General features: G+C 31.9%; 2 protein-coding genes and 1 long non-coding RNA gene across 9 annotated transcripts; 1 reads left to right on the top strand and 2 right to left on the bottom strand.

Moving 5' to 3' along the window:
* Positions 1 to 19,283: 19,283 nt before the first annotated feature.
* On the bottom strand, positions 19,284 to 36,755 carry LOC125813267 (heat stress transcription factor A-7a-like). Of its 7 annotated transcripts, none has more exons than XM_049492794.1 (5): positions 36,347 to 36,701; positions 35,158 to 35,888; positions 34,917 to 34,981; positions 19,477 to 19,519; positions 19,284 to 19,370 (listed from the first exon to the last, which is right to left on the bottom strand). In XM_049492794.1, exons 1-4 carry the CDS (start codon positions 36,641 to 36,643, stop codon positions 19,515 to 19,517), a joined length of 1,098 nt encoding a protein of 365 aa, XP_049348751.1. In that variant the 5' UTR covers positions 36,644 to 36,701; the 3' UTR covers positions 19,284 to 19,370; positions 19,477 to 19,514. The 7 variants fall into 7 exon arrangements, 6 of the variants coding, with proteins under 6 accessions (XP_049348751.1, XP_049348732.1, XP_049348716.1 ...); XM_049492775.1 differs by having other exon boundaries at positions 19,285 to 19,370; positions 19,477 to 19,514; XR_007442057.1 differs by lacking the exons at positions 19,284 to 19,370; positions 19,477 to 19,519 and adding exons at positions 34,590 to 34,673; positions 34,770 to 34,826.
* Positions 19,322 to 21,423, bottom strand: LOC125813308 (heat stress transcription factor A-7a-like). The gene is made up of 5 exons (XM_049492805.1): positions 20,998 to 21,423; positions 19,847 to 20,571; positions 19,610 to 19,674; positions 19,464 to 19,519; positions 19,322 to 19,370 (listed from the first exon to the last, which is right to left on the bottom strand). The coding sequence occupies exons 1-3, from the start codon at positions 21,292 to 21,294 to the stop codon at positions 19,641 to 19,643; spliced, it is 1,056 nt and encodes a 351-aa protein (XP_049348762.1). The 5' UTR covers positions 21,295 to 21,423; the 3' UTR covers positions 19,322 to 19,370; positions 19,464 to 19,519; positions 19,610 to 19,640.
* Positions 20,163 to 35,775, top strand: LOC125813356 (uncharacterized). The gene is made up of 2 exons (XR_007442061.1): positions 20,163 to 20,328; positions 35,637 to 35,775. It is a non-coding gene; the product is annotated as an uncharacterized LOC125813356 (long non-coding RNA).
* Positions 36,756 to 72,089: the final 35,334 nt, after the last annotated feature.

Below are 72,089 nucleotides of genomic sequence, written 5' to 3' on the forward strand. Positions count from 1 at the left end.
GGCGGGATTTAACTTTAAATTGTATCGACGCAAGCGATCAAAGAATTTCCTCAAGTGAGTTAAGTGATCCGAACTCTCGCGGGACTTGATTATGACATCATCTACATACACCTCGATCTCCTTGTGAATGATATCGTGAAAGATGGTTATCATGACCCTCATATAAGTAGCACCGACATTTTTGAGACCAAAAGGCATCACCCGATAATGATATACACCCCAAGGCGTGATGAAAGCTGTATTTTCTGCATCTTCTTCGTCCATCAGGATCTGGTGGTAACCCGCATAACAATCCACAAATAACTGCATCTCATGCTTAGCACAGTTATCAATGAGAATGTGAATATTTGGTCATGGAAAATTATCTTTGGGGCTAGCTTTGTTGAGATCTCTGTAGTCAATACCAATTCTTATTTTTTCGCCTTTCTTGGCAACCGGAACAACGTTAGCTAACCAAGTCGGATAGTGCGTCACTTCCACTACTTGGGACTCGATCTGCTTTGTTATCTCCTCTTTGATCTTCAAACTCAACTTATGCTTGAACTTCCGAGTCTTTTATTTTAATGGACTGAAATCTGGATTGATCGGCAACTTGTGGGACACCATATTCGTGCTCAGCCCTAGCATGTCTTTATAAGACCAGGCAAATACATCAATGCACTCCCTGAGCAAACGAACTAGGTCTCTTCTTTGGGCTTCAGTCAGATGGACACTGATTCTGACTTCTTTGACACATACCTCATCTCCGAGATTCACAGTTTTAGTTTCTTCAAGATTTGGCTTGTGTTGATTCTCGAATTGTCGAAACTCTTCAGCAACATGTTCGGGTACCTCATTTTATTTTTCATATTTCTCACACTCATCATCACCTGCCTCATTTCGTTCACTCGGTTCATGACATGACATGACATCGACAGGTTTTAAATTAATATTACTAAAATCATAAACAAACAAAGTTAGGAAAGTAAAATATAAACAGATAAGTAAACAAACAAATTTCAATAAAAGAAGCTTTTCATTTGAATTGAAAGACAAGCATAAACTTTGGCCATGGCCGAGGGTTATTTTTCCTTTTTAAACATCACAAGAGAATTTAAAAGCTTCAAACAAATAACAATTGCATAAAGGATGGGTCTTGGGCCTCTTCCGGACTACCACAGATTTTAATACAAACAAAGACACATGTCTTTTCTACCAGATGATCGGGAAATCAGGAGTGGTGTGGAGGTCCAGTTCTGCAATCGCTCGTCAGGCTCTGCATCACAGATGTCTGATGTCCCAGCCTCTTCCTCGATGACCGCATCAATCTCCTCAAAGAGGCCCCAGATTCCTTCCCTGAGACCAATATTGTTGGCATTTTCTCGTACCGGAAATGATTGGTACAGATGAGGAATTAGCCTGGCCAATGCTTGATCAATACTCTTGTTCTTCATCTCTGCTTTGTCAGCATCTATAGGGACATACCCCAAACCAAACTTTGCTCATTTGGCGGGCATTTGGATAGGCTCGACGATTCCTTGAAAGTGCTTCCCCAATCCGAAACCTGGTTCTAAACCATTCTGGAGCATGACGGTAGCAATCATCTTGTACACGGTAGGCATAAGAGGCTGTGGAGCCAAGTCATCACCGGTGGCATTTACCAGCTCCACCGTGTAGAAATCACAACCTCGAGAGACATCATCAACGATCGGTGCATATCCATTGGAATGACTCCCTTCACCATAAATGACCAATTCCTGGTCCTTCTAAACAAACTTCATTAGTTGGTGAAGGGTAGACGGCACAGCCCCAGCCATATGAATGAACGGTCTACCCAGAAGCAGGTTGTAACTGGTGTTGATATCCAACACCTGGAACTCGACGTTGAATTCCGCAGGACCCACCTGAATATCCAAGTTCACCCCACCCAATGTGTCTCTTTGCACTTCATCAAAAGCCCTCACATTGACTTGGTTCTGGTGAAGCTTTCCCAAATCAAATTTTAGCTGCCTCAGAGTCGAAAGTGGGCAAATATTAAGACCGGATCTGTCATCGACTAAGACGCGATTTATTATCTTGTCCCAATAGATGGTGGTGACGTGCAAAGCTTTGTTGTGCATCCTGCCTTCAAAGGGAAGTTCTTCATCACAAAAACTAATTCGGTGTCCCAGGATGACCTGGTTTATCATGGCTGCTAGATTGTCACTGTTGGTACCACGGGCACATAAATATCATGCAAAGCCTTCATCAACGCTGACCTATGAAGTTGTGAACTCATCAACAAAGCCCATACAAAAATCTGAGCTGGTGTCTTCTCCAAATGCTTCATAATTGAATAATCTTTCGACTGCATTTTCCTCCAGAACTCTTCGGCTTCAGCTTCACTAATCGTCATTTTAGTCTGATCCTTTTTCTGCCAGATCTGGTCATGCCTTGAGTAACAACCGTTTCAATCACAAATTGTGGTCAGGTAAGAGTTTCTCTCGGCAACAAGGTAACAGCCTTCTCGGATGTCAGAATCACAAACTCTTTCTTCTCTCTGATGCTCAACAAAGCTACAACCATTTTCAGTTCATCAAGAGCGATTGGAACTATTGCATTCGTCATGCACCAATCGTCATCTGTCTCTATCATATTGATAATGGCGCCTCCATGATTTGACAAAAGATTACTATTGACATTAGGCGCAACTGTCTAGAGAGAGATCACATTCGGGTCAATCAGGTCTTAGATTTTATGCTTCAGGTTGATACAGTCCTCGGTATCATGTCCAACACTGTTGGAGTGATACGCGCACCTCTGATCAGGTCTGTAAAACTTGGAGCTAGTGTCAACCGGCTTGGGACCCACTGGATAAATATATCCTGCCGCAGTTAATCACTCGAATAGCTTTGTTTGATTTTCAATAAGCGGAGAGAAAATTATAGCAGGCTTCTTCTCAAATCTAGGACGGGAGGGATCGTAATTGCCTTGTTGCGGATGAGACATTTGACGATAATTTGGGGCGTTTGGGCGGGGGGCTTAATATTTGGGATTTGAGTTGGTTTGGGAGTTTGGTTGTGGAGCTTGGTAGTTCGAGGGGGTATTTTGGTAAAGTGGAACTGGGGTTTGGTACATTTGGGGAGGCGTTTGGTAATTCGTCTGAACGTTGGCACAGTTGGGGGCGGCATTTCGGTGGTGATAAGATGGAGTCTGGTAAATTGGAGGGGGAGTTTGGTAGATAATAGGGGGAGTTTGGTAATTAGAAAGGGGAATATTTTGATAACTGGGAGGGAGGTATTTTGGTAATTGGCGGGAGGGGCATTCTGGTAATTAGCCTGTGCATAACAAGCTGGGTATGAACTCTGTGAAGGTTGGGAACGACCTTGGTATGATGATGATTTCCTTGGGGTCTTCTTCCCCTCATAAGAGATAGAGGACACATCCTCTCTTTTCTTCTTCAACAAGCCCGAAGATCCGGGCGAGGCAGCAACACGGGCAATCTTCTCGGTTCTCAATCCATCTTCGATAGTCTCATCTACCTTGATTATCTCAGCAAATTTTGCTCCAACGAGCAACATGATTCTGCCATAATATTCGGGCTCCTGCACCCGCACAAACACTTCGACAATTTCCTTTTCTGACATACGAGGTCTAACTCTAGGTGCCTCATTCCGTCATCTATGTGCGAATTCTCTGTAACTTTCGGTCGACTTCTGCTTCATCTTCTCCAATGAGTAATGATCAGGAAATATCTCCACATTGTAGGCGAATCATTCAATAAAGTCCTTAGCCAGAGCATTCCAGCTATACCACTGTCTCGTTTCATCAGATGTAAATCATTCTAGAGCCTCTCCGCTCAGACTTCGACTAAAAAGCCGCATTAACAAAGTTTCGTCTCTCCCAACTCCTACGAGTTGGTAACAGTAGGCCCTCACGTGTGCTAAGGGGTTCCCTCTTCCTCCGAAGATGTCGAATTTTGGCACCTTGAACCTTTCCGGGAGGTCTAAATTCGGATGAATGCAATTCAACTCCTTCATGGCTTTTCTAATTTCCTCCTTCATATCTATCTTGGCAGTCTCCTCCTTTGACCTCCACTTTCTCTCCCTCTCCTCATAGTGGTCGAGCTCCAAAACATGGGTATCATGCTCGTTGGGTACTGGTATTTGGAACATGGATTTTTGCGGTAGTGGTGGAGCAATATAGGGACTCTGGCCATTTAAAGGGGCGTGATAGTTTTGGGGAAAATTCTGGGGGTTGGTGTAATGGTTTTGGTGAAGGAGGGAAGTACGTGGGTTATTAGCGTTTTGGCTGTGAGGGGGGGTATGCCAGTTTGGTGGTTTGCATTAGGGGGAGGGAGAGGTGATTGGAGGTTGGTATTTTGAGGAGGGGGTGGTGTTTGGTAAGAGGCTGAGGCGTAATGAGGGTTTTGGGTGGTAAGGTCAATGACGGAGGGATTACGAACAGGACTTAAAGGCGGGTTTTGAGCTTGTTCTACGTTAGGAGGGGGAATTTGAGCCGGAGGTCTTCCGTCTGGTTGAGCGTTGACAGCAAAATTCGAAGGAGGCAACTCTTATTTTCTCTGCATCTCGATCCTCATCTCAACAATTTGTTGCATCAACTGCAAGATCAGTTCATTCTGATCAGCAAGGGCGGGCTGAGCCACCACAACATCAGTAAGGTTGGTTTCTTCGTTGTTATCACCCATTGCTGCTTTTCACTTTTGTGAACTTTGTCTAGGGAAGGAATCTGTAGGACCTTTAGATCTAGTGAAATAAGGATGATAGGCCAATGTATCAACACAGATCAGTTCTAACTACCTGTAGAGAAAAACAACTCAAAGGCAAATATGTCAGTATTAGTTCTGGATGAATAATGCAAGATATCACATAGAAAATAGATAAACACATAAAAGTTGCTTTGTCTAAGAACATCTTAACCCACGAATAATGGGGAATGACTTTTGAACGAGCAAAAATTTGCTCGTTTTTATGTTGAGGTTGGTGACTCAGAAAGGTTAAATTGCATTGCTAAGGTCTTTTTGCTGCATCTCTCGGCATCTGTTGATGCGAATTCAATGTTTCCTTGTAGAATGAAAGGGGGACAAGAAAATTTAAAAAAGATAGGGGCCGAGCCTTGAAAGGCTGCCTACGTATCTCCCAAGGAGAATTCAGGCCTTACGTAGTTCGAATACAAAGGAAATTTTCATTTTCATTCATTCATTTCTGGTGATTACAAGGAAAGTGAAAAACAGATAAGAAAGCTCTTAAAAGATAGATGGTGCCTTCACCGAAGCTTCTTCCTCTGACTGCCGTATTAGCCACGGGGGACAAACTCAATTTGAATCTTTCCCATGTTGACGAGGGAGTCCACGTCATAGCGAAACGTAAGGCATCTCCCAATGTTGTGATCGATGGCATCATGATAAGAGCAGGGCTTCCAGATCTCAATTCCAACGGGATCGATTGCTTCGTCATCCTTTCTGATAGAGGCCAAGACTCATTTTTGAACTAACAGACTGTAGATATCCAGCAAAGTTTTCTTGAAAGGCGTGAAGTAGTGACAATAAAACAAAGTGTGCTCAGTGACCGGCATACTAGGCTCCTGCTGGTCACAGGTAAGGACGGTGTTCCCATCCCACATATACAGGATCTCCCCAACGTTGATCAGGTTGCGGATTGTTGCCTTAAGCTCCACACATTCTTCTATAGTGTGTCCTCTTTGGTTTGGGCGGTAGGCACATGTCTTTTCAGAGCTTTCATGCCCAAACCCAAAAGTGGTTCCTTCGAAAGGCTTCAGTATACCTGACGCCTTAAGGTGCTCGTAAATGAGAGCACACGACACGGCTCTTGCGTCCACCTTATGTGTCCGCTCATAAGCCGGGAGAGGGATCTTTATGTCCCCTCCTTTCAGACGTCCTAGGAAGGGAGGCATACAGATGATTTCCTCATCAACATCTTCTTCAGTAGCTCCAGGGTGAGTGTCTTCTGGACCACTATTGGCTTCTTGATTGAAGAAAGAGCATTTTCCGCGTATCTTCTGAAGTCTCATAGTTATGTCATTCTTAAAGGCGTCATGTTCCTTCCGCACAATAATTGTCTTTTTACTTATAACATCGCATTTTGTCATCTTTGCTGCCAATTCCGCGTCTAGTGCCGCACTTGCTGCTCGTGTGACTGCAGTGGCAAATTCCACTTCAATTCTCCTTTCTGTGGTTTCTTGGATCTCTTGCCTGAGCCACTGTAATTTCATCCTCAAATCCTCCTCAGTTAGCTCTACGTCGATACCCTTGCCTTTTTCCATCTTTGCAACAATTTTACCTTTCCTGAGATAATAGGATAGTGTTTTAGGAGTTGGGTAGTGGGATTTTATTTTTTAGGTGAGAAACTCAAGACTCAGGAAATTTGGTCGGACATTTTGCGGTAGTGACTTGTATTCAGTATCGTAGAGATTTTTTTTTTTCAAAATTTTTTGACAAGGAGCGGGCAAAAATGTCCTCGTTCAAAGCAACGCATCCCATAAACAGTTAAATCATACAAGAAAACAGACAAATATCGCGTCCTAAACATGCATGTGACTCTTTTGTGCCAAGGGTAGGCCCAGCGAATTGAAGGATGCATATGTCTTTTAACTCAATTTATTACCCCCAAAATACTTCATTAATAGCATTTAAAAATGTTTGACAAACATAAAATTTGGGAAATGAGTTCGGAAAGTAAATTACAAAACAAAGTACAAATAAAGCAATCTCACGCAGGGGATGATAACAAACTTCAAACTCATCCTGATCCTTCTCCAAGCTTGGTCCTCTTGGCGATGCAGACATATTCCCACATAGCATATATGTTCACCCATAGGTGATCCTTCGCCAACTGAGCCCCTTCTTGATGTCTGAACCTCTCGACCGACTGAATCTGCTGCTCCATGCTATCATCTAATTCTGACATACATTGCCTGGATTTTTGTAGCTCTTGCTTCAACTGAGGTATGACCCTGGCGTCTTCCGAATGTCGGCGCTGATGATCCAACTCGTTCTTGTCATACTTCTCTTGGAGTCGATGAAGTCAAATTTGATGTTTGGCCCCAACATCTGTAATAACATGGGGAATATTTGGACCAGGCTCGATAGTTCCGGCGAAGCTTTTCTTTAACCATTTTTTGTAATCCTTAGAACATTCGGGAAATAACCTGTTTAGTACCGATTCACCCAAAACCCTTCGGGTCTTCCATGCTCTACGTATGTCTTCAGCATAAGAGACTCATCCTTTTTCATAATCGATTGCAAATTTCTTCATATCCGTAATTTGGGGAATCTCCTGTTTCCCACCCAGTTGTCTAAGTACTCGACCGGGAGCATATGGTCTAGTCCCTCTTAACCCGGCAAATAACAAGTAAGGGGTTTTTCCCGCTCGAATCACCATTGCTTTGTTACTACCAAGCATTGGATCGACCACTGCACATTTTCATCTCTCAAACCCTGAAGTCTCGGGTACCAAATTTCTTGGTCTATAACCCTGTTGAAATGATTACGTTGTACCCACCAATCGTCACTTTCGAGTCTGTTCGGTCATTCCAAGGGATCTGGTTCTGTTGGCTCATGAGCTTTGATCAAGTGTCTCATCATCCACCATTGCAGTATCAGGTTGCATCCCTGAAAGAAACGTTCTCCGCTTTGACACTTGTCCAAAGCCCTATAAATGACGACCAAAATCATGGGCGCCAAAGTGTAGTACTTAGTTGCCGACCCGTAATCCACTCCATAAAAGATGGCATGGGCGACCATTACTACACTTGGATGAATAATGTAGTTTGGTCCTTGGGGAATTACCATCGTCCCGAGTAGGCATATTGCAAAGGCAAGAGGACGTGTCTCATTCCATTTTTCTTATGAAACAAACTCTTCTTTGAATATTTCATAGGTTCTTGCACGCCTGAATCGGTAATAAAGCTTTCGAAGAGGAATGTTTGGCCCGGGGATTCTGTCCATCCAATCGGCTTTAACGAGTGACAATTTTTCTCTAATTTCGCAAAATCCCATGTTTTTGGGAAAAGTAGATCCGTATCGGGTTTGAACCTCTTTTTGTTGCACATACTGACACTTTCGTAACTTGCAAGGATTTCTTCAATAGTCGACGTCATTCCACTTCCCCGAACCGAAACACCATGTTGTCGATGTCCCAAAATTTAACCATTGTTCCAATCATGTTGGGATAGGCCACCATTTTCATTAATGACGGGAGATGACCTATGTGTCTTTGAACTGTCTTCTTGTCTTCTGTGTTCATAAATTTCCACCAAACTTGTAAGTAGGGATGTGGTATGGTCACCATCTGGGTCCTCAGAGGCTTATGTACTGGATTCATCCTACAAGAAAAACAAACAAAGGTAAGTTACCCCCACCCCCATAGATAATTGATTTGTTTTAAAAATACATATACATCCTTCAATTAACACATAAGTATGATTGTCTTTTTATTGGCAAATGGGCCAAATAGACACAAGGTAGGCTTCTAATGGGTCCAACACGCCTTAGATGTTGGGTCAACTTAGTTTAAAATACTCTAAATTCGGAATTTGGTTTCGCTCTACACTAGTTGACTAAGAGTGGCTTTGAAAGACCGGGAACCCAAGTGGACAACTTAGGCTGGAACTCACGACAACCATTGGACGCATGACGAACCAATAAATTGCCGATCGTTCCGAAAAAGGGTTGAGTATAAAAAAGTCCGGTTGAGATTCCGCAAAACCATCCTTTAATATACTATACATACGAGAGAATATGTCATGAAATGCAATGACAGTTATATCAATTTAAACACATTTAGCGCAAATAAACAATCAACAATTAATAATAATCAGTCAAATAAGCCAAATCTTATGGTTAGAACTTAATTAAATCCCCAACAGAGTCGTCATTTCTGTTTTACTAAGATAATATATATAAAAGAAAAATGACTGAGTTTTCGAAAAATAGATTAAACTTATAGTTTAAGAGAAATCGAATTTCCAAAAGAACAGAGTCGCCACTTAATTTTAGTAAAAAAAATCAAGAAAAATACAAGATTTTTCAAAAGACTTAAACAAATAAAATCAATTCAAAAAAAAAAGGTTCAAGTTCAAATGTACACTCCGAGAAGGTGTTAGGCCCTCGTAATGCCCGCTAACTCGCGGTTGACCGTCGATTTGACCAAAATGATTTTGACTAATTTTGAGAAAATGATTTAAAAAAAAAAAAAAAAAAAATTAAAAAAAATAAAAAAAAAATCTACAATATTTGATTAACTTTGAGAAAATAGTTAAAAAGAACAATTTTTAATATATATATATATATATATATATATTTGTTATTTATTTTATTTTATTTTTAGTAAATTGAACCTTGACTGAAATATTCAAATTAATTTGCAAGCGATTAGAATTTTGGCAAATCTAGGTTAATTAGAATTTTATTTGAATCTCTTAAAACATAATAATTTAGACCCATTTAGTCAATTACAACATGGAAGCTATTTTAAATTAATCGACGATTAAGTAAAAGTTTTCAATAAGAGTACAAGAGTTGATAAGAGTGAAATTTTATTAAAATATACTAACATAAAGAATATAGTAATCTAGATTAATTAGATTTTTATTTGAATCTCTTAAAAATAATAATTTTAGACCAATATAGTCAATTAAAGCATGGAAGCTATTTTAAATTAATCGAAGATTAAGTAAGATTTTTGATAAAATCACAAAAAGTTCATAAAAAAATGAAATTACAATACTAACATAAAGAATACAGTTCATCTTTTAGGGATTTAATTAACAAATTTAAAATCAGAGTTAAAATAAAATGAAAATAATTGCAACCACATGATAAAGAGAGGGAGAGAAAAATTCGGGCCCATTGTTTCCCAGAGCATTGGGCTAGCTGTGTTTTTTTTTTTGGGCCTCTTCCAGCCTTTTTTCGTTTCTGAAAAAAACCATGTATACAGTCAGCATATACTTTGCATACGGGTCATATTTTGACCCATTTTCTTGTATATCGGACTGTATGCTAAGCGTGTACCATCCTCTTTGACGCCTTCAACCTGTATTCTCATTTTTTGAACCTTTATATCGTATTTTTCCATGTATACCCGTGTATACTGCTGTATATGCAGCCCCTTTTTTGGTTTTTTCGAGACCTGCAACCAGTCCCTAACCCCGGTAAACTTGTTCTTAACTCGAACTTCCCTTAAGGCTGACTCGACAGAGAGAGATTTGGGGTCCTTACAGCCCATTCAAAATGCAAAGGCAAAAAGACTCCCACGGACTCGAAAAGGTTTATATAAGAAAAGCAAGAGGCCAAAAGTTAGCATTCGAAATAATAAGACAAGCGAGTCATAACCTAAACAAGACATGGCTCAAATGAAACGAAAACCACTTAAGAAAATCAAAACCAAGAATGCAACTAACCTAACTGTTGAACCCAAAAGTAGTAGGTGACTTTGAGGAAGGCAAAATTGAATTAGCTAAACAAATGACAAGAATTAACGAACAAAGCTTGAAAATTTAACAGTAACAAAGACATATACTTATGAGCCTTAGAACTTAAAGGGGTTGGAAAGGGGGCAGCAAAATCAGGCAATATTATAGGGGATAAGTAACCAGCAACCAACATCAACTCAAAAGATATACATAGAATACTCTAGGCAGCAAACTGATTAACACCAAAGGCTAAACACATTCGTAAGCATTCTACACAGCTAACAATTTAAGAGACGCTCAACTGCGAAATGGAGGTATACACTTGACCACAAATTTAGCAAAATGAAGATATAAAAATGGCTCAAAATGGGTTACTCTTGATCAGTAAGGCAACAAAGAGATTAAAAAAACAAAGAAAAGCTGATACTTTGGAATAAAATGCAACTACACCACATACTATTTAACATACCAGTTAATCTTGAAATCCATGCACCTATGTGAATAACAATCTTAACAACAACAAAACTAAATACATAACACATGATACTTGACGACAGTATGAGCGAAATAACCTAGATTAATCGACATTCAAATATCAAACGAGGTAGAGGACTATATAAACTCGAACAGTGAAACATGGAATCAATCATACTAAAGCTAAAGTGGCAAAATGATATTAAGCATAAACGAAAGTGATCACTTAAGCATACATGTATAGCATTTACAAGCTACTATCCATCAAAATCAATTAATAGCAACACAACAACAAAGTAGTGAATTCATTACATCGAGACACCATGTCAAAGTAGAAAAAGGTGAAGAGAGTATTATAGATGAGACATTACCTCTTCTTGGGCAGCGAACGAGACCAAGACGAGCAAGGGGGCAACCTTCCACTATCTTTCTATTGCACGAGCTCAGATTCAAACTGCAAACCCCAAGAAGATTTGAACGAAACCGAAACAGTGACCCTTTTTTACTGTATTTTCTGTCGGTATATTATGTCTAACTTTGTACCTCTCTGCCTCAATTTCTTTTTTCAATCTTTTTCTCTAGCTATTTTTTCAATACCAAATTTTCTAACTCCCACCTCAACAAATGAACAGAATAAGATGTTATATAGGGACAAATTAGGGTAGATTTTTTTGGGGGGAAACGGATAGAAATTGGGGCCAACTCGAATTTCAAACTTCAAAATATCTTTCACCAATTAAGGAAGACAACCTTTTCTTCGAAAAAATGCCCCATTTCGAAAGAGAAAAGGGGTAGGACGCGTGCTTGCTTGCTGCTGCTGTGATATTAAATGTGGATAGGGACATTGCGGAGAAGATGACAACAAATCACAGAGCACCGATTCACGCGTCCAAGGCGTGAATCTACCGTGTATTCTAACGAAAAAGGCATTGTTTGGAGCTGTTGTTGTCGTTTCGAGCTACTAGAATTGACGACGTGAAATTGAGTTCCTGGGTCGGGTTGTGATTTTCTGGTTTTCACACTTGAAGAAGAAGAACGATCTTCTGTTGGGGTCGAGTATTTCGTGTGGAATTGGGTCGGTTGTTGTTGTTTTAAGTATGTATTACTAGAATGGTTGGCTGCTGGTATTATATTAGTGATGGGCCTGGGAATGGGGTCAACTAATCTGACTTGGGATGTTATGAAAAATGACCTAAATCATTTTACGAAGGATTGAATGGAGGTAAAAGAATGGCTGAAATTGCAATTACACAATGGCCATATAGAATTCACAATATTGCCTAATTTGAATTTAATTTGCAAATTCGGCTAAAATCTAAGATGAATTTAAATAAGATTAATTAAGGAGCTTCTTAAACTTAACGAAATAAAATAATTAACTTAATTATGAGCCGAATGATTTAAAAATATAAACTATTGTATAACTAAGCTAATAAACCAAATATTTAGCTAAAACAAAATCTTTTGAGATGATCTTCGAATATTTATAAAATATGCTAATTATATAAAAATTATATATTATTTAAAAATTCCAAAAGTGACAAAATTACATAACACTAACTTGAAAGTAATTTGAATTTAATAAAGTCAATTATTTCAAATAGTTTGGAATTTTAAGAAGCTCGATGATTAATCTATATTGTGGAGGTCCAAAATTGGGTGTCAACAGTCAAAATTAATTTTTTCTATCCATGAGATAAGGAACTCAAATATGAAATTTTATCGAAACCGGAGCTTTAATCGACCATCAAATCATTAATTTTAGATCCCAAACACTGATTGCATTTATAGCAATCATCGGCCGAATGTGGCCTTCTTCTTGGCTGATTGCGTGCCAATAACACTAGCCAACCAACTACCCTTCAATATGCGATTGCGCTCGCATTAGTATACAACGAACTCAACTATGTTCAAAAATTTGAACTTGTTAGAAACAACATATTACCATTTTGAACTTGTTGGAAACAACAAATTACCATTTTGAGGTCATTCTGAGACTTGAATGTCAATTGTGATAAACTTCAAATCTAAAGAACACTATTATTTCTTAAAAGGGTCCAAATCACTTTCGGTGTCATGACATTCTTGTAAATTATGAATCATCCTATGTACCTAGTGAAATCGCCAAAACTCAAAATTGTCCTTGGTAACTCCAAATATTGACTCTGACCAAACTTCTCAAATTTCAAACTTGAAAAACTTCTCCAAAACACATCTGATCACCTCAAAATTTGTATTATCCACCCCCAGGGCATATACGCTATCTCTTTGGTTCTCATATTCCAAATTTGTTTATCCAAAATAGCTATAGGCTCCTCCTTAAAAATCAAAATTTGATCCAATTGTATCGAGTCCCATGATATCACATAGAAGTCATTAGAGGAATTTCTTCAACATATACACATGAAAAATATGGTGAACACCGATAGACCTAGAGGTAAAGTTAACTCATAAGCCACCTTGTCAATAGATTGTAGAACTCAAAAGGACCAATGAACTTAGGATTGAGCTTGTCCTTCTTCCCAAACTTCATAACACTCTTCATGAGTGATACTTTTAGCAACATTTTTTCTTCAATCACGAACTCTAAATTACGAATCTTACGATCACATAACTCTTTTTTCTATTATGAACGATAAAAAAATCATGAATCAATTTCACTTTATCTAAGGAATTCCTACATAAATTTGTGTTCCAAAACCTAATCTAAAAAGTATCAAATCAATCCATCAAATACATCTCCTATCATACATAGCCTAATCATACTCTAAAAGATAGGGAAAAGACATAAATTTCCCCCTTAATTTATCCTGAAAAGTCAGTTATACGCTTAAACTATTGTGATGACCTATTACATACCTAATCTTATTCAAAGTGATATTAATACCCCCTTAGAAGGTGACATGACACATAAAGTGTCTTCACCTCCCTTAAGGTGCGTGAGAAGAAGAAAATTTATGTTAAAATGACAAGTTTAAACACGTGTCACTATTTTATTGGTCATTATATAATTAAGTATTATAATTTCTAATATATTAATTATGTCATTTTTTTTCTTTTTATTGAAAGTTCTTCTTCTTCACATTTTTTTTGTCACTCATTGATGATTTCTTGAAATATCCATCACTCTATCTTAAAAAGGAACTCTAAATAGAAGTAAAAAATAGTGGGGGGGGGGGGGGGGGGTGTTGATTTCCACCGGAAAGTAAATAATTTTAACTTAAGGTTCAAGATTTTTATTCGAACTCGCCGGAGGATTCACCAGAGAAGAACACCAGAAAGATAATGACTTCTATTAAAAATCTTATGACATTTATGCATAATATTCATGTTTCATTGCCTACATTTTTCAAAATTTCATGGAAAAAAAATAATTTTCTATCTTTGTTTTCTTTGTTCTTGCCGGAGCACCACCCACAACCATCACAATGTTATTTTTGTCTCAAGCCATCAATAGCGTATAAAAGAAGTGCTTGATTTTCATCCATAATTATCAAGATTTCAAAAGAACTTTTACAGATCTGAAATTTTTTATTTGTTTTGTCGGAAACAATGGTGTTGCCCACCGCCAACATCACTAAACTTCGTAATCGTCTTATTATCTCATGTTCTCTCTTCAAAATTCTTGTTTTCCCTTCAATTTATGAATAATGAAGAAGAAAGAAGAAATTGATTTTAAGAAGAAAGAAATGTAAGGTGAGAGGAGGAAAAAAGTCTAGATTTCTACTTTTTGCAAAATTCTAAGAAAATATTAAGAAAAAATGGTTTAAAAAAATTAAAATAATTTTATTTACGTGTCAAAACACGTGTAGAACACATTTTCACACAAAAACTTGTATTGTCTTTGGAAAGGGGTATTAATTTCACTTTAAACAAGATTGAGTGTGTAATAGGTCGTCATGATAGTTTAAGCGTGTAACTGACTTTTCGGAATAAGTTCAGGGGAAATTTATGTCTTTTCTCCTAAAAGATATGTTGAGAAGTATGATGAGTAGATCTATTCTGCCTGAGTTCCTTCGCAGCCATTTTTTTATTGCTAAAATGAATAAATAAAAATTATATATGTTCAATATATTTTTTTATTTTGGTATAACACATGAAAATTCCTTGAACAATGATGAAATTATCAACTATACATCTAAATTATGGGAGAATCTTATGCCCCTAGACTCCATTTTTTCATATTATTTAATTCCTAAATTATTTTGCTCCAATTTTGATGGATCTTTTTGTCTTGTTTTGACTGTTATTTTGGTGCAGTTTTGATTCAATGGTATGAAAAAGAACAACTTGAAAATTTATATATCAAATAAATAAAGAAAATTTGTGCAAAATATCAACTTTACAAGTATAAATGAAGGAAACTAGTGGAAAATACTAAGAATAATTTTATAAATATAAAAAATGAGTGATCAAACTTCAAGATTAAAAAAAGTATAAAAGTGCACTTAATAGTGCAATAACATTATCTTAATAGACACAATAAAAATTAATACAGTCTCAACAGTTAAGTTTAGGAGAATAGGATACTCACATAATTTAAAGGCGCAAATAATTCAAAAAAATAAAACTCTAAAATAGTTTAAATGGGTAATATTTCTCTTGTGTCGATCGGTTAGTGTTGGTTTTAATTTTTCTCTTCTACACTGTTTTCTTCCGATTTTTTATCATTCTCTATTTTCGGTTTTATGTTTCATATTCAATTGATATATAAACACAAGAGATATCATATTCCTAATCAAAACCTGAATTGTGATGTTTTTTATTTCTTTTTTATTTACAGAGTAATCATTTTAGCTTAAAATATTGGAGAAATCTGCCACTGGGTTAAGGAACTTTGTCTGGAATGTATTTTTTGATCCATATATATATATATATATATATATATATATATATATATATATATATTTCAAATTTCTAAATTTGTCTTCGTTGCTTTTGCTGTGTGATTTATTTTATTCAGTGCTGCTAAGTTTAATTTTTCACTGTTCTTGATTCCCATTTTCCTAAAAATGCACCATGGCTAACGGGATTTTCGTGGTATCTGTTTTTGTTTGATAATATGATTAAATCATCATAATTATTTTTACTTTTCTTATTTTCTGAAAAAAAAAAAAAAAAAAAAAAAAGAAACCCTGAGAGGTAGCTCAGCTGGTAAAGGCCTGGGACAAAGTCTTTCAGGTCGCCGGTTCGAGCCCCAGCAGGGCCACTGGAGGCATTACAAACCGGCCGCGTCTCCAGGGCCCCGTGGAACTAACCGTGGTGGACCCGCCTTGAAACAGCGGGACCTGGTGGGTACAGCTAGTCGGGTTCGCAAAGCGACGCCCGGAAACCACGGTAAAAAAAAAATAAAAATATATATATATATAAAAAAAAAGATGATAAATCATAGTGGTAATTTGTAGTACTTTTACAACTATCATCAAGATCTATTATCTCTAGAACACCCAATAGAGGATCATATTCAACCTTCTATTTTTTCATATCCAGCATGACATGTCTCAAAAATCAAGAGAAGTTTGCAAATTACTTTTGATATTTACTATAGCTACTAACTATATTAATGCAGATGCACATGAACAACAACAATTTCTTCATGGAATTATTTATTTCTTTTGTATATGTATGTCTCTTGTATTTATTTTTGTTTTGATTTAACTGTTAGGTTTTACTTACTTTTCGTTCATGTTCATCCGCCATCAATACACAAAATGTTTAATCGTAGTATATACACAAAATGTCTAATGGTAGTATATATAGATGAATTTAAGGCTATCTTACATGTATTGGACTCCTTGTAACTTGTAAGAAGATTAAACTTTATTTTGGTTCATGAATTGTAGAGACTAGAGACCTTATAATGTAACATCTTATTTTGATCACAATGTGTGATGAAATGCCTGGATGGTGAATTCTTATACTCACATGGTCGGTGTAAGCATTAATTTTCTTTTATATTCACTTTTTCATTCTATACGTAATGTGATTATTTGATTATTATATATTGTGTCTATATAGTGTGTGGATTGTAAATATTATGAAGTGGTTATCATCACCGATAGAAGTTTCAACTATATTTTTTTTTTGTCATTTTAATATCTAAAGAGAGGTAATGAAAAAAATACACAATATTTAACTTTTATAATGTTGAGCCCATGCTAACACGGACGAGCATCGTCTAGTAGAATGAATAAGGGCCACTCCACATTAGGAAATAAATACGATATTCTCTCTCCTTCATGTTCCCTATAATGAACCAAACACATAAGACATGTATATTGATATACTTGCTCCTTGTTCATCAATTTTTTATGGATATAAAAACTGACTTCATTTTCAGAATTTAAATTCGTAATCTTTAATTAAAGATTAGGGATAATAAAAGGGTTATGTATGATGGAGGGGTCCAATTGAATCCTCTTGATCGAAAATTATATTCATCAATCGATATAAAAGTCTCATACTTCGGCTAGTAAGGATTTTTGTTTTCGACAAGTAGGGTGCATCGTGGATACATTTTTATTTTTTTACTTTTGCTGCAACAAAGGAGATTTTCATTGAACTAGTTAAAATTAAGGACTTAGATAACACATCGGGTTTACATAAGAAAAAGTTCACGTAGAAAAAAGAGATTACACTAATCATTGCATTCACTAATAACGTCTATGAGCCTACCACTTCGGTAGCATTTCATTTCATTTTTTACCCGTCGATATTGAAGCTACCCTATTAACTCCTTTACGGTGCTAATTACTTCCTAGCTAGAATTCACACAACGCAAACATCATGAAATGAGAACTAAGCATAGTCTGACTCCTAGCGCAGTAGCCATAAAATCACACGTTTGTATTACAAGGGACTCAAACTGTTGTTAGCATGAACTTGTATATTGCAAGTTAGAGGTATGGCATGAGTTACCTGCCCTAGGCCCTCTACATGAATTATATGAATCATAAAATTTATGATTTCTTCATTAGCTTGGACAATCAATGATCTCTTGTATTGCCAAACTACTACAAAATTGTAACCTACTTGTACCCCACACATCTTGTCTTGTTTCCTATGTGGGGAAGATTAAATATTGATGAAGTGTGATTTGTCCATAAATGTAATAAAGAGGCAACACACGTCGTCAAGTATGAGAATATCAAAGCCACTAGGTTCCAAAATCCTAATTTTCCCTTTCCTTTGGCTGTCTCATTAAGTCATGCAGAGATACTATAACAAAAACAACTTTTAACGATAATAAATATGCATATTAATAAAGAGTGCTAAAGATCTTACTGACATTAGTTAATTATCATTGGATCCAATGTCGCTATAGACTTTAGGGACATTTATTTTAAAAAATGTTAATTACATTCTAAAAGAATATATTTAACGACAATTAAGCTATTGTCGTTAATTAATTACTGCTAAAAATTATTTTTGGTGTTGTGAGAATCAATTGTAGTCCACACCTATTCTTTCCCACACCTAACATGTTGTACGGCAGGTTGAAAACAAATTGACACATACAAGGAAAAATCTAGCAGGCAAGGTATTACAAAGTGGAATACTTACAATATTTTGTTTTAGTTTTATGATTATTTTACTAGATGTCTTCGTTTTTACGTATGAGAGATTTGAAAAAAATCATTTCGTTGAGTTTTTTAAAAGGTGTGAATAAAAAATGAATATGTGTTTTTTCAAAAAGGCATCAGGAGAAAGGGTGCAATTTGAATAGCAGATCACATTGAATAGGTTATGACTTTTCATAAAAGGCACAATAGCATATGTTTACATTACTCTTTGTTGGCTATAAATACTTATCCGCTTCCTCATATTTTTACTTACGAAAATTCTAATATTCTCTCCTTCTTTCTGCGATATTTTTTACAATATCAAAGTAAGTTCTAAGTGTGATTTAGTTGTTCTTTGAGTTTTCTGTACATTGGAGTTTGAAGTACCGTTACGTTAATTTGATTTATCTTGGGAGAAATAATCCTATACCTAAAATACTAACATTGATTGAATTTCTTAAAGATACACTCTAAATTCAGTGGACTCGAATATAATTATATGTTTCATCTCCATTTCTAGTTCATTTTATTTAGATTTTCATTTCTAGAGCCAACAAAAGAAGGAGATTTTTTTATATGGAAGATGGACAATTGGACATGATTCATTTCTCACAAATAGAGACAAGGACACTAAATGTCAGACAAATTAAATCTTTGTCAGCAAAGTAGTTACAAACCGCCACTTGTGGTGAAATCTTGATTCTGGTGTAATTGGGATTTCTATTTGTAACCTATGTCTTCATCATAAAGACAACAATCTAAACACCACACAAGCAAGGACAACATTTCAATATCAGATTCTCCAAAAATACACTACTTTTGAAGAATCCAACACACCCCGTTGACATTTTTTATCACCCGAAATGAGCATTTACAATAACCTTGAAAGACCATAGACTTGATCAAAATCTGCATAACCTATGCCTGCATTTGGATCCAGAGAAAAACAAGAATAAGAGGCAGAGAAGTAACAAAAGCATTGAAAGGAAACCAATAACTGAAAATATAAATAGTAACCAGAAAAACCAACAAGGATTTTCAGACTTGACTCTTGAGTCCTTCATGAATCTATCCTGTCAATGAAATTAAAATAAAGTTTACAAGAAAGGCCTAAAGTTACACAGAAAGAGACTAGAATATTTGTTCTGAAAGAAAAAAACTACCAACGAGTAGCTGGTTGATCCATATAGCTGCTTACTTCATTCGTCGTTGAATACTTGAAAACTCACTACACAGAATCAAGACACATAAGTTAACTACTAGTAGTAGTAAATAACACAATGTAGGTTCATACAAGATTTCGATGTAATGGTCCAGCTGATGAATGAGTTCTTGAAAAAGCACATGAGACAAAACTAGTTTGAGGCTTTTACTAAGGGTTCGAATCCAAGAACCCTAACCTCTCTGCCAAGACATCTACATCTTCTTCTTCACCATCTTCATTTCCAGACACATCCTCATCGTTAAATAGCTCTTCCCAAAACCCCTCATCAAGTTCTTTATCCGTGTTGCCAAATTGTTCGAGCCCTGCTATCGTGTACTCTTCTTGTTGATCCTTTCTTGCTCTACCAAATCCCTGAATTTCTAATGCAAGTGCTTCAAGTTCAGACACTTGGAATCCGTTAGCCTCTCCGAATTCCAAGGGTTCTGATTTTATGAAATGGCTAGATCCTCCAACATGTAATGTACTAGCACTAGGACCTTGATGATCAATAGGTCGTTGCCTTTTTTTAGTTATATCCTTTTCAATTTCTATTCTCTTCCCTTTTTGATGGATTAACTGCTGGACAAACTCCGGATTTTGCATAGCTCTTGCTAAAAAATTCATCATTTGTTGCTGCTTCCTCTCTGTTCCTTGTAACTTTACCTCCAAAGATCGAATGTAAGCTCGAGTATTCTGTTGATTCTGTCTAAGCTTCACTAGTTCCATCATCAAAACTTGCTTGTCACGCCTCAATCGATCAACTTCTCCATCAAATCCTAATTCGACACAAGGACCGAGACCTTGCTCTGTAGGAGAATTAGGCGTTTTTCGCCTCTTGATGTTCCTTAGAAGATGTTTGCTCCCCTTTAGAAATGCCTCGTTTGCGAATTCCCATCTCTCTGGATCAATCTTTCTAAATCCCTGCAACAATCAAATCCCATCTGCAGCTTAGTATCATCATCTTCCAAATTTTTCCAAGATCCATCTTGGCAAACAATTCTTGAGACTAGCGCATTTTTTTATTTATTTTTGGGTCCGCAGCACGATGAATATTTTAATATGTTATACCAACCAGCAGAACTTGAAGGATTCATCAGAGGAACATCACCAGATCTTAATTCGTCTGAAATTAATAATAAAAAAAACACAATTCTAAAAAGTTAAGTTGCATCCATATATCATCACATTAATACTCCAAGTGGGATGTAATTTATTTTTGAGATTCTCCTTCCTACTAAGAGCCTTGTTCACTTGTGTGTTCACAAAGATTTAGCAATCAGGAGCAAGTAAGTATATATGAACGAAAGTTTCCCACTTGATTTTTGACGCAGTTATATATATACTTACATAAGTATTTAGCTGTCTGACAAAGCTCGAGAAATTGTTGTGTTTGAAGAATCTGGGAAGTAGTGTAGTCGAAAAGGCATGAGGATCCCAGACTACGAAGCTTTGACCTCCTCTGTTCCAAGAAACAACATGATCTATAGTTGAATCATCCACCATTTCATATGTCTTTGTAAGGAATGGTGGTGGACCAATGTCATGAAGCCCTTCCATTGGTTGTGGTGTCGGCGGTGGGGGCTCACCCCCACCAGAACTTGACCCCGGGAACTCCTCTTTAACTGAATACAATTGATTCATCATCAAGAAACAGGGGAAAATATATGTATTTTTAGGAAGAAAAAAGTTTGGATTTTGGAAATGGAAAGTTTCTCTTTGGGGAAAGTAGTTTATGCAGTTAAGAAGTTGAGTTATTTTAGTGAATAAATTGCTTTGGACACCATGGATAAAGAAGCTTTGGAAGTAAGTGCTAAAAGGCTATTAATAGAAAAGAAGAGTCAGCAATTCCACCTATTGAGTTGCTAAGAAATAATAATAATAATAAAAAGATAGTACTAATAAAATATTGTTTAAGTGGAAGGTTCTAGACTTCTAGACATTTGGGGTGTGAGCATCTTCCTCCTATGCAATTTTTTATTTATTATTTTCTCCGTTTCAATTTATGTACGTAGTTTAACTGGACATGAAAATTTAAATAGAAAATTACATTTTATATGTGTGATAGATCTAGTCATCTAACATAGATAAGATATTGATATTATTATTAAATATTTGAGAAAATGTGTTATACTTTTTAAGACAGACTAAAAAGAAAAGTGTGTCACGGATAAGAGAGAATAATATATGTAATCCAATTTTTTAATAATAAGTAGTTTCGAAATTGGAAGGATGAGGAGAAGGTTCTTTATAAGAAAGTTCTGGAACGTAGGTATGGTTGAGGTGTGGTTTGGGTCCACAAGAGTTGCAAGTTGCAAGTTGCAAGAAGTGGTTTTTGAAACAGCAGTTTGGGGCAACTTGATTGGTGGGGTTGTGACTGCCCTATTATTGATTGACATCATTAAAAAAATGAAAACTATATACTATCAAGACGAGAAAAAAAAAACAAGAAAGGGAGTTGGTGGAAACATATCATGCAAAAGGTGATAGAGATTATATTATTTTCACTTTGTTTATTTGGTTAAATTGTTCATAAGTTTTATTTGATTGAGAAATCTTATCTTATTCACAAATTATGTTGGATGAGACACAGTTTTAGGCCCGCTTGACCATGCGATATGAAATCATGATATGATATTATAATATGAAATCATGCAATGAAGTTAGAGTTTTGTTTGAACATGCAATATGAATTTTTTGTGTTTTATATTTTCTCATAAAATAAGAATCTCATAAGTTGTAAAACTATTAAAATAGCCCCAATTGTTTATTCAATCTTATCAAATAACAAAAAATTATAAAATCGCATAATAAATTATTACAAATCTATTTGTTCTTCACTTAATTAACGGTGTCATCTAACTTTAATTGATCAAACTTTAATTCAATAAAAAATATTGAGCATAAATTGTAGTGTACTAGTATTTAATATATCCTCCCACATAGTACGAATAATCTTCTCACATTGAACTTGCATTTTTCGATCATATGACCGAGAAAACGAACCAACATTATTACTTTGAGCCAGTTGTTGGTCAATATCATTCACAACTATAGTTTCATGATAATAGACCATAAATATTTCATCACTCATTTGGTATTCTCGCAAATAATTATGTAACACTGTAAAAGTTGTGACAATTTTCACTTGTGTGTCAATATCATATGGTTCATGCCTTGTTTTACATATGTGCAATTACACATTTTCACTGCATTAATTTCGTGCTAAAATCAAACATATTGGAAGTAATGGTTATCAAACATACATCACCAATTTTGTCCTTTTTCATATTAAATTGCTTTAAACATTTTCATATGTAGACGAAAGAAAAGTTTTTTTATTACGAAAAACCAAAAAAGTATTAATCCCTCCGCTCTTATTTATAATCGCCAAATCAATTCCTATTTTATCATTTATATTCACCAATAAAGCAATAATAAATTTTATGTTGGTGAAAATAATAAATTTTAAAAAGTAATGATGTGATTATTAATTTTATTTACGTATGAAATAAATGGTTAGTAGATATAAATATGAGATTGTTTTAACAAAATATAAACTTGTGGGTCAACTTTTGTATTTAAAAAATCCCAAATCATGATATGAAGTTCCCATAAATGATTTTTGGAGAATATGGTATTCCATCTCATGATATGAGATAGAATCAGCGTGAAATCACATGTCCAAACAATGATTCCATATCGTGATATGGTATCGCATGGCCAAACGCCTACTTTTGATATTATCTTTATTCTACCGATATATCTTGTTAAATTGTTCATAAATTTCATAAATCGATTAATATTGTTTAGTTAAGAGGATGTTTTGAGACTGCTTCCATTTCGCATATTGTTAAGTTTGTCCACAAATTTTACTCAATTGATAAATTTCGTATTTATTGTTCAATTATTTATAAATTTTATTAAACTTTATTTAGATTTTCATTCAAAGTTGTATTTTTTTTTTCAAAAATATTAATTAAACTTGACAGATGCCTTCAATTTGAAGAACAATATTTTTTTAAAATCTCTCTACATGAGAGCTTTCATTCTCGTTCAAATGATGACAATATATAGATAGAGAAGATATCTGATTTGAATCTTGATGATTCAGACATTAATTTAGACTTTATCATGGTAACAAGGATGCCACTGACCCTGAAGAGAAGATTGTTAATCTCTCATGGTCTATGGTTGGTCGTGTTAATCGAAATCTGCTGACTACACTAGAATTGGGGTCTCAAAAGAACTTTTAGAACATGATCTACATTCAATAAATTAAAAGAAGAGTACATGACAATATCAATACAAGTCATTATGTATTGATAGACATTATAGGCCGACTCAAATTAGAAACAAACAACACATAAACCAAACAACACGTAAGTCAAACTTTAGCACAAGACATCAACGGGCAGTATATAAGTATAGTCACCACAAAATCAACCATATCTATAATAGGTCATAGAGTCATTTAATAGCTAATGCATCATGAACTCACACAACATTAGGGGTCTTATGTATGCCTAATAACCATGATCTATAGGGGATTAGCTTCGTTCATGTACCATATCAGCGTGGTTCTACTCTATAGTATCCAATCCACTCATGCACTCAAGCATCATATTTCATATTATCAACTTCAAACATATCCACATACTTATCAACAAGCATTTAGTGTCAAAGTATACGTGAGCTTACGTAAAGTCTAACTCCAATTATACTACGTTAAATATTTATGTAGACATTTTATTATATTTTTTAAATAATTTTGTTATATATATTTAATATAATTAATTATTAATTTATTTGACTAATTAACAAAATAAGTAATTTTTTTAAAAGAAATTTCCGAAATTGGCTGAAGCAGGCACGTTGATGGAGACGGGCATGCTTCAACGTGAAGTCTTGAATTTTAAACTAAAAGTCATAGCTAAAACGGATTCCATAATTTTAAAAAAATTATACACTAATTAAATTAAAGTAGAACAAAAGAAATATTTAAAAAAAAAAACAAAAAATGCCCAAGTAAGCACGTCGATGGAGACGTGCTTGCTTCAGCACAAACGGTCTCTTATATAATAAGATAATTATTCACTAATTAAATTAAAGTAGAACAAAAGAAATAAATTTATTTTTTAAAAAAAAAAAACACGCTGAAGCAGACACGTCTTAAAGTCAAATGCATTTATAAGTTAAAATTAAGATGAATTATCATAAGTTTTAATAGTCTAATTTAGGAGGAGACACGAAAAATAAAATTTGTCCAAAAATGGTAAATACAAAAAAAATCGGATACATGGATTATCATTAAAGAATTAATCCTAGTTAATTTAAATAGTTTAGATACATTCATTTTAACAACTTCTTTAAATTTTCAAGCTAAACTTTTAAATTTCAAGATACTTATAGTTTACATTTTAATACATTAAATGTTAAATGAATAATGTAATTTCTTAAAAGACATAAGAACCCATCAACATGAAGTAGCATAGTTACTACTCTCCTCCGATCCTATTTATATTTACTTGATCCTATTTATATTTACTTGCTTATATTTGACTATATATGTTTTTTAATAAGTAATAAATAAATTGATAATTTTATTTTACTGTTCTTTATAATATTTAAATATCAATACTTAGTACTCAATTATAAAGATGATTAGCTTCATTCATGTACCATATCAGCTCTATAGTATCCAATCCACTCATGCACTCAAGCATCATATTTCATATTATCAAGTTCAAACATATCCACATACTTATCAACATGCATCTAGTGTCAAAGTATACGTGAGTTTAAGTAAAGTCTAACTCCAATTATACTACGTTAAATATTTATATATTTAATATAATTAATTATTAATTTATTTGACTAATTAACAAAAGAAGTAATATTTTTTTTTGAAATAAATTTTCGAAACAGGCTGAAGCAGGCACGTTGACGAAGACGGTGCATGCTTCAGCGTGAAGTCTTAAATTTAAAACTGAAAGTCATATCTAAAACGGATTCCATAATTTTAAAAAAAATTATACACTAATTAAATTAAAGTAGAACAAAAGAAATATTTATAATCGAATATCATACATGGACTAAATTCGATCCCAAATCTCCTATATAAAAAAAATCCACACTTCTTAACCACTCACTCATGTTCTTACTAGCAAAACAAATATTTTTAATATTACGAATAAATAAAAATAGATCGGAAGAGTATCAAAAAAGACATCTAGGACAACTGGCAACAACATTGTAGTATTGGAAAATAGTCATCAACTAGTGAAATTGTTCGCGCTACGCGCGGTATATATAAATTTATTTAATTGATAAAAAATATAAATGCAAGATATACATATGTAAAATATAAAAATCTTGAGGCGTATGGAACTCTCAGGAGTCATCCCTAAGCTGAAAGCAAAGACTTGAAGCGTGCATTGGTTCATCTCCTGCTCTGCATTACCTTCACACAGTATTCAGCTTCAACAACCTTACATGCAATTGCAATATTAATATCTTTATTTTCTCTTCTACATTAAGCTTCCTGTATAGTATAACCTTGTACAATACGTATGTAATATATTTTCTAAATACAATCATGCCTTCGTTATTTTCACATCAATAAAAATTTTGTCACTCACCCCCTAGTTTACGTAATGAGAGACACATTTGGTCTCAAAAGAATTTAGAGAATTTTAGTCCAAGAGATGGCAATCTTAAAATCAAAAGTAGCAATTAGGGGAAGATTACAAATGGAAGAAAAGAATTACATGTCATGTTTAAATAAAATCATAAAAAACTAATATCATATAAATCTATACTATAAAAAAGAAAATGGAAGTCCGCAAATTGATATAACAACTAAATCAAAGTTGTGTTAACGAAAATAAGATGTAGATTTAGTGATCACAATAATGATTTGCGCTTGCAGTCATTTTTTTAAAAAAATATTCGATATTCAAAAGATATTCGTTCATGAAATTATAGATATATGTCCACACATTAGCTAATTTGTATTGCGAAATGTCTTCTAAAGAAGGAGGTTGAATCAATATATCATGCTCCCAACATAGTCCTGAAGAATTTTTTGGTTTGCGGACAATTTATTATAATTCTATCTAAATTTATATCTCAAATAAATAAACTATAAATTTAATTTCAATTTTGATCCTGATATTCTAGCTTAAACTTGTAACAAACGAATGATTTATAACAATTGTCAAATAAGAAAGGAGATTGAGTTCCAAAATTCTCCAACTTTGCACTGATAAGAAAGTCTAATCAAGTATAAAGCTTTACACATTAAAACTAATTTACACATACAAAGAAACATATTAAAACTAAAAAGGAGGAGAAAAAATAATCATAGCTAACAATTCATTAATTACAAAGGTAAAGATAAAAAAAGAAAGAAATGTATATAGATTTCTCGCCACACTAACTTCAGAAATTTATATATCTAAACAAAAGGTTTAACTAACATGCTACTAAGCATAAGAACTACGTTTGTACCAAAAAAAAAGAAGCATAAGAACTACGGACTATAAATTTATTGAAAAGGAGAAAAGAGCTATCCTGAGAATAACGACTAAACATTTTGGATATGTAAATATCAATATTAAATTTATGTCTATAACCTACTTCAAAAACTACCTTGAAATTACTTGTACTTGAATTGTAACAAATTCTGGAAAAAAATTCAAAGAATACGAAAATAATCCACAAGTCCTATTTCACTAAAATAAATGTGTGGAAGTTTTGGTTGAATTTCTGATATTTGAAGAGCTTCTTGGCCCCTTCTCCTTTTTTAAACATAACTCTCAGTCGATTCTTTTGTCAAATACTGATCAAAATCATTCTTCGTCGAGCAAAACCATTCTTTCTTGATCGGAGATTGGCTCGCACAATAAAAATCTAAAAAGGTTAGCAATATGAAGAATGTTGTTATGAATTTGAGTTTTGAATAGTGTTCTTGCAAATTTCTGATTTTCAAAATATATATATACACAATTAAATACTACTCACTCTTAATTAAAAAAATGGACAATTAAATATTACTATTTAATACAATAAATCACTATTAGGCCAAGACAAAATAAAACGGTAGAAGGTGATAACTAAGCACGTAATGTTTTAATTGGATTTGGGAGAAGGCCAAAAGACATGTCATAACTGGGTTGTTACAAAGAAGAAGGCAAAGGGTTGTTATAACTTATGATGTACCACTTTAAATTAAGCAATAAATATGTGGTAATTACTTTCAATTAGATGGTAAAAATAATTATTTTATTTGATAGGAAAAACATAAAAAAAGAAATATTTTAAGAAAGAAGAAAATAGATAAATAGATTTCTTGGCCTTAGAGAGCGTCACATCAGCATGTTTGATATCCAGCTTTATATATATATAGATTTGTTGATTCGTTTGTATTTTTATTATTATCTTTTTGTGGTTCACTGCGTGGCAAAATTGGAATTCATTATCGTACTATAATAGTATTAAAATTTGCCTCGTTACAGTGGGTTTAATAATGTATTAAAATTTTATTCTGACACCATCTAGGCACAAATGCGTAAGGCGTTGATCAAAAAGATTTATTTTTTTAGAGTAACTTACTTTATTTTTAAAAATTTATGTTTGATCATGAAAATTTCAAATTTGAAAAATAATACCTACTCTTGTTGCCTAGCATTTTTTCATTATATTAAATTATTATTCTTAATCTAAAATAATGTGATGCCATCAATAGTTGATTTATTAGATTTTCTTGATTGATTTTGCAGACCTATCAAAGACTGCTCACTTACAAATAGATCTAAGCCTGTTTTAATGGACTAATGACAACCTTACTTTAAAATCTAAAAGACGATACGGGCTCATCCCACAAACTACTACAAATAAAGACTACAATTTATTTTGCAACTCACTTTCATTTGTAAAATTATATTTTAATAGTTTAAACATAAACATTGTTTCAAGTTTTTACAAAACTGTAATTAAATATAATTTTATTTCCATAAATTTTAAATAAAATAAAAATTATTTAAAATTTATGGTCAAAACACCTACTACTTTAAAAAAATCATGACCCCAAAATTTAAATGGTGCATATCTAGTCCCACTCAACTGAACATAGTACTAATATTATATTATATATATTGTACCAATGTTGGAATATAATACTAATAATAGTATAAGATTAATTTAATAACATTAAAAAAATGGCTAATTTGACGGTATAGATAAACACCAACTCTAGTAGGACCACGAGCACGAAGAACAAGTATGATATATTAAAAAAAATATACATATTTAGTAGTTTCTAATTGTTGTCCTAGTATGTTCTAGAGTTTTCCAGACGTTAAAATTTTTAATTATTTAGTTTTTTAATTTTTTAAATTTTCAGAAATTGCAGAGGGTATGGTATACTGTTAAAAGAATATTTATTTTTATAATATATAGTGGAGAATAAAATATTTTGATGACTTGTTACAAGAAGAGCTCCACCAAGTGCCAACTGCCAACTGCCAACTGCCAAATATAAATTTCGGCTCCTCGATTTATGCTAAAGGATAAAGGCGTAACCATCGGCGGCAAGATATTTTTAATCCGTTGATCTTCCCTTATTTGATTTGACATGAAAATTAAAATTATTTTAAAAAAAACATCGTCTAAAATAAGTTAGGGATGTGTGGATGTGCAAAAATTGCACGGATCAATAAATCAAATCAAAATAAATGATATTGCTTTATTGCTATCGGATTATTAATGGTCTTATAAAATAAATTATCGGGTTATCGGTTCAATTTTGATTTTTAAACATAGGTTAAATCAATAACTCATTAAGACGGTAATAATTTTCTACTTTACCCTTGCATACCTTGCTAGTTACTGTATTTGCCTTTTCCCATCGTGCTAAATTATTGGAATAATCATATTTATTTCAGTAATTTTTCCTTTTTTTCATTGGTTAAACTGAAACCCGAACTGTTAAGGACGACAAATCAATAAACTGAAGACTGATAAAAAAGTATCTTGTTGATTTAGTTATAGGTTAAGCATATTTAAAAATCAAACCGATATACTGAATCAATAATATATAAAATTGAACCGTACTAATCGATACACATCCCCATATATAAATGTGTGTTACTATAAATAATTTTTTAAGAGTAAAATGAATATTTTAAAATAAAATTATTACTAGTATGAAAATATTTCTTTTTTTGAGACTAACTTATAATTGATATACTCATGTACGAGTATTCAATAAGTATATAATGCTGAACGTAGCAAGATTAATTAATTTTTTCGATGTGTTATGTCTAGATCGAGAGTCACTCTAAAATCTAAATGTGATGCGAACTGATCACACCACATATGATGATAACACTTTGTAAGATAATTTTGCGTATAATATATATATATATATATATATATGTGTGTGTGTGTGTGTGTGTACACTTTATTTGAAAGAACAATTTTTATTTTTATTTTGGCCATGGTGCCCCAACTATATATGATAGCCTTAATTACTCTACATGAATGCCAAATTAGAGTTGAAATATAATTTTATTTATTAACAAAATTTAACATATAATATATTTACATAAAAAAAACTTTAACCTATTTATACGTTATAATTTGCCAACGAGAGGGTGACAATTCACTCCCCTTGAGTAAGGATAACTTTGTTATATTACTATTTATTAAGAAAAATCCAATCACACACCAAAAATAAAAGGTACAAATTAAAGTCCTCTAGCTTTACATATTTTTGTGAAAATCTAATATTGAAAACTCTCTTCTTTTATGTGCTTAGTATATATAATATTGTACTCTGCATGGAATTGAGAAATTGTCACGGTTTAATTAGAGTGGAAATTTGATTTGTTTTGAGCAGTGTTTTAAAAGGTGGGGACGTGACGTGAGACGTTTTATGCAATAAAGGGCGAGACGTAAGTCCCGAGACACAGGTGTAAGTCTTATGGATCTACGGGGTGTAGTCTTATGTATATTCAATTTTATAATTTTATTACTAAAAAAAAAATTAAAGTAAAACTTTCAATTATTTTACAAATAAATTTTATTAAATAACCTATAATACATATATAAAAAAACATGATTTTTATTTGAGAAAGATACTAATCACCAATAATGAAGAAAAAAAGTATTACCATTACTATATGAGAAATATCATTACACCAATTATAAAAATATTATTTAAAGCAAAAAAATTCAAAAATAATTTAAGAAAAACTCCCAATGCATACGTTTTTAAGCCCAGGCGTACGTTTTTAAGCTTGGAGCTTATACCCCAAATTTTAGGACTTACACCCTATGGATCTAAGCCTTACATTTGCGCCCCGATGCGTTTTTGATGCATCCCGCTCCTAGACTCACCCCAAAAAACATTTTTGAAAACACTGATTTAAAACATTCAGAAACGTCTTGTTTTTGCTAATATAATAGAAACATGTAAAGTTGACTTTTGTTATAAAATAACTAGCTTAACAAACTGAATTAAATAGGAAGAACAATGAGAACAAAACTTAAAGTAGCACTTAAAGTAGATGAGTAAAAGAGAGAATTGTATGAAATGCACTTTCTTTCTCATTTAAGAAAAGCTATTTATAGCCGAATTTGTTGAACAAATTTAGTACCTAGGCCATCAAGGAGTAATGTGATTGGACCAAAAGTAGCCTACCAAAGAGTGAATTCTATTCACATGAATATTCATCCTTTATTTTAAACGCTCCTTTTTAGATGTCCATGTAAAAGAATAGTCCTAGTGAAAGAATAAATATATACATAGTCATTTCTAATACGCATTGCTTGCTGCCTCATTAAAAATCTTACCAGAAAAATTCAGTGGGAAAAAAATTTGGTTAATGAAAAAAGAGTACACCGCGTATTTTACTTCCCCTGATAAGGACCACGATTCAAATGGTTTAGTCTTCACATTCCAATGTTGTCTACCATCTTCTCAAGAGTTGAAGCTGGTAATGATTTGGTGAATAAACCCGCTGGATGATCTCTTGAACAAATTTGTTGTACATCAATATCACCATTCTTTTGGAGATATGTGAAGGATAATTTTGGTGAAATATGTTTAGTTCTATCTCCTTTTATGAAGACTCCTCTTAATTGGACTATGCATGCAACATTGTCTTCAAAGAGGATTGTGGGTACCTTGACATCACACTTCAAACCACATCTTTCCTTGATGAAATGTATTATTGACCTCAACCATCCATATTCTCCACTTGCTTCATGAATAACTACTATCTCAGCATGATTTGAAGAACTAACGACAATGGAGTGCTTCATAGATCTCCATGATATAACAATACCTCCGTATGTGAACAAATAGCTTGTTTGAGATCGAGCTTTATGTGGGTCAGATAAATAACCTGCATCTGCATGACCAATAATATCTGCACTATCTTTGTTAGTATAAAATAAACTAATATTACTGGTCCCCTTTAGATATCACAATATATGTTTAAATTCATTTCAATGTCTTCGTGTAGGGAAAGAACTATACCTTACTAAAAAAATTAACAGAAAATGTTATGTCAGCTCTCATAGCATTAGCAAGATACATAAGTGCACCAATTGCACTAAGATATGGTACTTCAGGTCCAAGAGGTTCCTCATTCTCTTCTTGAGGTCGAAATGGATCTTTACTCACTACAACTATGTAGCTTCCTATTCCCATCGTTATGGATAAGTAAATGGGGAAGAAATTTGGGCCAGAAAAATTCTGAGTAGTAACTTGGAAATTTTCAGCGTAGGCCAGACTTGGACGAAATCTGAGTTAGATAAGGTCTAGGATAATCTGGTAATGGATATGGGATTAGATTATGAATTTAATCATTTGTGTGGATAGCCAAGATGATAATGAGTCTGTATGGTATTACAAAATCAAATTCGGGCGGGTAGAACATTCGTAATTGATCTTAGCGTGAAATAGTGGTTTTAGAATATCAAGGTTTGAGGGTGTGTTGTAAATGGGGACTTGAAACACAAATTTTGAGTCTCTGTCTTCGTGCAAACCGCCACGACAAGATCATTCCTGCTATGGCGGGCCAGTCGCGAGTAAAAATAGAGAAAGTCCCAAAAACGTTATTTTTCTGCAAACTTCGTTCTTGGAAAGCAAAAGGGCGACCTAGGGCTATTTCTTCTTGTTTTTCACTAATTATCCCGCTAAAGGTAAGTCAATTACTCCCCTAATTCTTAAATTGATTCTTAGAACTTAGAATCCTTGCTATTTAACCTTGGGGAGGGTTTTGGCTAATTTAATGGTGGAAAAAGCCCTAGTTGGGTGTTAGAATCATGGAATCATCCAAGGGTTAGTATTTGGATATAATCCGAGTAAACTAGGCCACTATTATTGATCCTTTGCATTAATTACTTGTTTTAGACCAAGAACAAGCTAAGAGACTCTGGAAAGGAAAAGCTCATGTTCCTTAAGAGTGTTTAGGCTTGGTTTCAAGGTACGTAATGATTTGATTTTCCGTCTGTGTTATATATGTCTGCTAACTGCTCCATTGTAATCATGCATGTAGGTGAATAAAGAAAGATGAAATGACTCTAGTGAAATGACTATTTGTGATTCTGTAGCATGCAATGAACCGTTACTTGATTGTACGACTCAAATGTGTAAATCATTCATTGTGGTGTTGATTATGTTGGTGGTTGTGGTTGATTGGATCGAGTGTCATGTTCTGACACATGATTGAATCGGGTGTTACGTTCCAACACATATTGGATCGGGTGTCACGTTCCGACACACTAAAAGTTTGAGTGTGGGTTCCATGGGAGAACCATCATTGACTGTTGCATTTGAGATTTGATATTGTGAAACTGATATATTGAGCATGAACTAGTAAATTGTTATTCTTTCTGTATATGTGTGGTTTAATATGTTGTAGTTACTTGTGTATGTCTCATTTACTGGAATAGTCACACGATTCTACCAGTACACCATTGGTTTGTGTACTGATACTGCACTTTCTCTTTCTTTGTTGAGTACATGACATCTTTAGACGGCTGTTGAGAGACCTCAACTAGGAGATCACTAACTTGTCGAGTTCAAGGGTGAGCCAGTTCCTTCAGGCTACCATGGATTATATTCATCTAGGATCTTAGTCCATTTCCTTCGGGCTTAGACCTTTCAGAATCTTTACTTTATGTTTAGTTATTATGGGGTTGTATCCCCTTATCTTAGACTGTTTAGTTAGAAATTGTGGTACAATGACTTTTAGGTTCTAGGGGTTGAATTTCCATTTGTTTATGTTTGTTTTTGAAAACTTACTGAGTTTATGGGAACTCTGATTTTGAATTAATTATTTAAACCTGTTTCCACATCTTTAAATGCCCGTCTTACGGTTAGTATTGTTTAGTTGGGTTGTAGTAATGATTCTTCCACCAGAGGGTTAGTGTGGGTGCCAATCACAGCGGTTTGGTTCTTTGAGTTTTATGTACATTGGAGTTTGAAGTATCGTTACGTTAATGTGATTTATCTTGGGAGAAAATAATCCTATACCTCCAATACTAACATGGATTGAGTTTCTTAAGAATACACTCTAAATTCAGTGGACTCGAATATAATTATATGTTTCATCTCCATTTCTAGTTTATTTTATTTAAATTTTCATTCCTAAAGCCAACAAAAGAAGGAGATTTTTTTTATATGGAACATGGACAATTGGACATGATTCATTTCTCACAAATAGAGACAAGGACACTAAATGGCAAACAAATTAAATCTTTGTCAGCAAAGTAGTTACAAATAGAAATCCCAATTACACCAGAATCATAAAGACAACAATCTAAACACCACACAAGCAAGGACAACATTTCAATATTACTTTGATGCCGCACCCGTGTTAGATTCTCCAAAAATACATTACTTTTGAAGAATCCAACACACACCCGTTGACATCTTTTATTACCCGAAATGAGCATTTACAATAACCTTGAAAGACCATAGACTTGATCAAAATCTGCATAACCTATGCCTGCATTTGGATCCAGAGAAAAAAAACAAGAATAAGAGGCAGAGATGTAACAAAGGCATTGAAAGGAAACCAATAACTGAGAACATAAATAGTAACCAGAAAAACCAAGAAGGGATTTTCAGACTTGACTCTTGAGTCCTTCATGAATCTATCCTGTCAATGAAATTAAAATAAAGTTTACAAGAAAGGCCTAAAGTTACACAGAAAGAGACTAGAATATTTGTTCCGAAAGACAAAAACTACCAACGAGTAGCTGGTTGATCCATATAGCTGCTTTCTTCATTCGTCGTTGAAAACTTGAAAACTCACTACACAGAATCAAGACACATAAGTTAACTAGTAGTCGTAGTAGTAAATAACACAATGTAAGTTCATACAAGATTTCGATGTAATGGTCCAGCTGATGAATGAGTTCTTGAAAAAGCACATGAGACAAAACTAGTTTTAGGGCTTTTACTAAGGTCTCGAATCCAAGAACCCTAACCTCTCTGCCAAGACATCTACATCTTCCTCTTCACCGTCTTCATTTCCAGACACGTCCTCATCGTTAAATAGCTCTTCCCAAAACCCCTCATCAAGTTCTTTATCTGTGTTGCCAAATTGTTCAAGCCCTTCTATCGTATACTCTTCTTGTTGATCTTTTCTTGCTCTACCAAATCCCTGCATTTCTAATGCAAGTGCTTCAAGTTCAGACACTTGGAATCCGTTAGCCTCTCCGAATTCCAAGGGTTCTGATTTGATGTAATGGCTAGATCCTCCAACATGTAATGTACTACCAGGACCTTGATGATCAATAGGTCGTCGCCTTTTCTTAGTTATATCCTCTTCAATTTCTATTCTCTTCCCTTTTTGATGGATTAACTGCTGGACAAACTCCGGATTTTGCATAGCTCTTGCTAAAAAATTCATCATTTGTTGCTGTTTCCTCTCTGTTCCTTGTAATTTTACCTTCAAAGATCGAAGGTAAGCTCGAGTATTCTGTTGATTCTGTCTAAGCTTCACTAGTTCCATCATCAATACTTGCTTGTCATGCCTCAATCGATCAACTTCTCCATAAAATCCAAATCTTCCCAATTCGACACAAGGACCGAGACCTTGCTCTGTAGGAGAATTAGGCGTTTTTCGCCTCTTGATGTTCCTTAGAAGATGTTTGCTCCCCTTTAGAAATGCCTCGTTTGCGAATTCCCATCTCTCTGGATCAATCTTTCTAAATCCCTGCAACAATCAAATCCCATCTACAGCTTAGTATCATCATCTTCCAAATTTTTCCAAGATCCATCTTAGCAAACAATTCTTGAGACTAGTGCATTTTTTTTTTTTTTTTGGTCCGCTGCACGATGAATATTTTAATATGTTACACCAACCACCAGAACTTGAAGGATTCATCAGAGGAACATCACCACATCTTAATTCGTCTGAAATTAATAAATAAAAAAAAAAACACAATTCTGAAAAGTTAAGTTGCATCCATTTATCATTTCATTAATACTCCAAATGGGATTTTATTTATTTTTGAGATTCTCCTTCCTACTAATAGCCTTGTTCACTTGTGTGTTCACAAAGATTTAGCAATCAGGAGCAAGTAAGTATATATGAACGAAAGTTTTCCCACTTGAAAAAAATATGTAATAGAGGAGTTCATTGATTTTTGACGCAGTTATATATATACTTACATAAGTATTTAGCTGTCTGACAAAGCTTGAGAAATTGTTGTGTTTGAAGAATCTGGGAAGTAGTGTAGATGAAAAGGAATGAGGATCCCAGACTACGAAGCTTTGACCTCCTCTGTTCCAAGAAACAACATGATCTATAGTTGAATCATCCACCATTTCATATGTCTTTGTGAGGAATGGTGGTGGACCAATGTCATGAAGCCCTTCCATTGGTTGTGGTGTCAGTGGTGGGGGCTCACCCCCACCAGCACTTGACCCCGGGAACTCCTCTTTAACAGAATACAATTGATTCATCATCAAGAAACAGGGGAAAATATATGTATTTTTAGGAAGAAAAAAGTTTGGATTTTGGAATTGGAAAGTTTCTCTTTGAGTAAGGTAGTTTATGCAGTTAAGAGGTTGAGTTATTTTAGTGAATAAATTGCTCTGAACACCATGGATAAAGAAGCTTTGGAAGTAAGTGCTAAAAGGCTATTAATAGAAAAGAAGAGTCAGCAATTCCACCTATTGAGTTGCTAAGAAATAATAATAATAAAAAAAGATAGTACTAATAAAATATTGTTTAAGTGGAACGTTCTAGACTTCTAGACATTTGGGGTGTGAGCATCTTCCTCCTATGCAATTTTTTAATAATAAGTAGTTTCGAAATTGGAAGGAAGAGAAGGTTCTTTATAAGAAAGTTCTGGAACTTAGGTATGGTTGAGGTGTGGTTTGGGCCCACAAGAGTTGCAAGTTGCTTGCAAGTTGCAAGAAGTGGTTTTTGAAACAGCAGTTTGGGGCAACTTGATTGGTGGGATTGTGACTGCCCTATTATTGATTGACATCATTAAAAAAAATGAAAACTATATACTATCAAGACAAGAAAAAAAAAACAAGAAAGGGGGTTGGTGGAAAAATATCATGCAAAAGGTGATAGAGATTATATTATTTTCATTTTGTTTATTTGGTTAAATTGTTCATAAGTTTTATTGATTTAGAAATCTTATTTTATTTACAAATTATGTTGGATGAGACATAGTTTTAATATTATCTTTATTCTACCTATATATCATGTTAAATTGTTCATAAATTTTATAAATCGATTAATATTGTTAAGAGCATGTTGTGAGAGTAGTACTTCCATTTCACATATTGTTAAGGTGTCCACAAATTTTACTAAATTAACAAATTCTGTATTTTTTGTTCAATTATTTACAAATTTTATTAAACTTTAATTATATTTTCATTCAAGGTTTGTATTTATTTCAAAAATATTAATTAAACTTGAAAGATGCCTTCAATTTGAAGAACATTATTTTTTTTTAAAAAAAATCTCTCTACGCGAGAGCTTTCATTCTCGTTGAAATGATGACAATATACAGATAGAGAAGATATTCAGACATTAATTTAGACTATCATGGTAACAACGATGCCACTGACCCCGAAGAGAAGATTGTTAATCTCTCATGGTCTGTGATAGATCGTGTTAATCGAAATCTGTTGATTACGCTAGAATTGGAGTCTTGAAAGAACTTCTAGAACACGATTTGCATTCAATAAAAGAAGAGTACAAGGTAGTATCAATACAAATCATTATGTATTGGTATATATTATTGGCAGACTCTAATTAGAAACAAGCAACACGTAAGACAAACAACAAGTAATTAAATAAGATTTTTGCACAGAGCATCAACTCACAGTAGACAAGTATAATCACCACAAAATTAACCATATCTATAATAGGTCATAGAGTCATTTAATAGCTAATGCATCATGAACTCACATTAATAAATAAGGGTATATTTGGCCTAATGGTAAAATAAGAACAACATATTACATTAATTATTGACAGATGCCATAATTGACCCGATTTCCAAAATTTAGTGGCATATATAAACTTTTTCGCGCATTATATTAATATTCCAAAGTAACCAAATTAAATTTAAACAGATTATATACCATATTACGTATTACTTTCTCTAATATATCGTATCAAAACAACCTCTAAGTTTGTTAAGTTGCACTTAGTATTATAGTGCAACAATTGATTTGTAGAAATATTCATATGTTTGCATTGACACACATCGGTTAGACCACTTTGTTCCAAATTTTAATGCAATTGAAGTTGCGATAAACACTTGTAAGTTGTATATGAAGTTTGACCTCTCCGGGCTAAAATTTACTCACTCACTTTAAAAATGAAAAAAATAGCATAGCATGACCATCCATAGTCTTTATTGACAATAAATAGCCCACTTTAAACTTTTTAGCAAAAAAAAGATTTTTTAATATTTATTTGATATTAAATAGCCACATTCTCTTTTTAAAAAAAACTGATTTATTTTCCTTATTTTCTCCCTCTATTTCCTAGGAGTTAGCACGTTTGCTTTTATTGTTTCTTTTCTCTCTCCTTGTAATTTATAAACAAAAAGAATTATGGTATTTTTCAATTTCTCTCTTTCTTCCTTTTTGTTTTCTCCCTCTTTCAAGTTTAGGATTTCTATTTTCTTCTCTAAAATATTTCCATTAAAGATCAATCACAACAGTAACTCTTCACAATAAGTAAATCAAATCATACCAATTTTTTTTATATTGATTGTTTGGGTTATTTTTTTAAAAAAAATTAAAATTTTCTACATTCTTTATCTTGTAGTTCGATGCAAGATTTTTTTTCTTTTGAAAAACTTTCGTATTTGTATTATAATTCTACAACGTTTTCTTCCCCAAAAAATGCAACGTTTCGTGATTTTTGGAATTGTTGTTTTTTCAATTTTTAATAAATAATTAATTAATATATTTATGACAATTTTTTAAAATATTGAATTTCATTGATTGTTGATAATGAATATTTATTTTGTCTCCAACAAATGTATCTAAATTTGTTAATGAATACAAACGAACACATAACAATGTAAAGTTTTCTAAATTTGTTAATGAATTTTGTTGATTTCATTCCAAAATAGAAAATAGTAATGCAAGCAACTGTATACCTATGTAAAATTGGAAAGATACTATTGCAAACAAATGTATATCAATTTATAAATGAATATAGACGAATGTATCCAAAATGTATACTTATGTAAATTTGAAAGATATTAATGAAAATAAATGTATACAAATTTATTATGCATACAAATACAAATGCAAAATTAGAAAGATATTAATGCAAACAAATGTATACTAGTTTATAAATGAATATGGATGAATGTATCCAATACAAATGTATACATATGTAAAATTTGGAAGATATTAATACAAATAAATATAAATGTATACCAATTTATTATGAATACAAACAAATGTATCCAATATGGATTGAGTTCAAAGGCAAAATAATTGTCCGGTAATGAACTCATAGGTACCTTTGAATTAAGAATAATCATAATCAAAATATTATTTGCTAATTTTAAGAAAAGATATAATTCTAAACAGTATTTTGCTAGTTTAAAGTGGAAATGATTGGAAGATAGAATAGAGATGGTATTAATTTTCTTTTATTATTTTTGAAAATACGAAATAATTTGAAAGGAGAGGAATAATCTTTTGATAGTTTTAAGGAGAAATGATTGAAAGTTAGAAGAAGGATGTAATTAGTTTTCTTTTATTGTTTTAAAAAAAAATATGTAATAATTTGAAAGGAGAGATAATTCTAAATATTCTTTTCCTAGTTTTAAGGAGTAATGGTTGGAAGTTAAAAGAGAGATGATATTAAATATCTTTTATTATTTTAAAAATATTTTTGAAAATGTATATATTACTTTTAGGCTAATATGTGCCAATTTTTTATTTGTTTATTAATTGCTAATTAATAAGATTGGGCTATATGTTGCCAATTGTATGTAACACTTGTGTATCTGTGTCAATTCCTCCAACTCTTTGGGGAAGGTAGTTTATGCAGTTAAGAAGTTGAGTTATTTTAGTGAATAAATTGCTCTGAACAGCATGGATAAAGAAGCTTTGTAAGTAAGTGCTAAAAGGCTATTAATTATTAATAGGAAAGAAGAGTCAGGAATTCCAGAGTTGCTTCGAAATAATTTTTTAAAAAAAGATAGTACTAATAAAATATTGTTTAAGTGGAAGGTTCTAGACTTCTAGACATTTGAGGTGTGAGCATCTTCCTCCTATGCAATTTTTTATTTATTATTTCCTCCGTTTCAATTTATGTATGTAGTTTAACTGAACATGAAAATTTAAAATAAAAAATTACATTTTATATGTGTAGTAGATCTAGTCATCTAACATAGATGAGATATTGATATTATTATTAAATATTTGAGAAAATGTGTTATACTTTTTAAGACGGACTGAAAAAAAAAGTGTGTTAAAACGGAGCGGAGAGAATAATATATGTAATCCAATTTTTTTAATAATAAGTAGTTTCGAAATTGGAAGGAAGAGGAGAAGGTTCTTTATGAGAAAGTTCTGGAACTTAGGTATGGTTGAGGTGTGGGTTGGGCCCACAAGAGTTGCAAGTTGCAAGAAGAGGTTTTTGAAACAGCAGTTTGGAGCAACTTGATTTGTGGGATTGTGACTGCCCTATTATTGATTGACATCATTAAAAAAAATGAAAACTATATACTATCAAGTATCAAGACAAGAAAAAAGACACAGAAAAAAAAACAAGCAAGGGGGTTGGTAGAAAAATATCATGCAAAAGATGATAGAGATTATATTATTTTCACTTTGTTTATTTGGTTAAATTGTTCATAAGTTTTATTTGATTGAGAAATCTTATCTTATTCACAAATTATGTTGGATGAGACAATTTTAGGCCCGTTTGACCATGCGATATAGAATCATGATATAATATCATAATATGAAATCATGCGATAAAGTTGGAGTTTTGTTTGGACATGCGATATGAAATTTTTGTGTTGTATATTTTCTCATAAACATAAGAATCTCATAAGTTGTAAAACTATTAAAATAGCTCCAATTGTTTATTCAATCTTATCAAATAACAAAAAATTATAAAATCGCATAATAAATTATTACAAAGCTATTTGTTCTCCACTTAATTAAAAGTAGAGTACAAGACAATATCAATACAAGTCATTATGTATTGGTAGACATTATAAGCCGACTCAAATTAGAAACAAGCAATACGTAAGCCAAACAACACGTAAGTCAAACTTTAGCACAAGATATCAACTGGCAGTATATAAGTATAGTCACCACAAAATCAACCATATCTATAATAGGTCATAGAGTCATCTAATAGCTAATGCATCATGAACTCACACAACATTAGGGGTCTTATGTATGCCTAATAACCATGATCTATAAGGGGTTAGCTTCCATTCATGTACCATATCAGCGTGGTTCTACTCTATAGTATCCAATCCACTCATGCACTCAAGCATCATATTTCATATTATCAACTTCAAACATATCCACATACTTATCAACAAGCATTTAGTGTCAAAGTACACGTGAGTTTTAGTAAAGTCTAACTCCAATTATACTACGTTAAATATTTATGTAGACATTTTATTATAATTTTTAAATAATTTTGTTATATATATAATTAATTATTAATTTATTTGACTAATTAACAAAAGAAGTAAAAAAAATTGAAAGAAATTTTTGAAACAGGCTGAAGCAGGCACGTTGACGAAGACGTGCATGCTTCAGCGTGAAGTCTTGAATTTAAAACTAAAAGTCATAGCTAAAACGGATTCCATAATTTTAAAAAAATTATACACTAATTAAATTAAAGTAGAACAAAAAAAATAAATTTTTAATTTTTTTTTAAAAAACACGTTGAAGCAAGCACGTCGATGGAGACATGTCTGCTTCAGCACAAACTATCTCTTATATAATAAGAGAATTATACACTAATTAAATTAAAGTAGAACAAAAAAAATAATTTTTTAATCTTTTTATAAAAAAAACACGCTGAAGCAAGCAGCTGAAGCAGGCACGTCAACGGACGTGTCTTTGTCAAAGTGGTTTAAAGTCAAATGCATTTATAAGCTAAAATTAAGACGAATCATCTTAAGTTTTAAGTCTAATTTAGGAGGAGACACGAAATATAAAATTTGTCCAAAAAAGGTAAAAACAAAAAGAATCGGACACATGGATTATCATATAAAGAATTAATCCTAGTTAATTTAAATAGTTTAGATACATGCATTTTAACAACTTCTTTAAATTTTCAAGCTAAACTTTGAAATTTCAAGATACTTATAGTTTACATTTTAATACATAAATGTTAAATGAATAATGTAATTTCTTAAAAGACATAAGAATCCATCAACATGAAGTAGAATAGTTACTACTCTCCTCCGATTATATTTATATTTACTTGCTTATGTTTTACTAAATATATTTTTTAATAAGTAATAAATAATGAAATTGATAATTTTATTTTATTGTTCTTTATAATAGTTAAATATCAATACTTAGTACTCAATTATAAAGATGAAATAAATACAAAATAATAATTATGTTTTAAGTTTTCAAGTTGAATATGTAAAAAAAAATTTTTACGAACTCCACCCACTATGTAAAAATCGCAAACGATATAAGAGGTGCGAACTGTACTATACAGGCTCCATGCGACAAGTTTAATCGAATAACATACATGGATTAAATTCAATTCCAAATCTCCTATATAAAAAATCCACATCTTTTAACTACTCACTCATGTTCTTATGAGCAAAAAAATTATTTTTTAATATAACGAATAAATAAAAATAGATGGGACGAGTATCAAAAAAGACACCTAGGACAACTGGCAACAACATTGTAGTATTTGGAAAATAGTCAGCAATTTGTTGATTCCTTTGTATTTTTATTATTATCTTTTTGTGGTTCACTGCGTGGCAAAGTTTGAATTCATTATCGTACTAAAATAGTATTAAAATTTGCCTCGTTACAGTGGGTTTAATAATGTATTAAAATTTTATTCTGACACCATCTAGGCACAAATGCGTAAGGCGTTGATTAAAAAGATTTATTTTTAGTTAAAAAATATTCTTGATAATGAAAATTTCAAATTTGAAAAATAATACCTATTCTTATTGCCTAGCATTTTTTCATTATATTAAATTATTATTCTTAATCTAAGATAATGTGATGCCATCAACAGTGATTTATTAGATTTTCTTGATTAATTTTGCAGACCTATCAAAGACTGCTCACTTACAAAATAGATCTAAGCCTGTGTTAATGGACTAATGACATCCCTACTTTAAAATCGAAAAGACGGTACAGACTCATCCCACAAACTACTACAAATAAAGACAATAATTTATTTTGTAACTCACTTTTCTTTTTTAAAATTATATTTAAATTGTTTAAACATAAACATTGTTTCAAATTTTTACAAAACTATAATTAAATATCATTTTATTTCCATAAATTTTAAATAAAATAAAAAATATTTAAAATTTATGGTCGAAACACTTGCTTAAAGTGCTACTTGTGATCTCTCATCATGACCCCAAAATTTAAATGGTGCATATCTAGTCCCACTCAACTGAACATAGTACTAATATTATATTATATATACTGTACCAATGTTGATACTAATAATAGTATAAGATTAATTTAATAACATTAAAAAAAAGGCTAATTTGACCGTATAGATAAATACCAACTCTAGTAGGACCACGAGCACGAAGAACAAGTATGATATATTAAAAAAAATACATATTTAGTAGTTTCTAATTGTTGCTCTAGTATGTTCTAGAGATTTCCAGACGTTAAAATTTTTAAATTATTATTTTTTTAGTTTTTTATTTGTTTTAATTTTCAGAAATTGCAGAGGGTATGGTATACTGTTAAAAAAATATTTATTTTTATAATATATAGTGGAGAATAAAAGATTTTGATGACTTGTTACAAGAAGAGCTCCACCAAGTGCCAACTGCCAACTGCCAAATATAAATTTCGGCTCCTCGATTTATGCTAAAGGATAAAGGCATAGCCATCGGCGGCAAGATATTTTTAATCCGTTGATCGAATATTTTTTTTCGTTTTAATTTATGTTACGTAATATGATTTGACATGAAAATAAGATAATTTTTTTAAAAAATATTATCTAGAATAAGTCAGGAATGAATGGATGTAGAGGCGGACCCATGTGGTCTCCGAGGTTCATCCGAACTCCCTCGATAAAAAATTTCATTATATATATAAGATAAATTTTCTGAATTTATGCAGATATAATAATTTTGAATCCTATCATGAAAAAGAAGTAAGTTGTGGTCTAGTGGTAGATCTTCTATTAGATTGACCCTCATGTCTAGGGTTCTCTAATTCCATTGTGGTCATTTTATTTTTTTTACCTTCTCTTCATTTAGTTTAAGGATCAATCTTTCACGCTTTTTTTTTAATAAAAAAAGAGTATATTTAATTAGACCCAAAAAATTTCAAACGTGCTTATTCACACGTTTATATTTTTTTTTTCTTCAAACCTCCTGAATGAAAATTCTAGATCCGTCACTGTATGGATGTGCAAATATTGAATGGATCAATAAATCGAATCGAAATAAATGATATTTGTTTATTGCTATCGGGTTGTTAGGTTAACGAATTTTTAATGATTTTATAAAATAAATTACCGAGTTATCGATTCGTTTTGATTTTTAAATATTGGATAAATCAATAAGTCATTTAAGACGGCAATAATTTCGTACTTTGCCCTTGCATAAATATTAGATATTAGTATCGGTACCTTACTACTGTAGTAACTATATTTTCCCTTCAGCTTTCAATTCGCATTACTGTCATAGTGCTTTATTTGTGTTGTACTTATATAGTTCTTTTCATATTAGTTATTACATTTTTATTTTTATGAGCATTATGCAAAGATACATTATTGTCTTGTCGTGCTAAATTATTGGAAAAATCATCAAATGTTTGAATTGGTACAAAGTTACCCTCTATTCACCTATCGGGCCTAAAATACCCCTGACGTCCACCTTTTGGCTCAAAAATACCCTTATGTCTAACAGATCATACTCATTAAGTGGATGGAGGGTAATATTGTACCAACTATCATAGTTTAAGGACATTTTAGGCCCTTTTCCATTAAAATAATTTGAAATTACTTAATATATAAGCTCACATGATTGACTTGAATTTGAATTTCATAGTAAATTTAAAATTATAAAAAGGTTAGGCGTCTACTCTCTACACTCCTCCCTCCCCGGTCCTTCACTTCCTATCTCTTCCTTTTTTTTCTTCTAATTAGTTCAATAAAAGATGACTTAATTAAGCAAATATGTACAAATATTACATTTTTCTTTTGTGTGAACCCAAAATTAAAAATAAAAGTAAAAATAATCATTTCTCTTATCCCCACCCTCATTCCATTGTGACAATAATACGAATTAAAACAATACAAATATGTGAGTTCATTTCAAGTTTGAGTCCCAGATATCCTAATTAAGAATAAGAGATTAAAAAAAAGGAATAAAAGAGGAAATGAACAAGACATTTGGATAATTGAGAGAACATTTTATAATAATGAAAATAATAATTTTTTTAGATGGACAATCTGTCGGGGTAAGCATGGATTTTAGTTGGATCCCCATTTATGAGTTGGGTTACATTATAATAAAGGGATAATTGTACAGAATGACAAATTTATAATATAAAATAAATGGAGTAGCTACTGTTTGATTTAATTGCGCCTCGTAGCAAATGTTTGTCAGTCGCCTCTCTCCCTCCAAATTCTCCCTCGCCACTCTCCCTTTCTCTCTCTCTCCCTCTGTGCTCGCCTCTCTCGCTTTATACAACATAATTGTATAAATTGTGTTTCTGTTTGTATAAAGCGAGAGAAAATTGTATACACACATGCAAATACATATATATTCGTCCTATACACTTATAATTATACAATAAAAATATTCTTCTGCCCAATTCTCTTTTGCCTTTCTCTCTTTCTCGTTTTATACAAACACAGATTATACAATATAATGTAAAATTTATGTTTGTATAATGTATAATTTATGTTTGTATAAAGCGAAAGAAAATTGCATATACACATGCAAATACATATATATTCGTCTTATACACTTATAATTATACAATACAAATATTTTACTGCCCAACTCTCTTTTACCTTTCTCTCTTTCTCGTTTTATACAAACACATATTATACAAATATAATGTATAATTTATGTTTGTATAATGTATAATTTATGTTTGTATAAAGCGAAAGAGAGCGATTTTTGATATACAAATATTTTTGTCAACGATTTATACAAACGAGAGGCTAACAACAATTTATACAAATGGCCTGCCAGCGAGATTATACAAATCTGAAGAGGAGTCAACGAATTATACAATTGCTTCTTTTTGTATATATGTATAGCGAAATAGACATAGCTTTCAATTGTATATGTATAACGAATTATACATATATATGTTTGCTATGGAGCGCAATTATACAAACTTTGCTATAACATACAAATATAATTGTTTTGTTTGCTATATGTGAAAGTTGCTCTATAATAAATTGGGGTTGATTTAAAATAGGCCAATAGAGATATCATGAAATTAATTATATTTTCAATATTATTTTCAAGTGTATCGGGTAAAAAATATGAATTATAAGTGGTTTTTACAAAAAAAATAGAATTTTTAAAAATATCATTTTTATTATTTATATGAGAAATGGTTTAAATTTGGACCAATCACATTAAGCAATATAATAAATAAATATTTAATAATTTTACTTTAAGGGAGCTATTAAAAATAAGGGCAAATATGAGTCAAAGGATTAACATCAAGGGTATTTTTGAGCCGAAAGGTGGATGTCAGGGGTATTTTAGGGCTGATAGGTGGATGGAGGGTAATTTTGTACCAATTCAAATACTTTAGGGGCATTTTAGACCCTTCTCTGTTTATTTTATGAGCATATTTTTATTGGCTAAACTGAAACCGAACCGTTAAGCACCACAATCAATAAACTAAAAACCGATAAAAATATCTTATTAATTTAGTTATTGGTTTAGCATATTTTAAAATCAAAACGATACACTAAACCGTACTAATCGATACACACCCCTATATATAAATGTGTGTCACTATAAATTAGAAAAAAGTAAAATGAATATTTTAAAATAAAATTACTACTAATATGAAAATATTTTTTTTAGACTAACTAAAAAAAATAGGAAAAATTGTATATAATGACAAACTATTAATTCAAATTAAATGCTATAAATATATTTTGATTTAATTGTACTATATAGCAAACTATTGCTATTTTCAGCACTCTCCCTGGTAGAATCTCGCTCACCTCTCTCACTTTATACAAAAAACGCAAATGTATAAAATGTGTTTGTGTTTGTATAAAGCGGGAAAAAATTGTATATATATATATTTTCGTTTCCTCTCTCCCCTCTCCCAGATCTCGCTCACCACTCTCCCAGATCTCGCTCGCTCACTCACCTTTCTCACTTTATACAAACATAAATGAAATGTATAAATTGCACTTCTCTTTGTATAAAGCGAGAGAAAATTGTATATATACATATATTTTCGTTTCCTCTCAGATCTCGTTCGCCACTCTTTCAAATCTCGTTCGTTCGCTCGCTCACTCGCCTCTCTCACTTTATACAAACAGAAACGAAATGTATAAATTGCACTTCTGTTTGTATAAAGCAAAAGAAAATTATATATACATATGCAAATACATATATCTTCGTCCTATACACTTATAATTATACAATACAAATATTTTTCTACCAGTTTTATTTTGTCTTTCTCTCTTTCTCGTTTTATACATACACATATTATACAATTGATCTTTTGTATACAACTGTTTTCTTTGTATGCAGATACACTTTAATTTGCTATATTACGTATTTTACCAAATTTTGGCGTATCCAGATACATTCAGATACATGTATGTCAGATACATGAGGTCAAAATTAGGTGTAATTTGTTCTAAATACATTGTATAAAAGTGGATGCACATGTATCGGGGATACATAACAAATCTAGCTCATCCCCGTCATCTCTCTCCCATCTTGTTTGCCACTTTCTAGGTATATGATATTTCAAATACATGCGAATCATATCAGATACACAGTTATTTAGAACGAAAGTTCCCCACTTGAAAAAAAATGTATTAGAGGAGTTCATTGATTTTTGATGAAGTTATATACTTACATAAGTATTTAGCTGTCTGACAAAGCTTGAGAAATTGTTGTGTTTGAAGAATCTGGGAAGTAGTGTAGTTGAAAAGGCATGAGGATCCCAGACTACGAAGCTTTGACCTCCTCTGTTCCAAGAAACAACATGATCTATAGTTGAATCATCCACTATTTCATATGTCTTTGTAAGGAATGGTGGTGGACCAATGTCATGAAGCCCTTCCATTGGTTGTGGTGTCGGCGGTGGGGGCTCACCCCCACCAGAACTTGACCCCGGGAACTCCTCTTTAACTGAATACAATTGATTCATCATCAAGAAACAGGGGAAAATATATGTATTTTTAGGAAGAAAAAAGTTTGGATTTTGGAAATGGAAAGTTTCTCTTTGGGTAAGGTAGTTTATGCAGTTAAGAGGTTGAGTTATTTTAGTGAATAAATTGCTCTGAACACCATGGATAAAGAAGCTTTGGAAGTAAGTGCTAAAAGGCTATTAATAGAAAAGAAGAGTCAGCAATTCCACCTATTGAGTTGCTAAGAAATAATAATAATAAAAAAAGATAGTACTAATAAAATATTGTTTAAGTGGAACGTTCTAGACTTCTAGACATCTCCTATGCAATTTTTTTAATAATAAGTAGTTTCGAAATTGGAAGGAAGGGGAGAAGGTTCTTTATAAGAAAGTTCTGGAACTTAGGTATGGTTGAGGTGTGGTTTGGGCCCACAAGAGTTGCAAGTTGCAAGAAGTGGTTTTTGAAACAGCAGTTTGGGGCAACTTGATTTGTGGGATTGTGACTGCCCTATTATTGCTTGACATCATTAAAAAAAATGAAAACTGTATACTATCAAGATAAGAAAAAAAAAACAAGAAAGGGGGTTGGTGGAAAAATATCATGCAAAAGGTGATAGAGATTATATTATTTTCACTTTGTTTATTTGGTTAAATTGTTCATAAGTTTTATTGATTTAGAAATCTTATTTTATTTACAAATTATGTTGGATGAGACATAGTTTTAATATTATCTTTATTCTACCTATATATCATGTTAAATTGTTCATAAGTTTTATAAATCGATTAATATTGTTAAGAGCATGTTGTGAGAGTAGTACTTCCATTTCATATTGTTAAGGTGTCCACAAATTTTACTAAATTAACAAATTCTGTATTTTTTGTTCAATTATTTACAAATTTTATTAAATTTTAATTATATTTTCATTCAAGGTTTGTATTTTTTTTCAAAATTATTAATTAAACTTGAAAGATGCCTTCAATTTGACGAACATTTTTACAAAAAACAAATCTCTCTACGTGAGAGCTTTCATTCTCGTTGAAATGATGACAATACACGGATAGAGAAGATATTCAGACATTAATTTAGACTATCATGGTAACAAGGATGCCACTGACCCTGAAGAGAAGATTGTTAATCTTTCATGGTCTGTGATAGATCGTGTTAATCGAAATATGTTGATTACGCTAGAATTGGAGTCTTGAAAGAACTTCTAGAACATGATTTGCATTCAATAAAAGAAGAGTACAAGGCAGTATCAATAGAAATCATTATGTATTGGTATATATTATTGGCCGACTCAAATTAGAAATAAGCAACACGTAAGACAAACAACAAGTAATTAAATAAGACTTTAGCACAGAGCATCAACTCACAGTAGACAAGTATAATCATCACAAAATTAACCATATCTATAATAGGTCATAGAGTCATTTAATAGCTAATGCATCATGAACTCACATTAATAAATAAGGGTGTATTTGGGCCAATGGAAAAACAAGAACAACGTATTACATTAATTATTGACAGATGCCATAATTGACCCGATTTCCAAAATTTAGTGGCATATATAAACTTTTTCGCGCATTATATTGATATTCCAAAGTAATCAAATTAAATTTAAACAGATTATATACCATATTACGTATTACTTTCTCTAATATATCGTATCAAAATGACCTCTAAGTTTGTTAATTTGCACTTAGTATTATAGTGCAACAATTGATTTGTAGAAATATTCATATGTTTGCATTGACACACATCGGTTTGACCACTTTGTTCCAAATTTTAATGCAATTGAAGTTGCGATAAACACTTGTAAGTTGTATATGAAGTTTGACCTCTCCGGGCTAAAATTAAGTTACTCACTTTAAAAATGAAAAAAATAGCATAGCATGACAATCCATAGTCTTTATTGACAATAAATAGCCCACTTTAAACTTTTTAGCAAAAAAAAGATTTTTTTAATATTTATTTGATATTAAATAGCCACATTCTCTTTTTTTAAAAACTGATTTATTTACCTTATTTTCTCTCTCTATTTCCTAGGAGTTAGCACGTTTGCTTTTATTGTTTCTTTTCTCTCTCCTTATAATTTATAAACAAAAAGAATTGTGGTATTTTTCAATTTCTCTCTTTCTTCCTTTTTTTTCTCCCTCTTTCAAGTTTAGGATTTCTATTTTCTTCTCTAAAATATTTCCATTAAAGATCAATAACAACAGTAACTCTTCACAATAAGTAAATCAAATCATACCAATTTTTTTATATTGATTGTTTGGGTTATTTTTTAAAAAAAGTTGAAATTTTCTACATTCTTTATCTTGTAGTTCGATGCAAGATTTTTTTTCTTTTGAAAAACTTTCGTATTTGTATTATAATTCTACAACGTTTTCTTCCCCAAAAAAAGCAACGTTTCGTGATTTTTGGAATTGTTGTTTTTTCAATTTTTAATAAATAATTAATTAATATATTTATGACAATTTTTTAAAATATTGAATTTCATTTATTGAATTTGATAATGAATATTTATTTCGTCTCCAACAAATCTATCTAAATTTGTTAATGAATACAAACGAACACATAACAATTTAAAATTTTCTAAATTTATTAATGAATTTTGTGTTATTTTAGTGAATAAATTGCTTTGGACACCATGGATAAAGAAGCTTTGTAAGTAAGTGCTAAAAGGCTATTAATTATTAATAGGAAAGAAGAGTCAGGAATTCCAGAGTTGCTAAGAAATAATTAAAAAAGAAGAAGATAGTACTAATAAAATATTGTTTAAGTGGAAGGTTCTAGACTTCTAGACATTTGGGGTGTGAGCATCTTCCTCCTATGCAATTTTTTATTTATTATTTCCTCCGTTTTAATTTATGTACGTAGTTTAACTGGATATGAAAATTTAAAATAAAAAATTACATTTTATATGTGTAGGAGATCTAGTAATCTAACATAGATAAGATATTGATATTATTATTAAATATTTGTTGTGTTCACTTTTTAAGACGGACTGAAAAAAAAAGTGTTAAAACGGAGCGGAGAGAATAATATATGTAATCCAATTTTTTTAATAATAAGTAGTTTCGAAATTGGAAGGAAGAGGAGAAGGTTCTTTATAAGAAAGTTCTGGAACTTAGGTATGGTTGAGGTGTGGTTTGGGCCCACAAGAGTTGCAAGTTGCAAGAAGAGGTTTTTGAATTATTTTCACTTTGTTTATTTGGTTAAATTGTTCATAAGTTTTATTGATTTAGAAATCTTATTTTATTTACAAATTATGTTGGATGAGACATAGTTTTAATATTTTCTTTATTCTACCTATATATCATGTTAAATTGTTCATAAATTTTATAAATCGATTAATATTGTTAAGAGCATGTTGTGAGAGTAGTACTTCCATTTCACATATTGTTAAGGTGTTCACAAATTTTACTAAATTAACAAATTCTGTATTTTTTGTTCAATTATTTACAAATTTTATTAAACTTTAATTATATTTTCATTCAAGGTTTGTATTTATTTCAAAAATATTAATTAAACTTGAAAGATGCCTTCAATTTGAAGAACATTTTTTAAAAAAACAAATCTCTCTACGTGAGAGCTTTCATTCTCGTTGAAATGATGACAATACACGGATAGAGAAGATATTTAGACATTAATTTAGACTATCATGGTAACAAGGATGCCACTTACCCTGAAGAGAAGATTGTTAATCTCTCATGGTCTGTGATAGATCGTGTTAATCGAAATCTGTTGATTACGCTAGAATTGGAGTCTTGAAAGAACTTCTAGAACAGGATTTGCATTCAATAAAAGAAGAGTACAAGACAATATCAATACAAGTCATTATGTATTGGTAGACATTATAGGCCGACTCAAACTAGAAACAAGCAACACGTAAGCCAAACAACACGTAAGTCAAATTTTAGCACAAGACATCAACTGGCAGTATATAAGTATAGTCACCACAAAATCAACCATATCTATAATAGGTCATAGAGTCATCTAATAGCTAATGCATCATGAACTCACACAACATTAGGGGTCTTATGTATGCCTAATAACCATGATCTATAGGGGGTTAGCTTCCATTCATGTACCATATCAGCGTGGTTCTACTCTATAGTATCCAATCCACTCATGCACTCAAGCATCATATTTCATATTATCAACTTCAAACATATCCACATACTTATCAACAAGCATTTAGTGTCAAAGTATACGTGAGTTTTAGTAAAGTCTAACTCCAATTATACTACGTTAAATATTAATGTAGACATTTTATTATAATTTTTAAATAATTTTGTTATATATATTTAATATAATTAATTATTAAGTTATTTGACTAATTAACAAAAGAAGTAAAAAAAAATTGAAAGAAATTTTCGAAACAGGCTGAAGCAGGCACGTTGACGAAGACGTGCATGCTTCAGCGTGGAGTCTTGAATTTAAAACTAGAAGTCATAGCTAAAACGGATTCCATAATTTTAAAAAAATTATACACTAATTAAATTAAAGTAGAACAAAAGAAATAAATTTTTATTTTTTTTAAAAAAAAACACGTTGAAGCTACCACGTCGATGAAGACATGCCTGCTTCAGCACAATCTGTCTCTTATATAATAAGAAAATTATACAATTAAAGTAAAACAAAAAAAATAATTTTTTAATCTTTTTAAAAAAAAACACGCTGAAGCAAGCAGGTGAAGCAGGCACGTCAACGGACGTGTCTTTGTCAAAGTTGTTTAAAGTCAAATGCATTTATAAGTTAAAATTAAGACGAATCATCTTAAGTTTAAATAGTCTGATTTAGGAGGTGACACGAAATATAAAATTTGTCCAAAAAAGGTAAAAACAAAAAGAATCGGACACATGGATTATCATATAAAGAATTAATCCTAGTTAATTTAAATAGTTTAGATACATGCATTTTAACAACTTCTTTAAATTTTCAAGCTAAACTTTTAAATTTCAAGATACTTATAGTTTACAGTTTAATACATTAAATGTTAAATGAATAATGTAATTTCTTAAAAGACAGTTTTCAATTTCCCATAGAATCTCCGGAGCTAATAATCCATCAACATGAAGTAGAATAGTTACTACTCTCCTCCGATTATATTTATATTTACTTGCTTATATTTGACTAAATATATTTTTTAATAAGTAATAAATAATGAAATTGATAATTTTATTTTATTGTTCTTTATAATAGTTAAATATCAATACTTAGTACTCAATTATAAAGATGAAATAAATACATATAATAATAATTATGTTTTAAGTTTTCAATTTGAATATGTAAAAATATTTTTTTACGAACTCCACCCACTATGTAAAAGTCGCAAACAATATAAGAGATGTGAACTGCACTATACAAGCTCCATGCGACAAGTTTAATCGAATAACATACATGGATTAAATTCAATTCCAAATCTCCTATATAAAAAATCCACACCTTTTAACTACTCACTCATGTTCTTATGAGCAAAAAAATTATTTTTAATATAACGAATAAATAAAAATAGATGGGACGAGTATCAAAAAAGACACCTAGGACAACTGGCAACAACATTGTAGTATTTGGAAAATAGTCAGCAATTTGTTGATTCCTTTGTATTTTTATCATTATCTTTTTGTGGTTCACTGCGTGGCAAAGTTGGAATTCATTATCGTACTAAAATAGCATTAAAATTTGCCTCGTTACAGTGGGTTTAATATGTAAGATTAAATATTTTCAGGATCTTGAACATGATAATCTTACATAGAGAATGTTAGAGGCACATACTTGATGCGGAAAACATCAAGAGAAGCGGAAGCGTTAGTCGTAAATTGGTTTCTACCTCCTTGCCCTAACTTTATGTTACCACAACCGTCAGCGATAGAATTAATGTAGAGAATATGTGGTAACCTTAATGGGTGGAGGGAGGACCAATTTATAGAGGTTATGACTTAATCTGGTACGTCCATCAAGTAACCAATGTACGGACGAGATCTATTTCTTATTAAATATTATTTATGGTATTACTTTGATTCCAAGTAAACTTGGGCCATAAGTAAGAAATAATTAATAGTAAATAAATAATAATTCTTATATTCTCCCACTTGGCCCAATGAACATATACCATTAATATTTAATAAACATTAGTTGCACGTCTAATAAATCCCTTCTATAATGTCCATCATAAATACCACAATATAACAAACTACTAATGCGAGTTATGGCGGTTGTACATAAATTTTAAGCTACATACTTCCTTCCATATACTACTACATTAGCAACTTATCATACTAGGTTCATAAGCTATAAAACATATAACATTATGGTCCACAATAATGTCTCATAGAGACTTATCTTGTAATATCTCAAGACAATAATGTATACACCATTATGAGAAACAAGAAATTCATTAATGTATATCAGAAACACATAATTTGAGCTCAGAGTGTAAAAACATCATAAATGTATCAATCATAAGTACAACCAAGACCCATTTGAACATGTTCTTTAAATGTCTTTAGTTGTAAGCCTTTTGTTAACGGATCTGCAATCCTGAGATCAGTTCTAATATTCTCAAGTAACACTCTTTGTTTCTGAACTTCTTCCTTAACAGTAAAATATTTAATTTCCATATGTTTGGCACATTTGGAGTACTTATTGTTCTTGGAGAAGAATATTGCTGCAACATTATCACAATAAATTTTCAGCGGCATGGTAATGGTGTCGACAACCCCAAGTCCTGAAATGAAGTTCCGCAGCCATAATGCATGAATTGTGGCTTCATAACATGCCACAAACTTTCTTTGCAGTTTTTTTTATTAATTCATTCCAGGATTACTTTGATATCTTCCTAGCATTCCGACCGCAAAACTAATATCCGATCTTGTGCAAGTTTGAACATACATCAAACTTCCAACAATAAAAGATGAAGGAATTGATTTCATTTCTTTTCGTTCTACATCATTCTTTGGGCATTGCATGAGATTAAATTTGTCCCATTATTTTTGAATAGAAACTATTCTTAATTGTTCATGCTAAATCTCTCTAGAACTCTTTCGATATAACCTTTTTGAGACAATCCCAATAATCCTTGTGATCTATCACTAAATATTTCTATCCCTATCACATAGGATGCCTCACCCATATCTTTCATTTCAAAGTTCATAGAGAGAAAGTCTTCCGTCTCACGCAATATGCCTAAATCATTAGCAGCAAGTAAAATGTCATCAACATACAGGACTAAAAATATAAACTTACTCCCACTAATCTTTTGGTATAAGCACCGATCAATGGTAATTTCCTTAAATCCAAAACATGTTATGGTATCATTAAACTTTATATACCATTGTCGTGAGGCTTGTTTGAGTCCATATATTGACTTATTTAGTTTACACACCATCTGATCTTTTCCTTTAATTTCGAAACCCTCTGGTTGGTCCATATAAACATCCTCCTCGAGGTCTCCATTAAGAAAGGCAGTTTTCACATCCATTTGATGTAACTCTAAATCATAATGAGCTACTAAAGCCAAAACAATTCTTAATGAGTCTTTCTTTGAGATCGGTGAAAAGGTCTCTTTATAATCAATGCCACCTTTTTGAGTGTATCCCTTGGCAACAAGTCTGGCTTTATATCGTTCAATATTACCATTAGAATCGCGTTTGGTCTTGAAGACCCATCTACATCCGATTTTTTTAGAACTTTCTGGTAATTGAACAAGATCCCAGACTTTGTTGTATTTCATGGATTTTAACTCTTTATTCATGGCACTAATCCATTTATCAAACTTAGTGCTTTCTATGGCCTGCGAAAATGAAATCGGATCTTTATTAATTTCAATGTCAAAATCTGACTCTTGCAAATAAATCACATAATCATCTGAAATGGCCGATTTTCTTTCTCTTTGAGATTTTCTTAATGGCACTGTTTGTGATTCATTTGCGTCAAATATTTGTAAGTTAGTTCCTTCTTGAAGTGTTTCACCCAAATATTGTTCAACATTGTTAAAGTGTTTTTCAACAAGAGGAACAACATTTGTTATTGGTGCGGAAGTAGGTACATTTATGGGCAATGAAATATTTACCCTTACCTCATTAATTTCCACACTTTGTCGTTCAACACTCCCACTAACTTCACCATTCTCAATGAATTTTGCATTACCGGTTTCAACAATTCTCGAACTATGATTTGGACAGTAAAACCTATACCCTTTAGATTTCTCTGGATAACCAATAAAGTAACCACTTACCGTTCGAGAATCTAATTTCTTTTCATGTGGATTATAAACTCTAGCTTCCGCTTGACAACCCCAAACATGCAGATGTCTTAAACTAGGCTTCCTTCCCGTCCACAGTTCAAAATGGGTCTTTGGAATTGCCTTACTAGGAATCCTGTTTAATAAATATACATCGATTTTAAGAATATACATCCACAATGATTTGGGTAATGAGGAATTACTCATCATACTCCTAACCATATCCATAAGTGTTCGATTACACCTTTCTGCAACACCATTTTGTTGAGGTGTTCCTGGCATAGTATATTGTGCACATATGCCATGTTCTTCAAAGAATTTTGCAAATGGACTTGGACATTGTCATGATTCGTTATACTTTCCATAATATTCACCAACTCTATATGACCTAATGATTTTCACTTTTCTATCTAATTGTCTTTCAACCTCATTAACGTACACTTTTAGAGTGTCCGCTGCTTGAGATTTTTCTTTCAACAAATAGATAAATTCATAACGTGAAAAATCATCGATAAAGGTGATAAAATATTTTTCTCCACCAAAAGATGGAACATCAAAAGGTCCGCAAATATCAATGTGTATAATTTCAAGAAGTTAAGTGCTCCTTGTGGCACCTTTCTTGGTATGTTTGGTTTGCTTTCCTTTAATGCAATCCAAACATATATCAAGATCAGCAAAATTCAAATTCAGAAGAATTTCATTCTTTACTAATCTTTTTAATCGTTCTTTGGATACATGACCCAAACGTTTATGCCACAAATAAGCAGAACTTTCATTTAGTGAACTACATTTAATTCCAATATTTTGATGAATAGTAAGCAGGAATTCAGAAAATATTATTATCGAGTTTCAATCTATATAAACCATCAATAAGAACACCAGAATCATAAAAAATAGTATTCTTATATAAATTGAAACATCCATGTCCAAGCTTAAAATCAAATCCAGAAACATCAAGTCTTGAAAGGGAAATCAAATTCCTAGAAACTGAAGGAACATAAAGAGTCTGTAATAGATCAAGGTGATGTCCAGTCTCCAAGATCAATCGATAAGTCCCTATGCCTTTAATTTGAGCCTTCATGCGATTTCCCATAAATACGAAATCCTTATTTGAATTTGTAGTTTGGATCGTAGTGAATCCCTGCAACATAGTGGATACATGAGTAGTTGCACCAGAATCAAGCCACCAAGTATTATTAGGAATTTCTACTAAATTTGATTCGAAACATACAAAAGCACTAAATGTACCTTTCTTTTCAAACCAAGCTTTACGTTTCAAGCAATCTTTCTGATAGTGTCCTTCCTTTTTACAGAAACGACACACATCAACCTTGAGTTCCTTATGAGCATCCTGTGGAACTTTAGCAGGTGCTTTCTTTTTCTTAAACTTATTGGTCTTCACTTTAAGTCCTTTACCAGCTCCTTGACCTATGAGGTTAATGGAATGACCTCCTTGTTTCTTAAGTCTTGACTCCTCTTGAGTAAGCATACTGGACAATTCACTAACATCTCACTTTTCCTTAATAGTGTTATAGTTAATTTGGAATGGTCTATACTCAAGAGGCAATGAGTTCAGAATGAATTGAACCAAGAAGGTGTCATCCACTTTCATCCCCAAGGCCCTAAGTCTTGCTGCAATGTTAGTCATCTCGATGATATGATTTTGCATACTACGTGACCCATCAAACTTCATGGTCGTGAGTTCAGCCATTAGTGTACCAGTGAGAGACTTATCAGCAGAACGAAAACGTTCTTCCACAAACTTCAGGTATTCCTTGGCATTTTCTGTTTGTGGAATAGTACTCTTAATGTTGTTAGCAACAGTCATTCGCATGAACATAAGGCTTAATTTGTTAGAGCGTTCCCATGATTTATGAAAAGACTTCTCATCCTCACTGCTCTTATCAGTAATGGTAGTAGGTTTGTCATTCAGCAGAGCTAAGTCAAGATCCATTACACCTAAGTGGAACTGTACTTGTTCATGCCATTCAGAGAAGTTCAATCCATTGAACACAGTAACAGACGAAGCATGCGAATGGAAAGGAATAACTGCAAAAATAGATATACATGCTCACAAATCAAAAAATAATGTGAATTCAGTAAAGCGATAAAAATTTATCGTAATTCTCCTTTGGGTAGATATTACGACACATTATCATAATTTAAATGTCAATTTTATCTTTAATAGGTAATTGAATATTTTTAATCAAACATATACGACATCTTTGGATATACAATATATGTTTGACTAAAAAGATTAATTTACCTCATAATTTTCACTATTCGTAGAATGATTGATTCACCTTTGGGTAAATTCTTAAATTCTAGCAATAGTGAAAGTCAATTTATCTATTTATTTTTCAATATATAGGCATTTAATTAACCTTCATAGATAAATGACAATTTTATGAATGCACATTCTTCTTAATCATACTAGTTTGGCCACTTTGGTGACTAGCAAACTATATAAATACAAAGCACACATAATATCATAAATTTTTGTGCATGTGAATAATTTTATACATTTTAGTTTGGCCACTTTGGTGACTAACAAACTATAGAAACATAATACATGCATCAAGTGATCATAAACATGATATGTGTAGACGTTAATTTAGCAGTTTGGCCACTTTGGTGACTAACAAACTATATAAGTACAAATGCATACATAATATAATAAAAGTTTGGGTATATGAATAATTTTATACATTTTAGTTTGGCCACTTTGGTGACTAACAAACTATAAGACCATAATACATGCATCAAGTTGAAAAATTAGACACAGTTTCTCTTGGAATACTGAATATGCCAATAAATAATGAATTGTACTAATCCACTTATGTCAAGTGACCACAAATATTATATGTGTAGACGTTAATTTCTCTAGTTTGGCCACTTTGGTGACTAACAAACTATATTGCACTAAATACACACATATTATTTATTGCTTAGTATAACGACCACTTTAATTTATTGCACAATCTAAAATAAAACATAATTATTATATTATGGGGTTGCAAACTTCAATTCTAAACTTTTCACGAGTGATGATAACCTAATTAACAAGCATTACTTATTTAACCATTGACCCCTTGCTCTTAATAAATCATAAGATAGCTTATAAAAAATTATTAGTAATGGCGCTTTAATATTTCAATATCCTCGCGTAAAATTTTATTAGGACATCAATTATTGGCTAAGGCAAAAAGTTTCTCAATTCTCAGTTAAACATTACTTTGCATCAACATACTGTATTATAAGCACGAATTTAAAATTACTATTAGTCTTCCAAATATTATGAGTAATGGCGAAACATTTTTAGACCATCCTCACTGAAATTTTTGGATCTATCCCTCATGCAATTTTTTTTAAATATGCTTGTTTTATATACGAAGATTATCAGTTCAAACAATTCAGGCTCTGATACCACATGTAAGATTAAATACTTTCAGGATCTTTCTTACATAGAGAATGTTAGAGGCACATACCTGATGCGGAAAACATCATCACAAAGAGAAGCGGAAGCGTTAGTCGTAAATTGGTTTCTACCTCCTTGCCCTAACTTTATGTTACCACAACCGTCAGCGATGTAATTAATGTAGAGAATATGTGGTAACCCTAATGGGTGGAGGGAGGACCAATTTATAGAGGTTGTGACTTAATCTGGTACGTCCATCAAGTAACCAATGTACGGACGAGATCTATTCCTTATTAAATATTATTTATGGTATTACTTTGATTCCAAGTAAACTTGGGCCACAAGTTAAAAATAATTAATAGTAAATAAATAATAATTCTAACATAATAATGTATTAAAATTTTATTCTGACACCATCTAGGCACAAATGCGTAAGGCGTTGATTAAAAAGATTTATTTTTTTAGAGTAATTTACTTTAGTTAAAAAAAATTCTTATAATGAAAATTTCAAATTTGAAAAATAATACCTATTCTTATTGCCTAGCATTTTTTCATTATATTAAATTATTATTCTTAATCTAAGATAATGTGATGCCATCAACAGTGATTTATTAGATTTTCTTGATTAATTTTGCAGACCTATCAAAGACTGCTCACTTATAAAGTAGATCTAAGCCTGTGTTAATGGACTAATAACATCCCTACTTTCAAATCGAAAAGACGGTACAGACTCATCCCACAAACTACTATAAATAAAGACTATAATTTATTTTGTAACTCACTTTTCCTTTTTAAAATTATATTTAAATTGTTTAAACATAAACATTGTTTCAAATTTTTACAAAACTATAATTAAATATCATTTTATTTCCATAAATTTTAAATAAAATAAAAAATATTTAAAATTTATTGTTCAAAACACTTACTTAAAGTGCTAACTTGTGATCTCTCATCATGACCCCAAAATTTAAATGGTGCATATCTAGTTCCACTCAACTGAACATGGTACTACTATTATATTATATATACTTTACCAATGTTGAAATATAATACTAATAATAGTATAAGATTAATTTAATAACATTAAAAAAAGGCTAATTTGACGGTATAGATAAACACCAACTCTAGTAGGACCACGAGCACGAAGAACAAGTATGATATATTAAAAAAAATACATATTTAGTAGTTTCTAATTGTTGTTCTAGTATGTTCTCGAGTTTTCCAGACGTTAAAATTTTTAAATTATTTTTTTAGTTTTTTATTTGTTTTTATTTTCAGAAATTGCAGAGGGTATGGTATACTGTTAAAAGAATATTTATTTTTATAATATATAGTGGAGAATAAAAGATTTTGATGACTTGTTACAAGAAGAGCTCCACCAAGTGCCAACTGCCAACTGCCAAATATAAATTTCGGCGCCTCGATTTATGCTAAAGGATAAAGGCCTAGCCATCGGCGGCAAGATATTTTTAATCCATTGATCGAATATTTTTTTTCGTTTTAATTTATGTTCCGTAATTTGATTTGACATGAAAATAAGATATTTTTTTTAAAAATATTGTCTAAATAAGTCAGGAATGTATGGATGTAGGGGCGGACCCATGTGGTCTCCGAGGTTCATCCAAACCCCCTCGATAAAAAATTACATTATAAATATAAGGTAAATTTTCTGAATTTATGCAGATATAATAATTTTGAATCCTATCATGAAAAATAAGTAAGTTGTGGTCTAGTGGTAGATCTTCTATTAGATTGGCCCTCATGTCTAGGGTTCTCTAATTCCATTGTGGTCATTTTATTTTTTTTACCTTCTCTTCATTTAGTTTCAGGATCAATCTTTCACGCTTTTTTTTTTTATAAAAAAAGAGTATATTTAATTAGACCCAAAAATTCCAAACGTGCTTATTCACACGTTTATATTTTTTTTCTTCAAACCCCCTGAATGAAAATTCTAGATCTGTCACTGTATGTATGTGCAAATATTGAATGGATCAATAAATCGAATCAAAATAAATGATATTTGTTTATTGCTATCGGGTTGTTGGGTTAACGAATTTTTATTGATTTTATAAAATAAATTATTGAGTTATCGATTCGTTTTGATTTTTAAATATTGGATAAATCAATAAGTCATTAAGATGGTAATAATTTTCTACTTTGCCCTTGCATAAATATTAAATATTAGTATCGGTACCTTACTAATGTAGTTACTATATTTTCCCTTCAGCTTTCAATTCGCATAACTGTCATAGTGCTTTACTTGTGTTGTACTTGTATAGTTCTTTTCATATTAATTGTTACTATTTTTATTTTTATGAGCATTATGCAAAGATACATTATTGTCTTGTCGGGCTAAATTATTGAAAAAATCATCAAATGTTTGAATTGGTACAAAGTTACCCTCCATCCACCTATCGGGCCTAAAATACCCCTGACGTCCACCTTTTGGCTCAAAAATACCCTTATGTCTAACAAATCATACTCATTAGGTGGATGGAGGGTAAATATTGTACCAACTATCATAGTTTAAGGACAATTTAGGCCCTTTTCCATTAAAATAATTTGAAATTACTTAATATATAAGCTCACATAATTGACTTGAATTTGAATTTCATAGTAAATTTAAAATTATAAAAAGGTTAGGCGTCTACTCTCTACACTCCTCCCTCCCCGGTCCTTCACTTCCTATCTCTTCCATTTTTTTTTCTATTTGGATCTTGTCCACATTTTTTTTAATTAATTTATGACAAACAAGAGAGAAAAAAAGGAGGAAAATAACGATGGATTAACATAGAAATAATTAGTTCAATAAAAGATGACTTAATTAAGCAAATATGTACAAATATTACATTTTTCTTTTGTGTGAACCCAAAATTAAAAATAAAAGTAAAAATAATCATTTCTCTTATCCCCACCCTCATCCCATTGTGACAATAATACGAATTAAAACAATATAAATATGTGAGTTCATTTCAAGTTTGAGTCCCGGATATCCTAATTAAGAATAAGAGATTGAAAAAAGGAATAAAAGAGGAAATGAACGAGACATTTGGATAATTGAGAGAACATTTTATAATAATGAAAATAATAATTTTTTTATATGGACAATCAGTCGGGGTAAGCATGGATTTTAGTTGGATCCCCATTTATGAGTTGGGTTACGTTATAATAAAGGGATAATTGTATATAATGACAAATTTATAATCTAAAATAAATGGAGTAGCTACTGTTTGATTTAATTGCGCCTCGTAGCAAACGTTTGTCAGTCGCCTCTCTCCCTCCAAATTCTCGCTCGCCACTCTCCCTTTCTCGCTCTCTCCCTCTGTGCTCGCCTCTCTCGCTTTATACAATAGAAATGTATAAATTGTGTTTCTGTTTGTATAAAGCGAGAGAAAATTGTATACACACATGTAAATACATATATATTCGTCCTATACACTTATAATTATACAATAAAAATATTCTTCTGCCCAATTCTCTTTTGCCTTTCTCTCTTTCTCGTCTTATACAAACACAGATTATAAAATATAATGTAAAATTTATGTTTGTATAATGTATAATTTATGTTTGTATAAGGCGAAAGAAAATTGCATATACACATGCAAATACATATATATTCGTCTTATACACTTATAATTATACAATACAAATATTTTACTGCCCAGTTCTCTTTTGCCTTTCTCTCTTTCTCGTTTTATACAAACACATATTATACAAATATAATGTATAATTTATGTTTGTATAATGTATAATTTATGTTTGTATAAAGTGAAAGAGAGAGCGATTTTTGATATACAAATATTTTTGTCAACGATTTATACAAACGAGAGGCTAACAACAATTTATACAAATGGCCTGCCAGCAAAATTATACAAATCTGAAGAGGAGCCAACGAATTATACAATTGCTTCTTTTGTATATATGTATAGCGAAATAGACATAGCTTTCAATTGTATATGTATAGCGAATTATACATATATATGTTTGCTATGGAGCGCAATTATGCAAACTTTGTTGTAGCATACAAATATGAATTTTTTGTTTGCTATATGTGAAAGTTGCTTATAATAAATTGGGGTTGATTTAAAATAGGCCAATAGAAAGATATCATGAAATTAATTATATTTTCAATATTATTTTCAAGTGTATCAGGTCAAAATATGAATCATAAGTGGTTTTTATAGAAAAAATAGAATTTTTTAAAAATATCATTTTTATTATTTATATGAGAAAGGGTTTAAATTTGGACCAATCACATTAAGCAATATAATAAAAAAATATTTAATAATTGTACTTTAAGGGAGCTATTAAAAATAAGGGCAAATATGCGTCAAATGATTAACATCGAGGGTGTTTTTGAGCCGAAAGGTGGACGTCAGGGGTATTTTAGGGCTGATAGGTGGATGAAGGGTAATTTTTTACCAATTCAAATACTTGTGGGCCATTTTAAACCCTTCTCTGTTTATTTTATGAGCATCTTTTTTATTGGCTAAACTGAAAACCGAACCGTTAAGCACCACAATCAATAAACTAAAAACCGATAAAAAATATCTTATTAATTTAGTTATTGATTTAGCATATTTTAAAATCAAAACGATACACCAAACCGTACTAATCGATACACACCCCTATATATAAATGTGTGTCACTATAAATTAAAAAAGAGTAAAATGAATATTTTAAAATAAAATTTTTACTAATATGAAAATATATTTTTTAGACTAACTAAAAAAAGTAGGGAAAATTGTATATAATAGCAAACTATTAATTCAAATTAAATGCTATAAATATACTTTGATTTAATTGTACCCTATAGCAAACTATTGCTATTTTCGCCACTCTCCCTGGTGGAATCTCGCTCGCCACTCTCGTTTGGTGGCAGTCTCGCTCGCCTCTCTCACTTTATACAAAAACGCAAATGTATAAAATGCGTTTGTGTTTGTATAAAGCGAGAGAAAATTATATATATACATATATTTTCATTCCCCTCTCTCCCCTCTCCCAGATCTCGCTCGCTCACTCACCTCTCTCACTTTATACAAACAGAAACGAAATGTATAAATTGCACTTCTGTTTGTATAAAGCGAGAGAAAATTGTATATATACATATATTTTCGTTTCCTCTCTCCCCTCTCCCAGATCTCGCTCGCCACTCTCCCAGATCTCGCTCGCTCACTCGCCTCTTTCACTTTATACAAACAGAAACGAAATGTATAAATTGCACTTCTGTTTGTATAAAGCGAGAGAAAATTATATATACACATGCAAATACATATATCTTCGTCCTATACACTTATAATTATACACTACAAATATTTTCCTGCCCAATTTTTTTTTGCCTTTCTCTCTTTCTCGTTTTATACATACACAGATTATACAATTGATCTTTTGTATACAACTGCTTTCTTTGTATATGTGTAGCGAATTATACAACTGTTTTTTTTTGTATATGTATAGCGAATTATACATATATATGTTTGCTATGGAGCGCAATTATGCAAACTTTGCTATAACATATATACAAATATAAATGTTGTATTTGCTATATGTGAAAGTTGCTCAAAAAAATATGTTATAGTTGATATACTCATGTACGAGTGTTTAATAAGTATATTATACGGAACCTAGCAAGATTAATTAATTCTTTTCATGTGTTAGGTTTAGGTCAAGATTCACTCTAAAATCTAAATGTGATGCGAATTGATCACACCACTGATGATGATAACACTTTGTAAGATAATTTTGCGTATGATAATATATATATATATTTTATTTAAAAAATAATTTATTTTGGCGATGGAGCCACAACTATATATGATAACCTTACCCCACATGAGTGCCATATTAGAGTTAAAATATAATTTTATTTATTAAAAAAATTTAACATATAATATATCTACATAATTTTTTTTTTGACCAATTTATACGTTATAATTTGCCAACGAGACGGTGCCAATTCACTCCCCTTGTATAAGGATAACTTTGTTATATGCTATTTGTTAAAAAAATCCAATCACACACCAAAAATAGAAGGTACAAATCAAAGCCCTCTGGCTTTACATATTTTTGTGAAATTCTAATATTAAAAACTCTCTTCTTTTATGTGCCTATTTTTTATGTATAAAATATTGTACTCTGCATGGAATTGAGAAATTGTCACAGTTTAATAAGTGTGGAAATTCGATTTGTTTTGAGTTAATGCATGAGACGTTCAGAGACGTCTTCTTTTTGCTAATATAATAGAAACTGGTAAACTTGACTTTTATGCCGTTGTTACATCCTTTACTTAATAAAGAGATTTTGTGAACTTCTTTGTTTAGCTGAAAGTTCTAATTTTCGAATAAAATAAATTTAAAATGCTTACATATATGATAGCACATTTGTTTTCAAGTTTCAACTGTAATGAATTCTCCTAGTGTAAACTGATAGGAATTATCAGTTTAATTTGGTGTGGTGACAAATGACAATTGATCGTTTGATTGTTGACAAGAGGAGTAACATCAATTTATTTGGATACCAATTCTCTACTAGGACTTTCAACTAAAGAAAATGTACGGATGTCCCAGTATGGAGGTGTGAGAGGTTGGATGGATATGAATGACATAAAGAGAGGGAGAGGTAGGTCGAAGAAATATTTGGAAAAAGGTGATTAGATAGGATATGATGCAACTTCAACTTACCGAATTAATTTCAAATGTTGTGTGTAATGTTGAGCTTGATCAAGACGCGCAATTTTGTGCTTCTAAACCTGTTTCTAGTTCCTATACATGGTCATTTGTCAAGTTCCTTTGACATGGTTCTCTCAAGAGCCCTAGTATATCGGTTTACGGTATGGCCAATTCACTGGGAGGATCGCCCTCCTAATTCAAAGTTTTTTCCTGGAACGTTTAACTTTATTGACTATGACAACAATCACGACTATAAACAAACTTGTGATTATAATTATAACAGGGCGGTATGCTCTGTTCTCACGACCCCTACACTAATAAAAAACTAAAGCCCCCTATTGAAGATAAGTTGCCTTGTGAAGTGCTAGTCACATACGGCGAACGGACCAAACCGAGTCAGAAACATGTTAAACTTTTTGGACGACTAAGTCTGTACTTGGAAGGAACGTAAAAGTTGCGTACAACCTAAAATAAATAATAACAATCCATCTATAGCAAAATTTATGAAAACTTACTACTAATAATATTTGTTTTATTTCATATATATAGAACTGATCATACACTCTTCTTGACACAAAATTAAGTCAAAAGATGCAATACTTGAGCAAAAACAAGAGTACGTAGCTAGGAAGGAAATATGTTTACAATATTACACATATAAGTAATAGTACTTAGATTAGCTTGTGCTCTTTCTTCTCAAATCTCAATTTGGGAGTCCACATATTGTCCAATACTGCATGCCCAAAAGTATTACAGGAAACTAATTAGAAACTTAACCCTGATGCTATATAATAATTAAAAGGAAACTTACATAAATCCTACTAGTTTAGGAGCGAGTTATTCAAATACATTTTAATTTGTAATATTACGTATTTTACCAAATTTTGGTATATCCAGATACATTCAGATACATGAGATCAAAATTAAGTGTAATTTGTTCTAGATACATTGTATCAAAGTGGATTCACATGTATCGGGGATACATAACAAATCTAGCTCATCCCCGTCACCTCTCTCCCATCTTGCTTGCCACTTTCTAGGTATATGATATTTCAGATACATACAGTTATTTAGAACGAAAGTTCCCCACTTGAAAAAAAATGTATTAGAGGAGTTCATTGATTTTTGATGAAGTTATATACTTACATAAGTATTTAGCTGTCTGACAAAGCTTGAGAAATTGTTGTGTTTGAAGAATCTGGGAAGTAGTGTAGTTGAAAAGGCATGAGGATCCCAGACTACGAAGCTTTGACCTCCTCTGTTCCAAGAAACAACATGATCTATAGTTGAATCATCCACTATTTCATATGTCTTTGTAAGGAATGGTGGTGGACCAATGTCATGAAGCCCTTCCATTGGTTGTGGTGTCGGCGGTGGGGGCTCACCCCCACCAGAACTTGACCCCGGGAACTCCTCTTTAACTGAATACAATTGATTCATCATCAAGAAACAGGGGAAAATATATGTATTTTTAGGAAGAAAAAAGTTTGGATTTTGGAAATGGAAAGTTTCTCTTTGGGTAAGGTAGTTTATGCAGTTAAGAGGTTGAGTTATTTTAGTGAATAAATTGCTCTGAACACCATGGATAAAGAAGCTTTGGAAGTAAGTGCTAAAAGGCTATTAATAGAAAAGAAGAGTCAGCAATTCCACCTATTGAGTTGCTAAGAAATAATAATAATAAAAAAAGATAGTACTAATAAAATATTGTTTAAGTGGAACGTTCTAGACTTCTAGACATCTCCTATGCAATTTTTTTAATAATAAGTAGTTTCGAAATTGGAAGGAAGGGGAGAAGGTTCTTTATAAGAAAGTTCTGGAACTTAGGTATGGTTGAGGTGTGGTTTGGGCCCACAAGAGTTGCAAGTTGCAAGAAGTGGTTTTTGAAACAGCAGTTTGGGGCAACTTGATTTGTGGGATTGTGACTGCCCTATTATTGATTGACATCATTAAAAAAAATGAAAACTATATACTATCAAGATAAGAAAAAAAAAACAAGAAAGGGGGTTGGTGGAAAAATATCATGCAAAAGGTGATAGAGATTATATTATTGGGAAAAGGCATAAATTCACCCTTCAACTTGTCCCGAAAAGTCAGTTACACGCTTAAACTATCATGATGACCTATTACACACTTATTCTTGTTAAAACTGTAACTAATACCACCTCAGAACTGACGTGGAAATTTAATTAGATTAAAAAATAAAATAGGCGCGTTAGAGTCGAAAATAAAGTCGAAAAAAAATAATTTTTTGACCCCCACCCCCCTCTATTCTCCTTCTTCGTGCTCATCTTTTCTTATTCTCCTTTAGAGTTCTTTATTTTTTTTTGTCACAACTCTACAATTTCTCACTCAATTTCATCATTACTTGAGAATTCTCCACTAATTTCCACCGATTCACCAAGAAAAGTAATTTGCTAATCTATATTTTACAACCCAATAACATCAAAAGAACATTGAAGTGTCTAACCCCTAAATCCCCAAACCATTAATACCTAGAAAAGTTAATTGTTCCCCACCCCCATATATCAAAATTATCAATTTTACACAGCACTGCAGATTTGATAGAGCAGGGGTTTGGGTTCAATGACCATTTATACATAGCAAAATCAAAATTGGCTCGACAATATAAAATTGATCGGTATCAAACTAAAATATTTATTTCAAGTTTCACAACCCATTACCATCAAAACACTAATAACTAAAAAAAAAATCAAAACAAACCATTACCAGTTAAGGTTCATTTGACTCATATTTGAAAACCCAGAAGAAAGGAAGGTGTTTAAATAGGGCTAAGAAGCTAAGAAAGATAAGTTTTGGGTTTAAAATTCATGTCAGTGATGATGACAAGTGGGATGAAATCGTATTGGGTAATAACTTCGATTTAATTTGATATCCATGTCCCCACTCTTTCAGGAACATTCCAAATCGTGCTACTCCGTCAATTAACTTGTCTGTCGCAATAGTTTGTATTGTATATGTTATAATTAGAAGAAATAATTGAAAATTGAGTCATTCAGGTGAGGAAGAAGAGAAAAAAATGGTGTCATTCAAGTGAGGAAGAAGAGAGAAGAGAGAGGTAAAAATGGCTGTGAAAAAAGTGAAAAAAAAGGAGAGAGAAGACAGAGGCAAAATTGGTTGGGAAAAAAAGTAAAAAAATTAAAAAAAATTACACGTGTATGCTTGCATAGATCTGGCAGGCGCGTGCGCACAACGGTAGTATGTGTGACTGGTTTTGTACATTAGAAGGTGGTATTAATTACACTTTTAACAAGAATAAGTGTGTAATAGGTCACCATGATAGTTTAAGTATGTAACTTACTTTTTGAGATAAGTTTAGGGGTGAATTTATGCCTTTTCCCTATATTATTTTCACTTTGTTTATTTGGTTAAATTGTTCATAAGTTTTATTGATTTAGAAATCTTATTTTATTTACAAATTATGTTTGATGAGACATAGTTTTAATATTATCTTTATTCTACCTGTATATCATGTTAAATTGTTCATAAATTTTATAAATCGATTAATATTGTTAAGAGCATGTTGTGAGAGTAGTACTTCCATTTCACATATTGTTAAGGTGTCCACAAATTTTACTAAATTAACAAATTCTGTATTTTTTGTTCAATTATTTACAAATTTTATTAAATTTTAATTATATTTCATTCAAGATTTGTATTTTTTTCAAAAATATTAATTAAACTTGAAAGATGCCTTCAATTTGAAGAACATTATTTTTTTTTTAAAAATCTCTCTATGTGAGAGCTTTCATTCTCGTTGAAATAATGACAATATACGGATAGAAAAGATATTCATACATTAATTTAGACTATCATGGTAACAAGGATGCCACTGACCCCTAAGAGAAGATTGTTAATCTCTTATGGTCTGTGATAGATCATGTTAATTGAAATTTGTTGACTATACTAGAATTGGAGTCTTGAAAGAACTTCTAGAACACGATTTGCATTCAATAAAAGAAGAGTACTACAAGGAAGTATCAATACAAATCATTATGTATTGGTATATATTATTGGCCGACTCAAATTAGAAACAAGCAACACGTGTACCAAACAACAAGTAAATAAGACTTTAGCACAGAGCATCAACTCACAGTAGACAAATATAATCACCACAAAATTAACCATATCTATAATAGGTCATAGAGTCACTGAACTCACACATCACTACACACGTTAGGGGTCTTATGTATGCCTAATAGCCATGATCTGTAGGGGACTAGCTTCGTTCATGTACCATATCGGCGTGGTTCTATACTCTATAGTAATGATATGTATATAATTTTCACCCTTTTATAAATTGATATTAGCAAATAAAATTGTACCTTTTCTTTTCTTATTTTTGAATTTTGTTCTATGAAATGTAATTCTTAATTTTCATTTACATTTCACAATATTAGCTTAAATTAATTATTTGATTGAATTATTTATTCTCTCTCTCACACACACATATATAAGAATATACACAATATAACTGTGCAATTAGTTGATTAATTGTATAACTTAACTTAGACTATTAAACCAATTAATATATAGGATTTACAAAAAAATCATATCAAAATATTTTTATGTGAAGATTTATATATCTTTCTTTGTCAAAGTGGTTTAAAGTCAAATGTTTTTATTAGTTAAAATTAAGACGAATCATGTAAAGTCTTAATAGTCTAATTTAGGAGGAGACACGAAATATAAAATTTGTCCAAAAAGGTAAAAACAAAAAAAATCGGATACATGAATTAAGCATATAAAGAATTAATCCTAGTTAATTTTAAATAGTTTAGATGCATTGTAACAACTTCTTTAAAATTTGAAGCTAAACTTTTAAATTTGAAGATACTTATAGTTTACATTTTAATACATTAAATGTTAAATGAATAATGTAATTCTTAAAAGACATAAGAATCCATCAACATGAAGTAGTATAAAGTTACTATTCTCCCCGGATTCCATTTGTATTTATAACTTGCTTATGTTTGACTTAATATACTTTTTAATAAGTAATAAAT

The sequence above is a fragment of the Solanum verrucosum genome, unplaced genomic scaffold, assembly GCF_900185275.1.
Source record: "Solanum verrucosum unplaced genomic scaffold, falcon-dt-bn FXZP01000235.1, whole genome shotgun sequence".
Taxonomy (NCBI): Eukaryota; Viridiplantae; Streptophyta; class Magnoliopsida; order Solanales; family Solanaceae; genus Solanum; species Solanum verrucosum.

Excerpts from the sequence above, each read along its gene's own strand:
- LOC125813308 (XM_049492805.1), bottom strand. The coding sequence starts at position 21,294 with ATGATGAATCAATTGTATTCAGTTAAAGAGGAGTTCCCGGGGTCAAGT. Across the intron at positions 20,572-20,997 it reads TCAGACAGCTAAATACTTAT|GGATTTAGAAAGATTGATCC; the intron begins GTAAGTATATAT and ends TGATTGTTGCAG. Across the intron at positions 19,675-19,846 it reads GTAGATGTCTTGGCAGAGAG|TGAGTTTTCAAGTATTCAAC; the intron begins GTTAGGGTTCTT and ends GATTCTGTGTAG.
- LOC125813267 (XM_049492759.1), bottom strand. The coding sequence starts at position 36,643 with ATGATGAATCAATTGTATTCTGTTAAAGAGGAGTTCCCGGGGTCAAGT. Across the intron at positions 35,889-36,346 it reads TCAGACAGCTAAATACTTAT|GGATTTAGAAAGATTGATCC; the intron begins GTAAGTATATAT and ends TGATTGTTGCAG. Across the intron at positions 34,827-34,920 it reads TATGGATCAACCAGCTACTC|GATAGATTCATGAAGGACTC; the intron begins GTTGGTAGTTTT and ends TTTCATTGACAG.